Genomic DNA, 72,089 nt, shown 5'->3' with positions numbered 1-72,089 from the left:
TGTATATACTTAATAGAATACTACTCAGCTATTCAGAGAGAGAGAGAGATGAAATGCCATTTGCAACAACATGGATGGACTTGAGGGGATTATGCCAAGTGAAAAGTTAGAAAAAAAACAACAGATGATTTCACTTGTGTGTTGATTATAAAGAAACAAAGCAAAGGAACAGACAAAACCAAACTAAAGCAAACACTTGTATTCTGACTGCACAACTTTCGTTCCGAGGGGTGGAGTGAAATAGGGGGCAGTAAGGAAGGGAGAAGGCCCAATGAATTGTGGTAGAGGGATTCTGGCCCTTTGGTCCTGGGCATGATGCGCTAGAACACACCTGTGCTCCTAAAACATGTACAGTGTTGTAAGCCAGTGTTACTTCAATAAAAAAAAAAAAAAACTTTCTTGATTTAAAAAAAAAAAACATTATAGAAAAGGCAGAGAGAATAGACCAAAAGCCCAAGCCGTGGGAAGCAGGTTTCTTTCCTTAAAGAAAGCAAGGAAGAGGGGTGTTGGCTTGTAAATCGCCCTCCACTCTCCCAGCCCCACCAGGTATCCAGACAGCAAGGTAAGACCAAAGAAAGAGGTGAGCTTGTCAGCCTGGAAGGTGGTTTTGTCATATCTATTAATATTGTCCTGACCCTCATTGATGGGAAGGTGGGCCAATGAAATAAAACACTAAAGTGATCAACCTCTTGTTTACCCAGACACTGATAAACAGACCTGAAGATGCCAAGGACAGCTAAAAACCTGGTGGGGGAGAGGGAGGCCAGGCCTAAACCAAAGGTAACAGAGGTCCTGGTAACACACGTCCACCAAGTGGCATAAATAAAGGCACTGAAGTGGGGGCAACTGGAGATGTTTATGGACTCCACGCCTGTGATCCTTCAGGCGTCTTCAGAGTTTAGCAAGAGCCGCCAGGACCTCTTCCTCCTCCTCCTCCTCTTCCCCAAGATTCTCAGCCCTCCACAGAATGGCGACACCCACTCAGCCTCAACTTTGCCAAGATGTTCATGACCTTCCCCTTTTTTGCTGCCAATGCAATGTGAATTCGTCCCCAATAAATTCATGTTGTGGTTATAAGCATATATAGCCACATTCAGATTGTGCTCCTGAGCAAAACCTTCCTGCTTCTCAGAAGTTAGCACACTAGAGATCCCAAACCTGCTAACACAGTGGTTTTAAAACAGCAAGGGAACTTACACGCCAGCTTGTCCGGGCAGCCCAAAGGCGAGCAGATCTCCACAAAGGAAGAGTTTACATGGAGGCCAAGGCAGGAGTCCATAGCCCAGGTGGCCTCAATAACACTTCCTCTCTAAACTGCACGAAAATAGCCGCCATCGTCAGGATCGGGATCGGGATGGTAGACAGAACTCGCATTCCAGGGACAGGGGAGGGGGAAAGCAGGCCCTCATTACTCGGCTCCAGCTGGAGGGCTACCCAGCAATGACATCTATAAGGTCAGGAACAGGCCACAGTGCAGGTTTTCTGATCCAGCAGACCGGGTCAAGGAGGAGTCAGCGTCCTCAGTGGCTTTTGCAGGTCTTTTATTTAGATTTACCAGGCATATGGCAGGCAGGGGCCCTTGGGGGCTGGGAGGCTGGCAGTCCTCCCAGCCCCCAGCAAATCCTCACTCTATCTGGGCTCTCTGGCGTTCTCTGCTTCTGCTTCGGGCTTCTTCTCTTTCGGCCACCCTTAAAAGCACAGTCTTAGCGCAGGTGTACCCACTTCAGGTGCCCGCCATCAGGCATGCATTCAGGATCACAGGGTTCCCTCATCTATCCTGATGGCGGGAGGGCAGAAAAGCCTGATTTTTTACCTTACCCTACAACATCCTCCCGGTGAGCACCTCCAACATTGTCTCCATTTCCTCTCTGGGGCTCTCCTACACTCTCATATCTTCCCCTCTTCTGCAAGGTAACCTGAGGGTCGTTAATGTAGGGCAAGGAGTTCTGCTAATGTAGGGTTGTTTTCCTAATGGGGTTTGCTAATGGGGTGTTTTCCAACCTCCCTACATTACCATCAATGATCCACACCTGTGGCCTTACAGGTTGCACCTGAGGGTGCCTGAGGCGGCACATGGAGTAGGGTGTGCGGATGCGTGAGTGGTGCATGAGCACCTGCATCTAGCGAGGAGCGTCAGTCTCAGGGCGACAGCAGCGAGCAGAGCGGAGAACAGGATGCAGCAGTAAGTAGGGGCCTGCATGGCGGAGAGAGGTAGAGAACACCACAGTCCAGAAGAGTGAAGATTCGTGGAGGGCTATGAGGCCTGCCCCCCTGCCTGCCCTGCATCTGGTTGCCTCACTACAAATGCTGTAGAAAGATCATTAAAAGCCTGAAAAAGCCCCTGAAGGCTCCAGGACTCCTTTACCCCTCTGCCGGGATCATAGAGAAACTGCTCTGGGCTTGCTGGCCCTGCAGATAACATGGAGGTGCTCTTTTGGCAGCTATCTGGCTGCACTGGGGGCTGAAAACCACAGCAACAATATAGGAACGTGTGCAGGAAAATAATACAGGTTAAGATCAAGATTCCCAAAATACCGACAATTATAAACCAGAGACATCCTGCAGGGGAGGAGGAGGGAGAGGGATCAGAGGGAGGGAGGGAGAAGCCCAGGGGACTGAGGTGATGGTGCACGGGTGCATTGGGGAAGGAAACTCTATGGGGACTACACCTGAGGGGGTGGGGGAAGCAAATATTGTTTAAAAATGAACAAAGATGTAAAAAATTTAAAAATTAATATTAAAAAAATTCCCAAAATAAGTAATTTTTTCCACCAAGAGCCCTGTAGGGTAAGGTAAAAAGTATCAGGCTTTTCTGCCCTCCTGCCATTAGGATAGATGACGGATCTGCAGTCCTGAATGCATGCCTGATGGCGGGCACCTGGAGTAGGGTGTGGGCATAGGTAGATGGGATTCACCTGGGCTGAGACTGGGCTTTTAAGGGTGGCGTCACGGGGACGCCAGTAGAAGCCAAGAACTAACGGCAGTCGAGAGAAGAAGAAGAGAAGTAGAAGGCCAGAGAGCCCAGATAGAGTGAGGATTTGCTGGGGGCTGGGAGGCCTGCCAGCCTCCCGGCCCCCCAGCACCCTTGCCTGCTGTATACCGGGTAAATCCCAATAAAAGCCTGCAAAAAACTACTGAGGACTCTGACTCCTCCTTTACCCAGTCTGCATGGGATCAGAAAACCTGCTCGGTGGTCATTCCTGACCCTACAAGCCCCATGATCCCAACCACTGATTTACTAAGTCCCCTGGGCCAGGAGCTGGATCGCTCAGGATTTCTACTTGTGTTCTCAAATGATATAATAAAGATGATGCTTCAGCAGGTTCAGAGTAAGAACACACAGGTGTCTCCTTGCAAGGCAGTATTCATGTCCAAAGCCTTCCTGTTGTGATGAACAGCTTTTATCATTAGAAGCAAAGCAGTGTTCAGTTGGCTATCATTTAAGGCTTGCTGGGGAAATTTAGTAAGGGTTTCTATGTGTGCTATAATGTGCTCCAAGCTAACGGACGGCGCAAAGATGGCAGCCAAATGATCATTTCAGTGGAAAGCAGAATATGCCATCTGGCCTTGAGTTGCGGGAAGTTGGCAGCTTTAGGAACTTGACCTAGTTGCACCTACCAAACATGTTGGCCAGGGGAGGCAATGCTGCCAGGCATGAGAAGATGGACTGGGTGGGCTATGTCAGACCTGGACACCCATTTTCCTCCCTCTCAATGGTGCAGTTTCCATCCCAGATAAAGTGTATTTCAATAGGTCCAACTTCCAGCAGGACAGCAGGAGCCACTAGAGACTGAGCAGTTCCCCCTCACCCAGGGATGCAAAGTAACTCACCACCCCTGTAGGGTCATCCCATTGAAAAGTCCAGTGCAGCACACCTTTCCAAGGCATGTAGGGCTTCATGGTCTCAGCAACATAGCCTGTGGATCCAAGGTCAGAGTCAAGGCAATGTCTATTTTCCACTATTTCCATAAATTTATGTTACTGGATCCCCAGCAGGGTTCCCAGAGTCTGGACTATAAGGCAGTTGACCCTTCTGGTTGATCATTCAAATGTATTAAAGCCTGGGATAGGACCTTAGTCGCCTAGACAAAGTGAATGTTCTGCTTTAATAATCCATTCATCCTTTCTACCAGCTTCTCTGCTTTGGGGGTATATAGGAAGAGGGAGCCTCCATTCAATGTCAGGTTTTTTCACCCAATCTTGCATATCAAACTCTGTAGAAAAATGAACAATGGTGTAAAAATGGGAGGGAGGATTTTAAAATAATTATATATGCAGTATTTTCTGAGTTGCTTTACAATATCATGCCACTTGAGGGCGCCAAAGATTTAAAAATACTTTCGCCATATTTTCTGCTGAAATTGTTAAATTGCTCAAATTATTTCAATGGACATTTAAGAGGAGCCTCCCTGGTGGCGCAAGGGGTCAAGCACTGCACTATGAAGCAATCCGCAGCCTCTGCAGCATGAGTTCGATCTCCGGCCGGCCAGGGAGCAACCCACATGGCGAGGCAGACCTCTCCTGTCTTGCCCGCTGCTCCCCTCAGCAGTATATTTGGGTCCATCTGCCTGTTTTGTTCCCCACTCTGTCTCTGGTGAGCCCTCTCACTCCCCCCATCTCTGGCCTGTACCCCAGCTCTTGTATGCATAAATAAATAAATCTTAAAAAAAAAAAAATCTGTGTAGTTTCAGAGATGAACTCAGTATGCTCTCTACTCCTATTGGGCTCTTGCTAACTGCTTTCAGTCCTACCTGCCATGATCTCTGCAATTTTATTATGCAGGAATCATAATTTTGAGGTCCACAAGCTTTTCTTATACCTTTATGGAAACAACACTACTAAATATATTCTAACATCCTGTTCCGCAATATTTTTAAATTCCCAAAATCTTTTCAATTTTTAATGTAATTATATAATAATATTTTGTACTAAAATTAACTATTTTTCTTACAATTGAAAATAGTTGGCTTACAATAAGGAGATTAAGAGACTTTTTTTCAATTTATGGCTGCGACATCTATGCAGGAAGTTATAAAACTGATAACCAAGTGATCTCTACCTCATGGGAGGAAGTAATAACATCTTAGTTTTTGGAGTAGAGAAAGCTACTAGAGAAAAGTATAAGTATGATGGAAATGAATCTTAATTGTCTTAATTAAAGAAGTTGCTTTAATAGAAGTTAATAACTTACCTTATTTTATTTTATACAGTTTCAAGTAGTTTTATAGTGCTTCTTAAGTTACAGCATCATTTTGAGAATAGAGTTTAAAGAAAAAATGAAACTACAATATTCTGGGTTGAAAATATACCCCCAAAATGAATATCCACCCAGAACCTCACGATGTCGACTTAATAGAAATAGGGTCTTGGCAGAGGGTGGGCCCTAATCCATGACTGGTGTTCTTATCAGGAGAGAAAACAGATACAGAAACCCAGAGGGATGTTGTAGGGTAAGGTAAAAAATCAGGCTTTTCTGCCCTCCCGCCATCAGGATAGATGATGGATCCTTGAGGTCCTGAATGCATGCCTGATGGCGGGCACCTGGAGTAGGGTGTGGGCATAGGTAGATGGGATTCACCTGGGCTAAGACTGGGCTTTTAAGGGCGGCATCACGGGGACACCAGCAGCAGCAGCAGAAGCCAAAGAGAAGCGGAGATCACCGGAGAGCCCAGATAGAGTGAGGATTTGCTGGGGGCTGAGAGTACTGCCAGCCTCCCGGCCCCCCAGCACCCCTGCCTGCCGTGTACCTGGTAAATCCCAATAAAAGACCTGCAAAAATCACTGAGGACTCTGACTCCTCCTTTACCCGGTCTGCTGGATCAGAAAACCTGCTCAGTGACCATTCCGGACTCTACAATTGGCGTAAGTCGGCAGGATGACCCATGCAGACGGGTATGGAGCCTCCGAAGACCTGGAGGGACTGAGGAGTAACAGACTGTTTGCCTGTGACGATGCTGGAGGCGTCATGGAGGCACAGGAGATGGACGAGGTCCAGGAGCTGTGGGATAAGACCTCGCGTGGAGGAGACGCCCGAGAGGACCAGCCCACGACCCCTGAGGCAGCAGAATCGCTGGGGAGGAGAGGACCACGATTCGGAGCTCGCCGGTGCTGATGCAGGGAGAGGCCAACGGACTTGGACTAATGGACTTGGACTGATGGACTTGGACTGACAATCCTGCCAGAAGGCGGAGGAACTTTGGCAAGTTCATGTTGTTTTTGGGACCCTGGGGGAGGATGCTATTGTTTGTACACCCCAGGAGATGGGAATCTGGGGGTGGCCAGTGGGCCACAGTGTCCCAAAGCAGCCTGTGTAAGCCCAGCAGCCAGGCAGAGGAGAAAAGCCAACTGAGAAGGCAAAAGCTGGTGCTGATGCTAAGTTTGGGAAGCCCTGAGCGGCTGTTAAGCAGCCTGAGTATGCTGAAGGCCAGTGAGTCTCGTAACATCACCTGTGGGTGATGCCCTGCTCATTGTCGAGAGAGGGTGAGGAGCTGAGGAACCCGTCCTTGGGGGACGGGTGGGGAACGTGGCTTGGGGTGGAGCCCAAGCCGAATGTAGAGTTTGGATCCCCGACCCATGGGCTTGTGCAGTGGGTTGGCCTGAGTGCAGGGGTCTGCGTCACATTGGTGGCTATGAAGGCCGAGTGTTGGAGCAACGCAGACAGAAACCCTGAGGGTTGGCGATTACCGCCAGCAGAATAGAATCGCCAATCCCAGAGCGAGTGCATCCTGGGGGTGGATGCTGTGTGTGGCTTGCGGCTGAGACTACAGCCAGAGAAGGCCAGGAAGCCTGACGGCTCCTGGTGTGATACAGTAGATGCCGTGAGTGGTTCCCCTCCCTCATATGAGCAGTGCCTGTGGCAGCAGATTTGGTGGCTCATCTGCTGGTACCAATAATTGTCTTTTGCCACTAGGTTGGGGCCCTGCCTGGACTTATTTGTGTTCTGTTGTATTTTGTTATTTTGTGATGTATTTGCTTTTGTCGGCCATGGCTGCATTGTTTGTTTGCTAAGAAAATTGTATATATGTAGACTATATGGCAGAAAACCCTGAGGGGGTGGACTGTAGGGTAAGGAAAAATGTGAGGCTTTTCTGCCCTCCCGCCCTCAGGATAGATGATGGATCCTTGCGGTCCTGAAGCCCTGCCTGATGGCGGGCACCTGGAGTAGGGTGTAGGCGTATGTAGATGGAATTCACCTGGGCTAAGACTGGGTTTTTAAGGGCAGCGTCACGGGGACGCCAGCAGCAGCAGAAGAAGCCGAAGAGAAGCCGAGATCACCGGAGAGCCCAGATAGTGGATTTGCTGGGGATAGTGGATAGTGGATTTGCAGCACCCCTGCCTGCTGTGTACCGGGTAAATACCAGTCAAAGACCTGCAAAAGCCACTGAGGACTCTGACTCCTCCTTTACCCGGTCTGCTGGATCAGAAAACCTGCTCAGTGACCATTCCTGACTCTACAGATGTCAAGTAAAGATGGAGCAGACTGGCACCACGCTGCCACAAACCAAGAAGTGCCAAGGACTGCCAGCAGTCACCCAAAGCCAGGAAGAGACAAGCAAGGATCTTGGGGTGACTCCATGAAGACATTCCAACAGCCTGTTAAAGGACGGTGGGTAACCATGAAATTGTGGGTGTGCAAGCTGCGCCCTTGTGGAGGACATCTAAAGCATACTGGAAACTGACTCTGAGGTGGAATCCAGATTAAAATCCTGAGAAAAGCAGCAGACAGAAAATTCAAGCAAGTAATCAGGCTTATGAGGTGTTATCCGATGCTAAGAAATGGGACATCAATAACAAATATGACTAAGGGGGAGTAAACGGCGGAGATGAAGAAGGAAGCCATCTTGGCAGACCGTTTGAGTCAACTTCATGTTCCGTAACCAGGTTGATGCCTTCAGGGGATCTCTTGATGGAAGGGACCACTTTTCACCTGACTTCTTTGAAAATCCATTTGAGGACTTTTGGGGGGAATTTGCGGGGGTCCAATGGAAGTAGGAGCCAAGCACAGGGTCATTTTTTCCCCTGCGTTCAGTGGTTTTTCCATCTTTTGGAAAGGGATTTTTTTCTAAGATTTTAATTATTTTATGCATACAAGAACTGGGGTACAGGCCAAAGGTGTGGGAGCAGGGTGACAGCATTCATCATAGACAGAGTGGGGAGCGGACTAGGCAGAGTGACTGAAATACACTGTTGAAGGGAGCAGCGGGCACGACAGAAGAGGTCTGCTGTGCCACGTGGGTTGCTTCCTAGCCGGGTATCGAACTCATGCCACAGTGGCTGGTACTAGCTTGATAGTGCTAAGACTTAACCCCTGCACCACCAGGGAGGCCCTGGACAGGGATTTTCTTCTATGGTACAGGATTTACTTCCTTCAGTTCACGGGGTCACAGGGGTCTCCCTTCATTCTCTCTCACGTCATTTGGAGGCAGTGAGATGCACACCTTTAAATCCATGTCAACTTCTACTAAAACAGTTAATAGCAGAAAAATCTCCATAATGATAATTGTCAAGAACGGTCAAGAAAGCAGAAATTGAAGTTAAAAGTCCTTAAGAATAAATGGCAAGGAGCACCTGCTAGTCTTGGCTAACAAGTATTCAGCTCACACATTTAAGTATCCCATTTGAGCACCATCTGAGAACTAACAGGGACTTTTTTTTTTTTTTAAGATTTCAAAGGAACTCTGCTTTTAGTATAACTGTACCCAAAGTATATACAACCCATCGAAGCCCCTATTTGTCACTCATTTTTGAGTTTATTATTGGGACCATATAACAGGAACATTTTTTGGTCTTTAAAGTTGTTGCAAATCTCTGTATACACCACTTTTTTTTTTTTAAGATTTATTTATACATACAAGAGCTGGGGTACAGGCCAGAGGTGTGGGGGGTGAGAGGATTCACCAGAGACAGAACGGGGAACAGAACAGGCAGATCGACCAAAGCACACTGCTGAGGGGAGCAGCGGGCAAGGCAGGAGAGGTCTACTGCACCATGTGGGTAGCTCCCTGGCTGGGGATCGAACTCATGCTGCAGAGGCTGTGGACGACTTCATAGGTTGCATCTTAACCCCTTGTGCCACCTTTTTGCTTTTTTATTGAACATAATCTGAGATGGCTGTGACTAGCACATAACACCAACACAGACCTGCTTTTCCACTGAGCTTGATAGGTGAGCCACGGAGTCTCAACCTGTGTGAAGATAACATCGCCAGGATGAAACTCTCACAAAAATATTTTTTCAGTATTTAGTAAAGATATTAATGCATTGATGGTAATACATTTCTGATTTAATACAAATTGAGGAAGTTTTCTAGTTATGCATCAATGTTGGCAACTTAGTTTTGACAATTGTTCAAATATGTAGGTTTAAAAGGTTGGTGAGTATTTATTGTTTGCTTTAAAAACAATGTGTTTGGTGTATTTTTTCCTGGGGCTGTGGTAGGATTCTCCCCTACAAACCTCCAAGAGGGCATGGTCCTGCTAACAATTTGATTTCAGACTTTTATCTTCTGGAACTGTGTATCACACAATAAACTTCTTTTAAAGTCACCTAGTTTGTGACATTACAGCAACCCTTGGAAATGAACACAAACATTTTAAACTTATAATTATGGACTCTTTAAAAGTCAAGGGGAAAAAAAAATCCAGTTTCACTTAATGTTGTATATAAAAAAAAACTTAATTCATTTTATTAGATTTTAATTCTTGAGTATATAACTTCTTAATATTCTATGAGGTTGCAATGGCACATACACCTAAATCTAAACATTCCAGTTATGTTACTCTTACACTTGCTATTTTGAAAGCAGGAGGAAATTCCTTGGAACACCCAAAAGAGAAATAGCTTATTTATGATGAGTCAATAAAAAGTGACAATTTTTAAAATAAGTTAAATTTCACCTATTTAATACTATAACAGCTAAGTTAGGAGGGTCATCATAGTCATCTAAGTCAAGATTGTCCCTAATGCAATTAAGTCTTGACATTATTAAGAATTGGTCACACAGTTCCAGTTTGAATACTGCCACTGCTTACTCCCCAGCAAACAAACCATTTTGTAAGTACTCTAGTAAAGATTTTTCTTTCAGTGAGCTGAAGGAAATCTGCAAGCCTCCAGCACCCTTTGACTCACAATAGCCTGGTACAGTGAAAAGTACACTAGGTCAGGACATCAGAAAACATCAAGTTTCAGCCTATTCACATACCAGCTGCCGGGTGACTGGGTAAATTACTAACTCCAAGTTCCAGCTTGTAAAAGTGGAGAGTACTAACTCTGGTGTACTCTGGTGTACTCCAGCAGCTGGTACAAGGAACTGTTTATGTTTTAAAACATAAAAATATTTATTCATGCGAGACACATTTATTTAGAAAGACATCTTGCTAGTTTTCTCTCCATTGTATATAGAAAAAAATAACCAAAAAACTATTGAGTGCAGATACATGTCAAGTTCTCATGAGAGCTTTGTTGGGGTGGGTTTTTTTTAAAAATTCTTCCCAACAATTTTATGAGATTGCCCCCAGTGTTCCATTTTACCCCTAAGGAAACTGAGGCACATACAAGTTAGATAATTTAACCAACATCACACAAAAACTACCCAATTCATTCTTCTTTTCCAAATAGTCCTTCAACTACTTGAAAACAGCTTTCTTATCTGCTCTCTACTTGCCTCATCCTTCGGGGATCCTTGCACAGACACCTATCTTTTGCTCATATTAGCCTAGTTAGAAAGTTGGCCCAGGATTCTGGAGCAACTGACCAATACTGACCTTCTGAGACCCAAGAATGGCTGTACCCATCAGGTTCAGCAACACAAATATCCATCAAGAGCCACTGGCTTGCACTGAAAGATAATTATGAGACTATAACCTCTCATTTCCAAGTCAAAATGAACAGCTTAAAAATTGTCAAAGTTAGCACCTGCAATTTCAGCAAAATTCTTGCCTACCAAATCAATAGTTACAACCCAAGGTAAACAACCTATAATATCTTAGAATTTTCTCACTCAAGTCGCATGAAACAAATGTGACTTTTTAACAAGCACACTGGAACTGGACCATCCAAATTACTGGTGCTGCCTTTAGAGTAGCCATATGGTTAAGATCTGCACTTAATAACATACAGGATAGTACCAGAGACACGGGCATTCAAAGTTAAATAATACTGGTTGTTGTCAGTACCTGAAGCGTTTTTCGGATTATTTTAGCTGTGTCCTCCAAAGCCAAAACATTTATTTTAAATATTTTTTATACTAGAATTTTTTGGATTTTGCTTTTTTGGACTTTAGAGTTTGCTTAGCAAGTTGTGGGATTATTTCTTCTGTCACTGTGATACATAGCTCAAGAAAGTTCATAAAGCATGTATAGTTTAAACATACTATAAATGTAAATTACTATTTTTATTTATTTATTTTTTTATGACTTTTTTTTTTATAGAGGCATGTTTTCTTTCTTTCTTTCTTTATTTGTTTGTTTGTTTTGTTTATACATGCACTGGGTACAGTCAGAAGCGCGGGAGGGTGAGAGAACACACCAGAGCCAGAGCAGGGAGCAGAGCAGGCAGAAGGACCGAAGGACACTGCTGAGGGGAGCAGCGGGCGGCAGGAGAGGTCTGCGCGCCATGTGGGACCCTCCTCCGGTGGCCGGGGAGCAACCGGGGGGATCGAACCGGCGCCACAGAGGCTGCGGGCAGCTTCGCAACCCAGCGCTCAACCGCTGCGCCACCGGGGAGGCCCTGTAAATTACTATTTTTAGAAATGCCAAAAGCACTTATTTTCAGAGATTTTTGAAAAAAAAAAAACTTCAGGTATTGAGAATGTGTCTACATATCTACGTAGGCTATGCAGACAAAGAATCCAAGACTTACCTTCCCTGACTTAGGTATAAATGGATGTATATAGAGATACAGGTAAATAGATTGTGTTTATTGATGTGGGGCCATGCTTTTTATCTTTGTGTTTCATCATTCATTAACACTACATTTTGTTTATAATAATTGCACTATGAGTATTCAGTTATTTGACAGTTAACTGTGAATCACTTTGAAGAGGGACGAGAAAAAGGTCTTAAGCTAAAAATTATTTATCAGAGTCTCATTTTTGTAAGGTCATTACATAACAAGGTATTATTGATGGACTACCTTGAAGCACTTCTCTAAAGCAGGCCAGATCCTTATTCAACTTTTCCCCAACATGTCAGGAAGTTACCTGTTAAATAGCTAACATATACCTCTCTACTAGATACTTTTCACCTAAAATCACGAGTGAAGCACTCACAGGTTTTCCCTCCTGTTGCTGCAGTTTTAGGCAATTACAGACCTTGGTATCACTGCATTTTTAAATTTGAACAAAAAGCACACTGAACCTGATCATCTGGTTTTATCATCTTTGATGGTTCCCCACTGCTTGCAGAATAAAATCAAAGCTTGGTCGGTATGGTAGAGGATTGCTGGGGGTCTGGCGCCTGCTTGCCTCACCAGTCTCCTTTCTCCTGTTAGTGTGTACTGAACTGTGCCATTGCACTGATCAACCCCCTTGCCTGGAATTTCCTTCTGCCCTGTGTGTGTCTTGTCAATTGTTATTCATCATTTAATACCGAGCTGATATCCTCTAGGATGCCTTCCCTGTACTCACTCTAACCCTATACTAACCCCATACACTGTCACCTATCCTACAAGTCTGTCATCAATTTTATCACAGGAATTACCTTTACTCTTTGTAGGTTTAGCTTGCTCATTGCTGCTCACTTTTGCCTGTTTTCTATCTGACCTACTGTCTGGGCTTTCTCTCACCAGGATACATTTTAGAATACAGACACAAAATTCAGATGGGAACCTCACGCTTTGTAATAATAGTAGCCTTCCCTACCAAACCCTGGACCCTCATATTTCAAGCTCCTGTTGATGGTAAAGAAATGCTTCTAATTCTCAATTCATTTTTAGAACAAAGAGGGTGATAGTCTTTGTCGCCTCAGAAAGCTCTAATTTCCACCAAAAGCAGGCAAAAGCTCTTCTTTTAAAATAAATGGCCCATGTTACTATTGGCATAATCCAATTAAAGTTTTTATCTTTGTAGGGCCTCCCCGATGGCGCAGTGGTTGAGCACTGAGTTGCAAAGCTGCCCGCAACCTCTGCAGCACCAGTTCGATCCCCGGCCACTGGGTGAGGGTCCCACATGGCGCGCAGACCTTTCCTGCCACCCGTTGCTCCCCTCAGCAGTGTACTTCGTCAGTCTGCCTGCTCTTATTCTGGTGAACTCTCTCACCCTCCCATGCTTCTGACTGTACCCAGTGCTTGTATAAATAAATAAATCTTTAAAAAAAAAAAGTTTTCATCTTTATAAACAAAGAGAATGGGGGCCCTCCCTGGTGGCGCAAGGGGCTAAGTCTAGCACTATGAAGCTAAGACAAGCCACTTCAGCATGAGTTAAAACCCCAGCCAGAGAGCTAACATACATGGCACAGCAGACCTCTCCTGATTCGCCCGCTGCTCCCCCTCAGTAGTGTATTTCAGTCAATCTGCCTGTTCTGCTCCCCACTGTCTCTGGTGAATGCTCTCACATACATCCATCCCTCTCCCGCTGCACCTCTGGCCTATAACCCACATCTTGTATGTATAAATAAATAAATCTTTAAAAGAGAGAGAGAGAATGCTGACAAGAGTAACACAAGTAATTATTTCCAGGGGAGAGAGTTGTCCTTTTAAAACTGTCTCCATATATTAACTAAGGTTTTTTCTCATTTTCTCAGTAAAACAATCTCCACTGGTATTGAACTGATTTCAAGATGCTTTAGCTTGTGCAAAAAATACACTACTATCACGTTTTACAAAGAGGGGGTAATATTTTCTTAAATCAATAAATAAGCATGTTGCAAGACTGAAAAACATTTCAGGTAATACTGAAACAACACAACCCAAGTTTCTACATTTTTAAACGTCAGTTCTTAAGATTTAGAACAAGGATTAGCACATTAACAACCCCAGTTGGCCAGTTTCATTGGAACAGACTTGTATATTCATTACTTATGACCACGATCAACCACAATGGCAGAGTTGAATAGTTGTAACAGAAACTATATTGCCCCAATATTTACTATCTGCCCTTTATAAAGACTGTCAAGACCTGATTTAGAAAGCAATCTCCCAAAGGAAATCAAGTTTTTATGAGTTGGGATGCCTCTATGCTTCTATTTGACCATAGAGGTGGTTCCTTTATTAACTTTTTGATTCTGCCAAATGACTTAACTCCACAACTCATTCCACCAACATATTATTAAGCACTTGTCAGGATATTAAATTCAGATTTAAGGGGAAAATACTAACTCCAAATAAAATTTAAAAAATGTTTCCACCTCACCAACTTCTTGTAAGCAACGGCAACTAAATAGATGAATTAAAGAGAAATTTCTTTGGGTTATTATTCAATTGCTAGTTTGCCCTTTTCTCCAATCATTAAAGAAAACCACATTGAAATGGCGATATGGCTGGGACAACAAGAGTGTATCCCTATCCCTTACTGAAAAAGGCACTCTCCAACAACTAAGTAAAAATGCCATTACAGAACCATAAACTTCTTGCGTAGAAGTGGAAGCCTATAATCATTTTTTCAAGTCATCAATAACGCCACCTAGACCTAGACAAGTTTGTTCTGCTATATAGTGCCCATTTAAGAAGTGTAAGTAGCTGAAAGTAATAATCTCCCTCCCTCTCACCATTACAATTATCCAGCCCATTATCTTTGCTCATCTTTAGCATCCCAGAAGGAGGAAAAATCCCTGAAAGAAATGGAGTGAAGGAATTGTGGTGCTTACCTTCCACAAATAGCATGAAATGATGTGACTACTGGGAATAATCCTATTTTTAAAGACTTGAAAGCACTCAAGTCAATCTTTGTAATTAGTTTACAACAGTAATTGACCAGAAGTTTCATGATTACATTTCAGAAAACTGGTAAAACCTCACTTTAAAGATAAAACCAGGTTATCATCAAACTTTGTAACTGAGATGCCAAATAAAGCAACTATGTGCAACTATCTATAAGTTACCTGTTTAACATAATTTAAAACATATGTACTACATACACACTACTAGTTACTGAATAACATGGTGTTATTCAGTAGTGAATTAACAGCTAAAATGTATGGAACACCTTTTACTAAGTACCCAATATTACACCAGGTTCTTTTCGTGATTCTTTTCTTCCTCATACTACTACAAATATCAGTAGTAACATCTGGAGAGGTTAAGTATCTATATTATGGTTAAGTATCTATATTGGCTCTTAAAAGCCAACCCCAGGTTTCAAATGCAGGTGGGACCATTCCCACTATGCTGCATGTCACTACATTAAAATCACATTTTGGGAGCACTCACCTATACCTCCAAGAATTAGAATACTGCTACAGTGAACATGTCACAACAGTGATCTTACAACAGACCTAATGATTTGACACATTATAAAGTACAATCAATGTGCCAGATAAGGTTTCTATAAAAATACGTTACGTGGAGGTGGAGTAAATTTGTAGCATAAATTATGCATTAGCAAATGACAAACCGAACAAGTTATGTCTCCTAAGTAAATAAAACTCAGTCACAAAACCTTTTAAAGTACATAATTACAGATTATACAATTACCCCCAAGTCCTTAAGTAGAAAGTCTTCCAGTATACTTGTCCCACAGGGCCCGTAATTATATATTAAAACAACTACAGCTTTCTATGGCGTGCCGTCATTTTTTTCTCCCCTAATTTCAGGCATTCAATCCTAAAGTAACATTAGGATTAAAATTGAGATTTTTAGGAATTTTGCTATTGTTTGAAATGTCCTGCCCATCTCCTTCCCAACAGCCAAATAACCATTATGACCTTAGAAATAACTATTCAAAAGAAAAAATTCTTTTACTCTATTATTTTAAATTCCTAACAATATCCCCAAGTTTATCATGTAAGCCAAAATTTACAATGTCTCGCTTTAAAGAAAAATTTCACCAGCATGTGCCTTCTTTAATCCAGGTATCTAGATTCCTTCATAAAGTTTATGAATTATGAAGCTTCAAATAGAAGGCGATGTCAGGGTAAGGATACTTGGTTGTTTTCCTGGTCAAAAACAAGTCATTCAGGGCCTCCCCTGGTGACGTAGCCGTTGAGCGCTGGGCTAAGAGGCTGCCTGCAGCCTCTGCAGCACCGGTTCGATCCCTGGCTGCCAGCTAGAGTCCCACATGACGTGACAGACCTCTCCTGCCAAGCCCGTTGCTCCCCTCAGCAGTGTAGTTCGCCAGTCTGCCTATTCTGTTCCCCGCTCTGTCTCTGGTGAATCCTCTCACCCTTCCACGCTTCTGACTGTACCCAGTGCTTGTATAAATAAATAAATTAAAAAAAAAAAACCAACTCACTTCTGACATTTCTAAATAAGTTAAAAATGAATGTTTATAGAACCATATTCTAATTAACAGTACATTATAAATACTAGTAAGGGACCAGGAGTATTTGCTTAGGTACCAGACCCTTCAACATACTGAATTTAAATTTTTTATATTATCTGATGTTATCAAATCAATGGTTGCATTTAGGTTAATACAGCTATATTTATTTCAACTTCAATAAAAATATATTTATGAAATAAATCTCTCATCCTTTTCTTAATATAAACCAAGATACAGTTTTTTAAATTGTTTTAAACCCATTAAGGATTTTGCTCATTAATTACAATTCATAACAAAAATAAATTTAAAAAAATACTAAGGAGGATGGCATTAAGAGGTAAGAATTACAAAAGAGGGAAGCACCATGAAACTTTGGGAGGTGACAGCTATGTACACCACTTGATTGCAGTGACAGTTTCACAGGTCAAAATATCGAAATATATGCTGCAAGTGTGTGTCAAGCTATACCTAAATAAAGTGGGTTATTAAAAAAAAAACTTGCTTCAGAGAAACTGAGTTTAACCAGCCCAAACTAATCCCACCCACCCACCCCCAAAACCTCCACAGTCTATTTGCACTTTGGCAATTTCACTCTAGATGTACAATTTAACTAGTTTCTACACTTGGTGGGGCTCCCTCACAAAAAGTATGGTCCAAAATCTTTATCAGTTCACCATTATTTTAAAAAGCAAGTTAAAATTATGCTAATGTTTAACAGTTCTATCAAAATACAATTTGTAAGGCTCCACTCCCAACCAAACTTATTAATCCTATCATTTAATGAATGAAATAACTATGCTGCTATACCTTACTATATTTATAAAGTGAACTACTAAACACATCCCCATACCACAATGCATGAATGTACAATAAATATTACTTAACTTCTGATAAATGAGAATTAGGCCCCCAAATTTATCTGAATATAAGGCAGGAGATGACAGAAAATTAAAAAATTACAAAATATTTCCTGCAAACTATTTAGATAACACAGTAAGGTAGATTTTAAATGTAAACCACATTTCTCAGGTCCCTTGTAGCATTTGTTAGCAAATACAGTTTGTATTAGATTTCATTAATCTACTAACCAAAGAATGCAACCCAAGAGTCCAAAAGACATTCAAATGCGTTGGAACAGTTTTGTCAAAGTGTGACTGGACTGATGTGGCATATAATAGAATGCCTATTTTAAAAGATAATTTAAAGATATATTAAATACTTTGTTACTCATCCTTGTAAGTTTTGTGAAGTTGACAATTGTGTCCCACCCCCATCACCATTCTCAGTGTGAACAAAAAAATGACTTTAGGTAAGAGTTGGGGGGTCCAGGCAGGATACTGAGATAGACGCAGAACAACTATTGCAGCCTTCTAAGAAGACAATTTAAAAAAAAAGAATAATCACTGACATAAAATCTAAAACATTTCTGTTCTAAGATTATACTCTTTATAATTAAAATATATTTAAACATAGGAGTGGGATGGGATAGTAAATGAGGGTAAACAAAATCAGAAAAATCAAAATACAATTAGAGTCAATTATTCTTCCCACCAGCAGTAAAACAGATGATTCTAAAATTAATGTACAAATGAAAATAAAGTGGTTAGCATTCATTCATTTAATAAGCATATTAAGCAGTTGATAATAAAGACTATTTACCATAGCTTATTTTTTCTAAAATCAGGAAGTAATCACCATCTTGAATTAAGTATAACTTTGTTTTAATTAGTGAATAAAGCACATTTGTGTTTAGAGACCAATACCTTCAACACTACAGAAAACAACAGTATTCTGAAAATCCAGTTTTATTTTCCATGTTGTGGACAGATCCAGTCAGTGTGATCAGTTTTTCTGCAAGTGTAATAATTTATCAAAATAAGTTTTCCCACAAGACTCTTTTCCATCAACTCTGAAAACCCTGGTCTGACACATACCCAAATAAAGCTCTTGAAAATCACCTCTTAAAATTTGGAAGAAAGTGTGGCAAGTCTTTTCTGTAACATTTACTGAACTACAAAATGGCTAAAGAGCAATTTATGTTTTTAAAAGGTGACTAGTACAACAGCTGAATTCAGGAAATTAATGTTTTAGTGCACTTTGCTCCAGTTTTAGCCAACATGCTACATTGTCCTTTTGGGGGGGGATTTGGGGCACACAAAGTGGACTTGAGGATTTCCATTGTACGAAAAAGATATGACTCTGCAAGCAAAACAGTGTAAGCTGCCTTTTTTCTTAAGACCTGGACATTTTAAGACAGAAGCTTTGCAAAACATTACACAATTTTTTATTATTAAATGAGAAAAATCTCATTTGTTACATCGTCACATTGCTAGTCAGAGAAATGCTGCAGTGATGAAGAAAGTCAATGTTGGATCAACCAAAGTCCTCATGTCTACAACATTCATTTACAAAGAAAATAATGTTCAACACAGCCCAACACAACATTCTTGGTTTTCTTCATATTGAAGTCCCCCAAAAAAATCATCTTCTAATGGGGTATTTTACTACATAAATTATAGTTCTTCGTTTTTACAATTCACCCCAAACTGTATGAGAGAGATGTATCACACTAAAATTTCTAAAGCTGTTAGGAAATCCTTCACACATCATCATCATCTGATGTGTCACTGCTACTTGTTTCTGTGTCATCATTCTCAATAGTGGGTTTGAAAGTGCTGTTTTTCCAGGGTCCAAACTTGAAGTCACAGATCAGGCCATTTTTCAAAATACCATTTTTCCTCAGACCATTCTTCTGTAACTAAAATGTCAAAAATAAATAAATTAAATGAACTACCCTCCATGAGTTATTTAACCTAATGACAATAGTTAACACAATCGTTATTTAACATAATAATGACATAATAGCAATATAACCATGAACATAGTAAAGTTAATAAAAACGTATTCTACGCTGAAAATTCCACAGCTAACATTGGGGGGGGGGGGGAGACACAGATAATGACCCCACTGATGTAACAACTTTCTAGGAATAAATCACTATGCATTACGAAAAAGAAAAAAACACATTCACTAAACTGCTATACAAATAATAAATAATTATGTAGTTATCAGTATAATGAAAAGAGCACAGATTTTGGATGCAAACAGGGTAGATGTGGATACCAATTCTGTCATTTAAGGTACTAAATCTTAAAAATTTTCATTTCCTTAGGTGAAAATACCTTCTGCTGCTACTCAGAATATACTTATTCAGCAACTATTAAACGATAGATTATTTTTATTATTCTAATTTGACAGAATTAACAAATCCCACAATTTGCTTTTTTATACACATATTTACTCATGTACAAATACTAATCATTTCATACTCCTAAAAAACCTCCAAAAGTTGGGCCTCCCTGGTGGCACAAGGGATTAAGACACAACCTATGAAGCTATCCACAGCCACTGCAGCATGAGTTTGATCCCCAGGCAGGGAGATACCCACACGGCGCAGCAGACCTCTCCTGACTTTCCCACTGCTCCCCTCAGCAGCAGTGTATTTCAGTCTGCCTGTTCTGTCCCCCGCTCTGTCTCTGATGAATCCTCTCACCCCCCACACCTCTGGCCTGTACCCCAGTTCTTGTATGCATAAATAAATCTTAAAAAAACCTCCAAGTGTTTCTCATTAGAAAGTACAATCTACACACACCTGACTTGGCATGCAAAGTACTTTATCGTCTAATTCCAATATATTTTTTCAGCCTTAGATCATGATTAAAAGCAAAAGCTGTGAGGTCAGACTTGGGCTCAAATTCCAGCTCCGCTATTTATAAACCCTATACTTAAAAAGAAAATTACAAAACCTCGAGGAGGGGCCTCCCCTGGTGGTGCAGCGGTTGAGCGCTATGTTGCGAGGCTGCCCGCAGCCTCTGCAGCGCCAGTTCGATCCCAGGCCACCGGCGAGAGTCCTACAAAACCTCGAGGAGCCTTAGTTTCATCATCTATATAGCAGGACTAATATCTACTTCATACAAATGCTACAAAAATGCACTTTGAATAATAGCTGAAGAGTATTAAGAGCTCATACAGTGTTACTATTAGGGAGGCCATGTAACTTATTCAAATAAAGGCACTGTTAAAAATGAAATCATTTGCTGTTAGTAATTACAGCAGGACAGTTTGTATAAACGGGGGCTCTCTGGCAAATCAGGACTCAGACTCACCCTATTACTGCTGTTGTGACCTTTCCTTTAAAGTTTTCTACCCCGAGGTTTCAGCCACTATAAACCCCAATACACCCTATATATCCTTACTTTTTGCCTTTTTTTTTTACTCCTTGCACCAGGAATGTTATGCCCTCACCTTTACCTGTCGAAGGCAACTAAAATCCAACTCTTCAATTATGCTTTCCTAGATAATGGCATCTGGACTTACTTCTAGGTACATAACTAGATTTTATGTTCTATGCGGGCACAAATTTTTATGTTTTCCCAGTTTTCCAGAATAGGATCTGGTATGCAACAGGCACTTTAGAAATATCTGTTGAATTTGCATGATGCTCTCTCCTATCTTCACCTTAAACATTTCAAAAACTGCTATTACATTCTGTTTTATATGGGAATCTTAGCTACCTCATAAAACAGTCAATGTCTCTAAACTACATATATCCTAAGCATAGTAAATAATTCTCCTTTATTATACAATAGAGATCATTTTATAAATCAGCTCTTAGGATTTTTTCTGTCATTTGAAATGTCAAAATGGTGTGTCTTTATTAAAGAAAATATATCCATCTTTATCATTGTTCAGAATAATGTGAATGGTATGTTTACATGCAATTGTCTCCATCCCACAGTATACACAACATTTTTGTATCAGTTATTTTATTGTCAACAGGTTTCAACTATCTGTACTAATCATCAAAAGGTTTTAAAGCCAATTATCTTAACAATATTATACTTTCCTTAGCACTATCACCATGGTAATGTTACCCACTGAATCCCAATTCCTTTCTTCTTATTAAAAACGAATCCTTCAAACATATATACAACTGGTAAAATAATGGGTATTGTGCCACAAATATGAGTTTCAAAGGCATGAAAGCAGCCTGATCTATATAGGCTTTTGCAGCGTATGATTCAATTATTAAAACAGTCTTAAAAGACCAGACGATAGGGACAGAAAACAAATCAGTGGCTGCCAAGGGTTAAAGCTGGGCATGAGATTTCTGAATGGGAGGAGATGAGGAACTTAAGGGTATGATTGCTATACAGTCACATACATTTATTTGTCAAAACTCACCCAACCATACCCTTAGTTTTCATTTTTTTTCACATGTGAACATTGCAAAATAAAATAAATGGCATCAACTATCCTTCAAAACTATTATCCACCATCTGCTTCATAACCATGTTGTGAAAAATAGCATGGTTCACTGAGAATTTCTGAATAACAATTTTTAATTAATTGCAAAGGAAGAAATAAGAAATTGGAAAGAATAAAATGATCTCTGTTCACAGACATAATCTATGTAGAAAAATCAAACATTTCACCCAAAAGAAACCCTGGTAGCCTAGGGGGTAAGTCGCAGCACTATCACCACTACGGCCTGAGTTTTAACCCTGGCCAGGGAGCTAACCCACACATGGCATAGCAGACGTTTCCTGTTTTGCCCGCTGCTGACCCCAGCAGTATATTTTAGTAGATCTGCCATTCTGCTCCCCACTCTGTCTCTGGTGAATCCTCTCACCCTGCCATTCCTCTGGCCTACATCCCAATTCTTCGAAGCAAAAAAAAAAATAAAATAAAATAATAATAATAATAAATAACCTACAAACCAACACCACCTTGTGAGAACTGAGTAAAAAGAGCAGCAATCAATACAAAAAAAAAAACCCAACAAATTGCATTTGTGACAATCTAAAAATGAAATTAAGGAGACCATTTGATTTACAATAGCATTAAAAAGAATAAAATACACAGGAATAGTTTAAGGAATAAACTTAGCCGAGGAGACAAAGGACTTCTACGCTGAAAACTACAAAATATGGCTGGGAGAGGGAACCTCAAGAAAACATCAATAAACAAAAAGACATCCTATAATCAACTTAAAACTCGAAAGCAATACTGCCCAAAGTAATCTACAGGTTATATGCAATCCCTTCTTAGAAAAATCCCTTTTAGAAAAACCCACCCTACAATTGGCAGGAAACTCAAGTTATTCCAAACATCAGGACAATTTTTGAGAACAAACTTGGAGGTTTTATACTTCCTAATTTCAAAACTTATTACAGAGCTGCAGTAATTCAAACAATATAGTACTGACATAAAACAATGACAACTTCCAAAACAATAATGGTTTAGAACAGGTGGAAAACCTCATGACAGTGAATTTGGCAATGATTTCTTGGCAGTGACAGCAGCAGAGATAACAAAAGAAAAATATGGATAAATTGGACTACATCGAAATGCATAACTTCTATGCATCAAAGGACACAACAGGGTAAAAGGCCATAAATAGGATGGGAGAAATTATCTGCAGATCATATATATAAGAGATCAATATCCAGAATATATAAAGAAGTGTTACAACTCAATGACAACAACAGCCCTGTTAAAAAAAAATGGGGAGAGGACTTAAATAGACATTTCTACAAAAAAAAAATACATAAAGTTGAATAAGTACATGTAAAGATGCTCAATATCACTCACGCTCACGAGTTATTTGGGGAACACATATCAAAACAACTCAGTTATTAAGATGGCTTTTTATGAAAAAGGAACTCTTGGTTAGATACAGATGGAGACAATATAAAATGATATCGTTACTATGGAAAAACAGTATGGCCATTGCTCAAAAAGTTAAAAATAGATTACTATATGATCCACAATTCCACTTCTAGGTAAAGAATTGAAAGTGGAGATCTGAGGAGATATTTTTACACCCATGTTCACGGTAGCATTACTCACAAAAGCAGAAAGGTAGAAGAAACTCAACTGTTCCCTGACAGGTGAATGGATAAACTAAATGCAGTATGTGTATACAACGAGATATTGTTCAGTCTTAAAAAGGAAAGAAATTCTGACACATGCTATGTGGATGAACCTTGAGGAAATTATGCTAAGTGCAAGCCAGTCACAAAAGGGTACTACTGTATGTATTTGACACAAGTAGTCAAATTCAGAGAGCAAAAGTAGACCAATGGTTTCCAGAGGTTAGAGGAAGCAAGGGATGAAAATTATGATTTAATGCATATCGTGTTTCTACTTTACAAAATACAAACTCTAGAAGTGGATGGTGGTAATGGCCACACAACAATGTGAATGTACTTAACTGCCACTTTACTGTAAATTAAAAAATGGTTAAGATGGTAAGTTATGATGTTTTACCACAAGCATTTAAAAGTACAGTGAAAAAAAATCAGTACTATAAATTCACCTTTAAATTTTTTTCATTGTATCTCTAATATAGAAAATCCCTTTTACATTACCAGATGTATTAAAAAAAATGCAATGGATTTGAAAAAACATCTCAACTTCCTTGATGTATTATCAAGTATTTCCTAATACTCTTTCAAAAAAGGAAAATATAGAGACACAGGGCCTCCCTGGTGGCACAGGGATTAAAGTCTTATCACTATCAAGCTATCGCCAGCCACTGTGGCATGAGTTCGATCCCCAGCCAAGGATCTAAGCCATATGGCACAGCAGACCCGTCTCACACACTGCTCCCCTCAATAGTGTATTTCAGTATATCTGCCTGTTCTGCTCCCCACACTGTCTCTGGTGAATGTTCTCAGCCCCCGCACCTGTGGCCTACACCCTAGTTCTTGTAATGCATAAATAAATCTTTAGAAAAAAAGAAAAAATAGAGAATGAAAAGATATGTTTTAGAATATAGAATATTCATGTGCATGGAGGGAAAAAAAGTGAAGCTTACCTAGGAGCTACTAGTGGAAAAAAGCCTAGAATATGATAAATCATAGATACTGCTTATACTAATTCCTAAGTATTTCATGTGCATACACAGACCAGCTAAAAATAAAAGGCAAATCTGACCTACACTGTGACGTCTAATAAATTCCTAAATAAAGCTGTGCAAACTTCCCCACCCCCAATGCTTACTTTAATAATGTTAATTGAGGAAGAGCTATTTAGGGCCTCCCTGGTGGCACAAGGGGTTGAGTACCGCACTATGTAGCAATCCGCTGCCTCTGCAGCACGAGTTCGATGCCTGGCTGGCCAGGGAGAAATCCACATGGCAAAGCAGACCTCTCCTGTCTCGTGCACTGCTCCTCTCAGCAGTGTATTTCAGTCAGTCTGCCTGTGTTCTGTTCCCTGTTCGGTCTCTGGTGGGTCCTCTCTCCCCCCTGCATCTCTGGCCTGTACCCCAGCTCTTGTATGCATAAATAAATAGATCTTTAAAAAAAAAAAGAGGAGCTATTTAAAGAAAACTTGCATGATTCAATTTTTCCTACCTGTTCACTAATAACTTGGAATTCTCTCATTTCATCCTCAGTTAAGGGAGCACATGTTTCATCATTTTCACTGTCTTCTTGCCAGCCCATCTCTTTTAATAATCTGAAAAGAGAGGAAATTGATAAAAATCTACTTTATAGTTTCATTTAAGTAGGGTACTTCCATTTATGTTATGTACAAAGAAAACATGGTCCACAATCCATTACACAAAGTCCACAAAATACACCAAAAAGGATTTTTAGGCTTATGCTTTAAACATCTTTCTGAAAATGGATTATGATTAAACCCAAGATATACTGTCTTAGATAATAAGATCAGAATGAACTGTTTAACTTCAGAGGTTCTTTGTTGCCAAAGGCTTCCTAGCTAGAAACTGAAGAAAACTTGCTAAATTTTTATACTTAAAGTAAAAACCACTCTTTGTTTTCTTTCGTCACACCAGACCCCCTAGTACTCTTAACCTACTTATTAGGTTTTCTAATGTCTTCATCTTGTATTTTATATGTTGTTTTAAGAAAAGCACAAATCGCAGCATTTAATGAAACTTCCATGATTTCAAGCTACAAACACCCCTTGCTTTCTCTCCTCAGCACTACTGCTGATGAATTTGGCTTTTACAATGACAGGCTGCTGTGGGAATTTTCCCTTCCTCAGAACACTGTAGCCACCAAACAGCACCAAATAAACAAGGGCCAGTCTAGCCTTACTCTTGGCAGCATTTACTAGTGCCTAGTATCGAAGCTGATAGCTGTGATTCCTCTTTTATCAAAGATACCAACTTTCTCAAAGCAACTTGGATGGTATTTGTCAAAACTGATCCTATAATGATTGATGCACACCACCAGAAGTACCCCAACCTCCTGGGTGCTTCAGGTGCTTGTCATCAGGACAGTAGGTGTGGCTCATGTGGCCTGGAAGTTCTTATTCTCCCTTTGTATGGATGGCACGTCCAAGGCAGAGACCAAAAAAAGGGCAGCCTCTGCAAAGTCTTGCGAAGCACAGAACCTTATTTATCCATTCATATAACCTCTTATGTGCATACCAGTCATCATCCCCAACACATAATTTAATATGAAAGAGGTACTTTTGTTTTTTTTTTTTTACAACAGAAAAATGACTTCTTTAAAAGTTCTGGGCCAAGATATAAGAAATGATCTAAACTTAGATTGAAATGGCAGTTGTACAACTTCAAATATTCTAAAACTCATTGAATCAGGGGCCTCCCTGGTTGCACAAGGGGGTAAATCTCAGTACTATGAAGCTAACGGCCACCACTGCAGCACAAGTTCGATCCCCAGTCAGGGAGCTAATCCACATAGTGCAGCAGACCTCTCCAGCCTCACCCTCTGCTCCCCTCAGCAGTGTATTTCAATAGATCCTCCTGTTCTGCTCCCCTCTCTCCCTGGTCAACCCTTTTGGCCCCCAGACTTCTGGCCTACACCCCAGCTCTTGTATGCATAAATAAAATATATCTTTAAAAAAAAAATACTCATTGACTCAGACACTTAACAAGTAAAATTTGTGGTACATAAAATACCTCAAGAGAGCTGTTATAAATAACACATTTCTGTAATAGTATCAGAAGTCTATAGGAAATGCCAGGGAAAAAAGGTAAAAATACTAACCTATGTTCTGCCTCAAGTGAACTTGAAAGAACATCAGTTTGTGGGAAAGTTGAAGACCGAATGATCTGTTGGGATATCACTGAGGCATTGCCATTCTCTTGTGGAATTTCATTTTCATCAAAGTTTCGATTTATATCCCTTTCTTGGTGAGTACTATTACTGTTATGCAAATTAAATGAGTCATCATCCTGATTTTAAGGACGTTAAAAAGAGAAATGAGAGAACTGTTGTTAAAAACCTAAATAAAGTTTAGATTATCACCGGCAGTGCCTAAATGTGATACTTCAAATGGTATTTGATCAAATACTTCGCTGAAATACTGTCAAACCAAGAGTTACTACATGTTCAATTACCTTCTCTGAGCCAGGATGGCTTTCATCTTCATGTTCCTCTTCTACTCTGTCCCTTTTCAATGCTTTCAAAAATTCACTCTTTTTGTCAGTGCGCATACGTGTCAGTTTGGTTAGACGAGGCTGCTGATTAAGTTTGTCAACAGGTGAAGAGGAATTTGAACGATTACACTAAGAAAAAATCAGAAGTGTTGATAAAAATATAACATAGAAAACCAATGTCAATATAAAGTTCAGTTACCACAACTTCTTATCTTCCCTTTAGTCACAATATAAAAAATGATTTTAAAGGACTTTTTCCCCAATATGCTGTATGTTTTATCCCACCAAATAAGTAAACAGAAGAATTTCCTTATCCAAGAAACAATTAGTACCTGTTAATATTAAGAACTATTATTCTAAAATAGGAGTTTAAACATGATTTTACAAAACGGATTCAAAAATTGCTTAAAATATTTCTACAAAGAGCAGCTTTTCAAACTATGTTCCACAAACTTCCAGGCTGCAATAACAGAGTCAATAATATCTACCTTATGACTTTATATACATATACACTTAATAGGTAGCATTTCACCAGAGGAGATTTCTGTGGGAGGGCAGGAGCAAAGGAGATGCACTAGAGTCCTTTCATTTCTGGGTTTTGTTTTTTTACAACAAAATACTATAAAGTAGAATGCTAGAATACTGTGTTGAGAGATTTTCGGCCACAAAAATAAATCATATTGCTTTACTGTGTGGAATAATGTCTGCAGAGTACAATGACTCTAAGTCACAACCACTGAGAATGCTGATTAATTTTGTGACTTAAAACACAAAAATTAGTATATGAGAGGCTATGATGTTTCAATATAATATCTAGAGAAATTCCATGCATAACAATACAATTACAAGTATTCTTTGACCCTAAACTAGTGAAGGAACTCCCTGGTCTGGGAGTTTCAGAAATGTGGTCAAATGAGAGATAAGTACTTAAGAGATCAGGTACTTGCAACACAGTAACAATACACACCTTTCCCTCCTGCTTTCTCCTCTCTACCACAAAATGTAAACACTGGTAAATTAGCCATCATCCCAGAAAGATTATCTATTACAATTCCTCATTATTTGTCAAGGTTTAATCCTACAGCATAATTATCACAAAGGTCTAAATTGCTGTTTTCGTAATTCTTTTATTCCTCTTTCTTGTTGATAAGTATTGCAGTGTTTCACTATGCTGTTTTCTCTGCTTTAGTATGTTTGCAAATTTTCATTTAATATTTCATACTGTTACTACTTAACCAAAGTGGAAAAACAGCAAGTAAAAACTACGTGATTCTGTTACCAGAACCCAGTTGCCTCAGCCGTGTCCTCTCACCCTGCTGCTCCACCCCAAGTTAGTTGTGGCAGTTGCTCCTCAGAGCCCAGTAACTGCCTTTTTGTCAGTTATGACAGTTGCTCCTCAGAGTCCTTTTATGTAACAGCGTAGTTCCTGGATTGTGAAATGAACCAATGAGGTGCCAGCTATGAGCTGACTGATGCTAAATGGTCCAATCAGTCACAGAATTGAAAAATGGTCCAATCAGATATGTGGATGGGGCACCCTGAAAGAGGATATAATCCAGGTTTGGAGTGAGCTGAGAAGTCTCCAGCTCCCAACCAGGAGATGGTTCCAGGCCCCTAAGAGAAGAGGCAACTCCAGTCTCCAAAGGAAGAAGAAAGAAGGGGAAGGGCCTCCCTGGTGGTGCAGGCGGTTGAGCGCCACACGGTGAAGCTGTCTGCAGCCTCTGCAGTGCAGGTTCAATCCCTGCCAGCCGGCGAAAATCCCACATGGTGAAGCAGACCTCTCCTGTCTCGCCCGCTGCTCCCCTCAGCAGTGTATTTCTTCAGTCTGCCTGTTCTGCTCCCCCCTATCTCCGGTGAATACTCTCACCCTCCCGTACATCTGGCCCGTACCCCGGTACTTGTATAAAAAATAAATCTTAAAAAAAAAAAAGAAGAAGAAGAAGAAAGAAGGGTAAGACTCTGTTCCTGGCCTTCGAAGAAGAAAGAAGAAAAGCATTATCCAGCAGCTGACCTCCGAGGAGAGAAGACAACCCAAAGACCTCTGTCAGAGAGTGGGCCTCCAGTACTGTCTCTGACATTGCCTGAAAGGAGCATCAGAGGCCCTGGGCCTGGTGTCTCAAAGATCTGTTTGTTGTTGGTATAGCCCAACTAACTCACGAAGAGCTGTTAATACTTGGTGTCTCCAACACCATCCCTGGGGGACCAGTAGTGACCATCACTACTGGCCAGTGCTGTCCAGCACTCCTAGTTGACCGGTGGCAGCCATCACTGACACTATCGGGGTGAGACAGCCAGCCACCTGCAGTACAGTGAGCTCTTTGTTTCCCGTTTGTAAAATAAATCTCATGGTTGCTGTACCTGGAGTCTGAGGTCAAGCCCTTTGTTTTCTCCTGTTCGTAAAATAAATCCCATGGTTGCTGTTCCTGGAGCCTGGGGTCCCTTGCAATTGTGTGCACAGGTAAGAACCCACAGACAGTGACTTGTCCTCTTATTAGGCACTGTCCTTTGTTAGGTTATAGCCCATAGGCTCCTATTCTGTGGGTACTGTATTGCTACAGCCTCTGGTTTTGGTTTTTGGTATTTTGGCCTTTGGGGGTTTTTTGGCAGCTCTCGTCTCAGAGCCCCCGGCAGGTGAATGGCCATTCAGTCCTACCATCCGGCCTCCTGCCCTGTTGCCCTGTCCACCCATTTCAAAACAAGCTAATTCAAGGACAAAATAGCTAAAACATCACACTTTAATGTATTTATTTAATGACTTTTAAGTCTTTTTGTTCACTACTAATTATAATGATTGAGACAGGTTGCCTTCCTTAAAAATAACTTTAAATACCATACCTCTTTCACTGAGGTTGTTGATGGACTAAAATTCTTGGCAGTTGTTTTAAAAGCATTAAAGTTGCCAACACCATATGTAGACTCATGAGGGAAAGAAGTCCCAACTTTATTTTCTTTAGTTTGGCTTTTCCATTGTGTGGGCTTAATTTAAAAAAAAACAAAACAAAACAAAACAAAAACAACAACAACAAAAACACACACACACAGATATTAAAAACAGATAATAAAAACAAAGCAAACACTATGAAATAAAGATGACATGTGGCTCATGAAAACATTTTAATTGTATTATTTTTACAAATGTAATAATGCTTTACAACACTGTATCCCCTTTGAGATGTTTGTTACCACACCATAAAAACAAGTATTATTTAATTCTTAATCATTTCTGTATGGTTCTCTCTCTCCATCCTTTTCTACAAATAAAATCAAAGTTTGGCATTCATATAAAAATATCTGAACTAGGCGGTTTTTTTTTTTCAAAGTTTTATAAACCTAAGGCTAGGTTCTTATTATCTGAAATCAAGAAACACAGTAGGAATTTCAAAAACCTAAGACCTAACACCAAGAAATAGCATTGTTAAGCAAATACTGATGCACCTAGCATACAAAAATTTTATAGATTTCATTCACTACTACTAAAAGAAGAAAACACATATATGGTAAACACACACCACTTAACAGATAATTAAAATTAACAACACAGACACACAAAGAACCAATTCTGCCCACCCCACGTCAGCAGCTCACCAATACCCAAACTATGGTATACAGTTATAACATTCTTTTCCCAAAGTATCTAACTTCGCATCAACTCAAAATGTGTATTTTTAACAATGTAGAACTTACTTTTGTAGGTGGAGCAGCAGGTTTAGGGACTAAGCCTTTATAAACACTTGGACCAGTCCCGTTCTTAACTGGCTGTGACTGAAGATTTCCTACAACTGGGAATCCAGACAGCTGTAAGTCTTTTGTATTACCTTTCTTAATAACCAGCATCCTTGGGGCTCTAGATTTAGGATTCGGAGGGTATTCTGCATGAATAAAGCACGAATAAGAGTTACACAGTTTCAAATTTTAGCATAAAATAAAACTGCCCTCAAAATAGAATATTTTAAACCTTAATATTTTAAATTACTTTCTGTATAAAATAATAATTATGCTAGATAAGGATGAACTATATTCCTGCTTAAGAAACAAAGCGAAAACATAATCCAACAGATCACAGTAAGAACTGAGCAATGTTAAGTAATATGGATGAATTCAGATAGACAGTGACTAGAAATTATCACCAAACCAAGACTGAATGCATTCTAACATTTTTCATTTTTTTTTTAAATTGAAAATTTCTCATCATTACTCTTAACAGACTATAAAATGACTATACGCTTCTCCATTTGAAAAGAGAATTTCCCTAACTCAGGTTCATTCTTTTTAATCTTAATTATAAAATCATTACCACTATGCAAAGAACCATAGTCTATTTCTAAATTTGTAATTAAGGTACAACTAATGAAAAAGAGAATTCATTTTTCATAATACCGAGTCATTCAAACATTTACTGGCCACATTTATTTGATATTTACTTGAACTATACATTCTAGTCATTGTGCAAGTTGCAGAACAACCAATAACTGACTTTTAAGACAGCACTTATAGTAACTGCTAACTGAAAGTTTTTCCCAAGCCCACTTCCGTTGCTGAAACATGAAAAACTACTCTAGACTTTTATCAATATGAATGTGTAATCACACCAGTATTTATGGTTAAATCTCTCTTCCTTCCCTTAGGAAAATTCTGAAAGCAAGTTTCATAGCTGGAGAGTTTAGAATAAAGAATTAACTCAGAGAGAGAAATCCCAGAAAAATCTAAATTAAAATAAAGCTGCTATTAAAAAAGCTATGATCATGTGAGATGACGAATAGTGCAGTTATCTGTGATGACACCCCACCTCAAACAAACAAAACCCAACTTCCTACTGGATCTTCTCAAAAACTAAATTGAATCAAATAAGGACTTAAAACTCTCCAAAAAATACAGAGCTGATACATTTACTTAATGATGAAGGAAAAATAACAGGGACCTAGATCAAACTGACAAAAAAAAAGTTCCTCTTTCAAAAGTTAAACACGTTGGGTCTCCCTGGTGGTGCAAGGGGTTAAGCACTGTACTATGGGGCAATCTGCAGCCTCTGCAGCACGAGTTCGATCCCTGGCCAGGGAGAAATCCCACATGGCACAGCAGACCTCTCCTGTCTCACCTGCTGCTCCCCTCAGCAGTGTATTTTCAGTCAGTCTGCCTGTTCTGTTCCCCACTCTGTCTCTGGTGGATCCTCTCACCCCCTGCATGTCTGGCCTATACCCCAGCTCTTGTATGCATAAATAAATCTTAAAAAAAAAAAAAGTTAAACACCTTACTCTACTAAGGCAAAAATCTCAACCTCTTAGTTGTCTAAAAGGGTCCAAAACATGAAGACTAAGAATGACATCTTTCAAAGACAGAGGACACAGAAATTATACCACTGATGTATAGCTTTTTGGAAAAACTTACACAATTATTAAGAATAAAGATCTCAAACAGATATCAATGAAGAATGACTAGTTCTAAACAATGCAGATTTGCAATTAGCACTTTGCAAACAGATAAGCATGAAAAGATTCTTGAACTCTAAATTTTTTAAATTAAAATACAAGAGAATATATAAAATATTAAAAATAAAATACCAGAGAAAATCTTAGCAGCATAGTACTCAAAATCTAAATTAAATTCAGAATTGAGGAATAATAAATGCTGGGATTGCAAAAGGGTAATAGTTTGCAAAAGCCTCATCTCAGAGGAAAACAGGTGTTGATGTAGTGAAGGTTCAGTTTATCAGTACATTACAGTTAAGTAAATTCAAACATGACTGATGAAGACTGCAGGTTAATATGGCCATCTAATCTAAAGCAATAAGTTTATCTTCTTTCGTGTCTATATCCTTCTGTTAAGATTACTATAAGAGTGGAAGAGGGGGCCTCCCTGGTGGCGCAGGGGCTAACAACAGTGCTATCAAGCTATAGCCAGCCACTGCATAAAGAGCTTGATCCCCGCCTGCCAGGAAGCAACCCACATGGCGCAGTAGACCTTTCCTGTCTCGCCCGCTGCTCCCCTCAGCACTGCATTTCAGTCAATTTGTCTGTTCTGCTCCCCACCCTGCCTCTAATGAATCCGCTCACCTCACCCTCCATACCCTCTAGCTTATACCCCAGTTCTTGTATGCATAAATCAATCTTTTTTAAAAAAAAAGTGGAAGAAACCAAATACAGGAGAAAGATCATCAGCAAGAAATGATTTCAACACACATTTCTAGAAAAATAAAGGCTTAGAATATGAAGAATCTTGGCTAGCAGATTAGGACTTGAAAATACCTTATGTCAGAGGGCAGAAATGGAACTTCTTCAAACAAAATCACCAAGAAAAGATCCTTACTAAAATAAATCCTAAACAATGTACTTTAGGCAAAAGGAAAATGATTCTACATGGAAGGCTGAAGTTACAAGAAGGAAAGAAATAATATGCAATTGTTGATCAAGACTAGAAGGCAGAAGAAAAGGAAAGTAGATAAGCAAAAGCAGATACGCTATCTTTTTAAGACTCACAGTAGTCCCTAACAGTTCGCCTTTCCTAAAATTTAATTCCAAGACAAGTTAAGAAAACAGTCTGGATGTTTTCTCAAAGAGGCATTAATGATAGGATAAAGAGGCAAAGAATGACAGGATAGCCTATAAAAAGGAAAGGTAGAACCTAAGAAATCAGTCATAAAAAAGAGGCAGCAAAGTAAAAGATTAAGGTACCAAAGGAAGATACAAGAATTGGGAGAAAAGTAGACATATTGTTAATGTATTTATTATGCATTCATATTCAAATGTTTATAGCACTGGGTGTTAAGAACATGTATTTTCATACCAAATTCACAGTATTTGATTACTTGCCCCAACCTTGCTACTCTCTCATCTATAAAATGGAAATAATAGTTCCTGTCTCAGTTACTGTGAAATGCTTTCTTCAAACAAGTTACTAGAGAAATTCAGAAAAATCACACTATATCCACATTAATAGGCTTCCAATTATAATTCAAATTAAAGTTGTCCCTTTTTTGAGAACAAGAGTGTAGAAAGAAAAAACTGTTAACAGAAATAAGCACAATTAAGTCTAACCTATATACATGACAGTAATTATGCTAAATACATTAAACCTCACCATTTAAGAATAAGATAACAGTAACAGTTACATATAAGTAAGGAAAGCACTAATAGCCAATGCCTTAATTTGCATCATTTCTATTTTATATTATTTACACACTGACTCAACTGTCTCTACAAATTCTCCTCACACAATCCTTCCAAATGTTTGAAAGAGTCTAAGTTGTTACTGCAAACAGTATGTAAATGTCAACCTCACTTTCTCCATTGACTTTCTCCATTGGTTGCTTTTCCTTATGTCCTCACAAATTACTGCAATCTAACAATAACAGAGCCTTTAATAACCTTGTTGTCCAGCCTCCCTGGCGGCCTAGGGGTTAAGTCTCAGCACTAGCACTGCTAAGGCCTCAGTTAGATCCCTAACTGGGGAGATAACCCACATGGTGCAGCAGACCTCTCCTGCCTTGTCCGCTGCTCCCCTCAGCAGTGTATTTCAGCAGATACATCTGCTCTGCTCCCCATTCTGTGTCTGGTGAATCCTCTCATCCATCTCACCCTGGCTTATACCCCAGTTCTTCTATGCAAAAATAAATAAAATCTTTAAAAATAAATAAACATCCCTTTATTCATTCCCTCCTCATATCTATGAAATTACCTTTTAGTCTTTAAATTCCAAGTCAATGGTGGAGGGCATGTGGCTCAATTTTTTGAAGAAAGCTTAGAATTAAAATACTGCCACATAAAATACAGAGTAAATTAGGTACACATACAATTCATAGCTGAGATCTTTATTCCTCACTCTCTTGTTGTTTCTCAGTATTACCCACATAGCTGTCTCCTATATACATCATTTTCTGATTCAGTCACTTATGGCTTTATTCTCTGATCTATCGCTTAAAAATTCCTTCTTTTACCTTTCAATAAATATTTTAGAATACCCCTCTTACACAATTTGAACACAATACACCAACAATTATTTAAACACCTGTAACACATTCATGGACTTTTACAAAGTAAACAATTTAAAATTAACATTTTTCTCATTAGGATTACTGTGGTCACCTTGCTCTCACGTAAGAAAATTCTCTTAGCAGGATTAAATGATCTGTCCAAAGTCTAAGTAACCAGTAAATAAAAAAGCTCAACTGCTAGGATACAAATCTATCTGATTCCAAAGTCAGTGTACTTAACCATTATATTACACTACTGGGGGAAAGGAAAATTAAAGTATATTGGTAGGTCAGGCAATTAAAAATGTTTGCCATTCCCAAATAAAAATACTAATAATAAGCCTCCACTGAATAGTTAGAATAGAATAACTTGCTTTAAGTGTTCACAACCAAGTGATGTCCTTTACCATCATATTAATGCCAGTTATTATTTCAGTTCATCATCTCAGCACAAGAAGCAACTTTTTTTGCTTGTTTGTTTTTACTTTTTTCCCTAGAAGAACTGGGGAGTAGGCCAAAAGTGTGTGTGTGGAGGGGCGGTGGGGATATACCAGAGAGAGTGAGCAGGGGGAGCAGAACAGGCTAGTTTACTGAAATACACTACTAAGGAGAGCAGTGGGTGATACAGGAGAGGTCTGCTGTGCCGTATGTGGGTTAGCAACCTGGCCAGGGATTGAACTCAGGCTGGAGTGGTGATAGCTCTGAGACTTAACCCCTAGGCAACCACCAGGGAGGCCCACAAGAAGCATCTTTGACCAAAAGCATATAGACATGTGAAGGGTAAATAACATTTGAAATAAACTTTCATACTAATTTAAAAAGGATCTTAGTCACATTAAGACACAATAATACACAAATATCAAACTCTAAAGAATATATATAAAACACAGCAATTATAAGAAATTACTATTTAAGTACCAATTTTTTTTCAAATTTTATTTTTATATTTCCCATACAATTACAACCCCCTTATTTTGACCCCAATCCTTCCTTTTCCCACCCCCCCTTAAGTACCAATTTTAACGCAAAAAAGTTCAAGATTATTTTTATATGGACTGATGCTGTCTGAATTTTGTTGCTGTTGAATTTATTTAATGTACACATCTGACTTGTAGTATGATTTTTATTCAAATGAGTTTTACTATTTATGTCAATAGGAGGGGTACAGTGTATTTTCCTTAACAAGGGCCCCTATATTACTCATATGAAGAAAAGGTTTAAAGAGATATACTTTTATTTTTTTTTTGTAAGATTTAATTTATTTATTTATACAAGCACTGGGTACAGTCAGAAGTGCAGGAGGGTGAGAGAATTCACTAGAGCCAGAACAGGGAGCAGAACAGGCAGACTGACAAAGTACACTGCTGAGGGGAGCAGCGGGCACAGCAGGAGAGGTCTGCATGCCATGTGGGACCCTTGCCAGCGGCCAGCCGGGGATCTAACCGCGCTGCAGAGGCTGTGGGCAGCTTCACAGCCCAGCGCTCAACCGCTGCACCACAGGGGAGGCCCTAAAGAGATATACTTCTAAATGAAACTTAAAATAAGAACTTATAAGATGAAAAAGTAATACTTCTATTCTATCATGACCAAATAAAATGTACTGGTCAGGTTGTCTAGTCAAGTCCAATTAGTGTTCCCTTCTCAACCTTGAAAACACACTGCATTATCTTTTTCTTATTATAATTTTATCAACTGGTTTCATACAAGACAGACTGATGAAAATTAAAGTCATTTCAACATATATAACCCACCAGAAAAATGCTTTTACAAAAAAACTCAGTAAACATTACTCCCTTCCTCACTTGTTTTAATGCAATTATGTTAATTTGCATTTTTCTGGCTAATGTCACTGGAATTCTTCAGAAAACAACCCATCTATAAGAGCTCATTTCCAATTTGCATTAATTTGAAAGCTAAACAACACTGCTAAGCCTCTCTGGTGGCGCAGCGGTTGAGCACTGTGCTCCAAAGATGTCTGCAGCCTCTGAAGCGCCGGTTCGATTCCCCACCAGCCAGGGTGATTCCCACATGGCAGACAGACCTCTCCTGCCTTGCCCGTTGCTCCCCTCCACAGTGTCTTCGGTCCATCTGCCTGTTCTGTTTCCTGCTCTGTCTGTGGTGAATTCTCTCACCCTCCCATGCTTCTGACTTGTACCCCAGTTCTTGTATAAATAAATAAATCTTTTAAAAAAATAAAAACAATACTGCTAAAAATGAACCTTGACACTGTTAAGTAAAATATCAAAGATGAGCAAAAATCAGTAAAATTCATCAAGTTATCAAGGAATAGCTACAAATAAATGCTGTGTTGAAGCAAGACACTACTTAATTACAAGCGAATGAAATTTTTTACCATTTATTATCTTATGTACTAAATCTTTGGATCTGTCAAAAATTATTGCTTATAGCGCCACTGACAAAAAAATAGCCAGTAAGACTTCTGAAAATAGACAAGTCAAAACTATCACTAATCATGTCTCAAACTGCCTTAAAACAAAACCATTTTCTCTCCATAAATATGCCAATAAACCAACCACACAATTAAATTATTTTCAAATCCTCACAGGTACACTGAAATACCATAAATCCTATTTCAGTTTTAAATTATTAAGGACGTGAAAGAGAGTTAAGATTATTTTATGACACCAAACAACAGTAATCCTGATTAAGATCAAAACATAAAGAAATGACAGATAAAAACTGAATGAAGGTGTTTCCAATAAAGCCTATAAAATTCTAAGCATAATTTATGTAACTATATTTTAAATAGCTTACTCTCCTTCAAGGTAATTTTTTAATTAGTTATTATGTTTAGATTCAATCTACAAGAGGATAGTTTCAGGGACAACCTTTTTAAAAATACATATTATATTTCTATTATTAAATTTTTACTTACCTGGGAGGAAGCAGCACTAGAAAAGTTCTATTGCAGTCTTTCCTAAAATTCTCTCTTGTCTTCCTCAGGAACATAGCTATTCTAAATGTTACAATGGGGAAGACAATATTTGGGAACCCAGGGGTAAAGTGAAAAGTAATACTGTGAGGTGTAATACAATGAAAGTTTCATTGTATTCCTAGTGGGAAGTACTGGGAATTTAACAATTAACCAACCACAATTAACCAATTTTTTCTAATGCAAACATACTTATTAGTTTACCTAAGACACAGTAAAGAGTACATCTTCCTTTTAAACATCTTTTCAACTAGTGCTCAAAATTCTTAGATCAACCCTGAAACAGTAGAACCAAAATCTTTGTATTAATACATTTTATTTTCATTATTTCCAAAAATGTATTTGCCCTTAAATCATTTCTATTATTAAATTAACCAAGGATCAGTACCAATATTATCTATAGGTAGTTTTATATGACAAATGCTCACGGACATTCTTGATTTTTTATTTACTGTCATTCTACTCAAATCCGAACTATTCCTAATTTCTTAGAGATTCTATTTAACACCTTCCAGGTGGTTCTATATTCTTATGCAATCAGTTGTTCCCAGAAAAACTGAATAATAAGGAAACATACCTAAGAGAGGAGCTTGGGAGATTTTTTTGGTTGGGTATGTGTGTGTCTGGGCGTGTAGGCCTGGGGAGAGTGGTAGAAATACTAATTTGCAATACAGAAAAAACAATGCCATTCACATGGTTCTAACAAAAGTGTCTGACAACCCCCACCCCCACCCTCAAAAAGCCCTTTAAATAAATCGGGAGAGCAAAATAAAACAAAGTAATTCCCCAGAGTATCACCCCATAAATACAATAAAGAACAGCACAGGAAGTGGCAAAGTTTAAAATAATGCCTTTATTGTTAGGACTAGTATGCTGTCATAAGCCACAATCCTTTTGTTTTGATTAAGTTGTTGATTTTTCAATAGAAAAAATACATATGAACATATGTACAAGTTCCAAAGCAGATACAGCACCATTGAATTTGGCATCAAATAATAAAATTTATTTTTCAGATATCAAATCTTCTTTTTTTTAATTATTTCCATTATTTTAAACTTCACTTGAATCTTTAAAAAGCTGTCTAATTTGTACTACTTGAGTGCAGCTTAATCTTCTATAAGATGCTATCAAATTAAACTCAGCAGTTTTAAACAAAAGGGAGTCACTGCCAGAAAAATTAAGGTTTTAACAATCAAAACAACAAATAATTTCAAATATAGTTTCATAGACAATTTTATATCACACTATGATTACTTATTTCCAGTTAGCTAAATTTTCAAGTTTGAACAACTAAAAATTTAAAATGAGTTCTTTGCTTATCAGGCTGCTCTTAAAATGACATTAAATGATTACATGAACTTATAATCATTTTCATAAATCTCATTTGAGCATACTTAATGGTACTAATATGTATAAATCAATTATTTCAAATTAAATACTTATCTACCCCCAATATCTAGTTTATAAAAGGTACATATTACCTTCTTTTTGTTAGCGTAATAATCAAAACAGATTATTTAAAAGATGAGGTTTAATTCTAGCCTACCACTTATTTTAAAAAACACAAAAAAGTAAAACCTACAAAAAGCATTTCGTACCCCTCAAAAATAAATCCGAAATTACTTACCCCATACACCTGCAGCTAAAGATTTATTCTGATTTGGTTCTCTCTCATATTCAGGATTTAAAGATGGCTAGAAGAAAATTGTAATGAAAATAAATGTTTAAACTTCTCACATTTTAAAAAATAAATCCTATAAAAGTAATCTCAGAACTGTACTGAGGAATCTAACAGGATATAATATTAATTTTAAATACTCTTTTCATCTCCAACTATCTCAGGAAAAGGATGTAAATTAAAAAAAAAAAAAAAAACTCAAAGAGAATGTATGATCTTTCCATGAATCTGAAAGGCCCTCCTTTCTTAGTATTGGGCCTAAAATCAGGAAAGAAGAAAATCAGACCATTCCTCAACTCTTCTATTAGATTTTCACTGCTAGATACTTTAGTTATTAACACACTCATTCTGAAAGGTAAATGCAAATTTTATTTCAACAAGTGATCCTCAGGATATTAGAGTCGGAACACTAAATGTATACCCTAAAGCTAACCTTAGTTAGAAATATTTGCTAAATATTTAGCAAATATCCTAAAAATTTATGATTTGAGAAATCTTAAATTTCCAAAGTTACATCAATAATTCCCATATTATCAATTAATACAGCCTGACTTAAAGAAGATACTTAACAGATATTGAATAAACTGATCCTGATACAAATATTTTAATTACCCCTAAGTGAATCATTAACATTCTATTGAGAATATGTATGCACACCAGCATGATTTCTTGATACAAACTAAGTAAAAGCGGGGTGATTCTGGTGTAAAGTTTCACGTGCCTTTATAGAAATATAGTATTAGAAGTTACACTATAGGTCTACATTTGAGACTAGGATTATTATAGCTGATATAATCCTGGAAGTTGGGGGTGGGGTATGACAATAGCAGCCACTAGGTTTTACTGGGTGTTTGCATCTGTCAGGTATGAGTTTAATTTACTTGTATTGTTCATTTAAACTCTCAAGACACTACAGATGCAGACCAGTGTCATCCCTAGCTTGATTATAAAAATTCCTTTTATGGTAAAGAGCAAGTGGGGAAAATGGAGCACTGAAATGGGAAGGCATGGAGATTCCAAGGTTCTTAGCAGGATCTAAGAATAATTTTTTGTTGGGCCTCCCTGGTGGCGCAGCGGTTGAGCGCTGAGTTGTGAAGCTGCCCGCAGCCTCTGCAGCGCTGGTTCAATCCCCGGTTGCCGGGCGAGGGTCCCACACGGCGCGCAGACCTCCCCTGCTACCCGCTGCTCCCCTCAGCAGTGTACTTCGGTCCTTCTGCCTGTTCTGCTCCCTGCTCTGGCTCTGGCAAATTCTCTCATCCTCCTGCGCTTCTGACTGTACCCAGTGCTGGTATAAATAAATATAAATAAATCTTTTAAAAAAAAAAGAATGATTTTTTTGTTCCTCTTTTCCTCACCACTCCCCGGCCCTAAATTCAATGTATCGAATTCTCTAACTTCCACCTTTCTGTGCAAAATAATGTCAAACTATATCCCAAACTACTTATTTTCAAATCATTGTTTTCTCCTGAGATACTGACACTGATTCCTAACTGGCCTCCCTGCTCACAATGTAATCCATTCAAGACTTAACAACTACAGTAGCCTTTAAAAAAAAAACCAAAATCAGAGTACATAATTACCCTCCAGGGAGGATTTCCACTGTGTCTGCAGTTAAATTAAAATTCTTTACCTTTACCTGCTAATGTCCTTCTCAATTAAAACCCTTTCCCACCTCTCTAATGTGGCCTAAAATGATTTTTTTTGCCTATAGTGGCCAAATTTTTATCCCTTAAACATGACAAACCGGCTTCCAACTTTTGGCCTTGGCATGAGGTTTTTCCCTCTCCCATTCTAACAAAGCTCACTCTTTATGAAGTATTCCCAGATCAATCTTCCCTAGAGAAACTTTCTTAGAAACCTCTCCCGACCTCAGTCAGAAGTCACTTCCGGTCTAGATTCTCTGAAAAATACTAATTACTTTTTATGTTATAAATATCCCCACTAGAACAGAAACTCAGTGACCGTGAAGACCTTGCCTAGTTTGTTCACCTATGTATTCTGAAGGTCAAGAACAACTAGTGGGCTCATAGAGCCAGTCAAATATATACAAAATAAAAAACAAACAACATAACCAGAAAAATTAACCACCGGGAATTAGTAAGACTTACATAAATTGAGAGTTTACACAAGCCATACGGTGAGATTTAGAATAGAAAAAAAAATATACAAAAATGTTGTTTCTACTTACCTCATACCTATTTGCATTTGGCCTAAGCCAAGAATTAGTTTGTATTCCCTAACCACAAAGAAACTTTTGAATAGAGAAAGTAGCTTAAGGGCAAGGAACTATCATTGAGATTAGCTTAAGACACATTTATGAATAATCATGTGTTATTTAAGAGATAATCTAAATAAAGAGGACAGATAAAGTATTCTTCCCAAAAAATTGATGGCTTTTAAAGCTAGTATTATGATGTATTTGTAAATAAGCCATTAAGCTCAGCCATTACTTCTAAGAGAAACTGTTTAAGTTTCTATAAAGAATAATACAACATAAATTTGGCATAAGCCGTAAAATAAAAGACATTGTTAGACATAAAAATAAGTAGAGCGGGAGAGGGAATTAGAGGAAGGAAATTATGAACAAAAAAGCCTCACAAAAAATAAGGACTGAAAATAATTGGACCTGTACATTGTCATTCCTGTAGGAAAAAAGCTAAGCTATGCTGGCTGATAAAACCTCATGATATCACCCTGATGCTAAAATGGCACTACAGAAACCTCATTTGTATTAAAATCATAAGAAACTTACAAAATCCTCAGCCTCAAACTGTTTGCGTTCTCTCTTGTCTTCTTTTCTCCCAGTTTCATTGTCGGGTATGCTGTTTTCATGTAGTCCTTGGCTTTTACCAGAATGGAAAATACTGCTACGAGAACGGGAACTTCCACCATGGTATCCCCCTCGATGATTTATGTTTTCAGTACCATTTCTTCCATGTGCACGCCATCCATTTTTTTCCTTCCTTCCAAAGTTACCTTCATTTGATGAAAGCAAAGTATTACAAATTCAAAAAAGATGGCTACGCTTAAAGACGGAATCGCAATCAAAGGAGTCTCAAAAGAAGTGGAAGAAAATTTTCCTTAAACTCTGATGTTTCTTAGCAAATTTTTTACCTCCATTAGGACGTCCAATACCAGAATCAAAGCCATCTGAAGAGTTGTGTCGTCGACGATTCACATCATAACGATTTTCTGTCCATGAAAAGTTTTCAGAATGTTTCTCAAAATTCAGTGACGACTGAAACAAATTGTAAACATACAGGTAAATATTTACATGAATCTTAAAATATAATTTTAAAAACTATAATACTCTGACCTAAGTTATAAACACGAATGCTTAAGGATAAAGAAAGTTTTGTGGTTGTTTTCTCTGTGTTTGGTAACGAGTAACTTTTAATAGGTAAGAATGATAACACTGTTGGTGTATTTTCTCCTCTGGTGGAAATTAAAAAACTATTCAAGGGCCTCCCCTGGTGGTGCAGCGGTTGATTGCTGGGCTGCGAAGCTGCCCACAGCCTCTGCAGTGCAGGTTCAATCCCCAGCTGCCAGCGAGGGTCCCACATGGCGCGCAGACATCTCCTGCCGCCTGTTGCTCCCCTCAGCAGTGTACTTCGATCCTTCTGCCTGTTCTGTTCCCCATTCTGGCTCTGGTGAATCTCTCGCCCTCCTGTGCTTCTGACTGTACTCAGTGCTTGTATAAATAAATAAATAAATAAAACTTTTCAAAAATAAATAAATAAATGATAAAAAACCTATTCAAGGCACCTACATCTATTTATACCCAAAAACTTTAAAGGCAAAATGCTACTGTAAGGAAGAAAAGGAACAATATAGTTCTTATAATAAACACAGTATTTTATATCACATACTACTGGATTTAAATTTTTTGCTATAGTTCAAGGTTTTCGTCAACATCAGAAAATAATGACAAATGAAGCTACAGGTCTATTTTAAGCTCTCTAAATTTACTTCCAAACTCCTCCTCTCCAAAGCAAATTTTTTTTATTATCAAGAGAATAAATTCACAATTATTTACAAAGATCCTCAATATTAATTAATTAATCTGGTAAAATCATAATCAAAACACCAAGCTTAAATTTTAAAAAAAAAAAAATCCTAACCATTTCTCAGAGTTGTGTTTATGTTACAACTCCCTCTAAGACAAAGGACAGAGATCCTCAGTTATGATGAAAACTCACTACATGTAACCCTATCATCCAATTGGACCCTCCATGTTGCCCCTGCTTAGGACTTATTGGTACCAGTTTCCCGGACCCCAGAATCTTATTCTCACGCCACTTTCTGTGCTGTGAAAAATAAACATGTCCAAGATATCTCATGTCATCTGCCAGCAATTAAGAAAACATTCATGGACTATTTTGTTAATGTGCAAGTATGGTTAAAAACCCAAGCCCTTTGCAGACACAAATAGCTTTGGTGATGACAGAGCTAAAGCCTTCTGGAAGATGAAAGCAAGAAAATTCTGAGTCGGTTATTTAAGATGACTTAAGCCACCTCGGAGATTTACTCAGTTTCCTGGAGTCCCACATAGACAGGAGAGGAGTCATAAGTCCAATCAGTTCCTCATAACTTCTTCTGGGTGTGGCCATAATGTGGCAGAAATCTCTTGCCAGACATTTAACTAACTTTGTCCTTCCTACATGAACTACAACAGAAGTGGAAGACAGAGAGATTTTTATTTACTAGATTTTTACTCGGGAGGAAAACTATTTCTAAGAAATATTTTGATAACTACCTTAGAGGTTGAAATCTGATGACATACTTTCTGGCTGAATTGCTATGAATGGGAAAACACAAACTCATACTAGTATGCTCTTTGAAAATCAGGAGGGTGGATGGGAGACAGAAAGGACAGAGTCAACAGAGGAATTACAAACAGGGGGAGGTCATGAAATGTTTGATATGTACCCCAACAGTTACTTCTCAATATTCAGCACTGCAGCTGAACTACCAAACTTGAAGCTATAACTGCAAGTGGGGATAGGGGGGTTGGGGAATGGGGGGGGGGGGGACTACAGAGCAACTAGGCAAGAGATAACGCTTTGTCTCTGACATGGGTCAACTGGACATAACACTGGTAAGTAAAAGAACCCTATGTGAAATACAGATTAGTGTTAGTACTTCAAATAGATTTTAAGTCTTCTTAAGTTCAGGCAAAAAAATAAAGAAAATTCTGAACCACATGAGAAATTCCAGAATTTGCAACTATTCTCATTCAAGTGATGGATCAGAGTGAGGTTCCCTCACTGGTTAGTGACCAAGTGGTAAAAGGTAGGATGGAAACTAGATATTTCAAATGATGCTTTGACTGTTTTCACCCTCCTTTCAGTAAGACAAGGAAGAGATGTCTTATCACGGTAAGGTACCAGATGAAGACCATGGTTATGGCCAGTGAGTCAAAGGATCACTAACCAAATTGAAACAGTGTAGCAATGAGGATACAAAATTTTGGGAAAAATGAAAACATTAGAAGTTAATTTGTTAAAGCTGAGCTATTGCCACCTATTAGAAACAGTAAAAGCAAAATTCCTACTGTTCACAAGCAACTGATACTAACATTGGAACAATCTCCTCAAAGTCAACTCAAAGCGGGCCTCCCCGGTGGCGCAGCGGTTGAGCGCTGGGTTGCGAAGCTGCCCGCGGCCTCTGCGGTGCCGGTTCGATCCCCGGCTGCTCCCCGGCCACTGGAGGAGGGTCCCACATGGCGCGCAGACCTCTCCTGCCGCCCGCTGCTCCCCTCAGCAGTGTACTTTGGTCCTTCTGCCTGCTCTGCTCCCCGCTCTGGCTCTGGTGAATTCTCTCACCCTCCCGCACCTCTGACTGTACCCAGTGCTTGTATAAACAAACAAACAAATAAATAAATCTTTAAAAAAAAAAAAAAAAAGTCAACTCAAAGCAATATATCTACAGCCCACATTCTCCACATATATCTTAATGGTAACAGTTCAGTCAATGACTGCAGCACAGTCAAAAAGATCATGTCCTTGTGCCTCCCTGGTGGTACAAGGGGTTAAGATGCAAACTATGATGCTATCTGCAGCCACTGCAGCACAAGTTCAATCCCCAGGCTGGCCAGGGAGCAACCCACTTGGCCCAGCAGACCTTTCCTGCTCCCCTCAGCACTGTATTTCAGTCAATCTGCCTGTTCTGCTCCCCACTCTGTCTCTGGTGAATTCTCTAAACCCCCCCCCACCTCTGGTTTGTACCCCAGTTCTTGTATGCATAAATAAATAAATCTTTAAAAAAAATCATTTTGGGGTTCTTTTTAGTAAGTTAAATTTTAATATTTAAAAATATTAGGATTCTGTGCCGATCATCCCAGGATATGATTTTTTTCTCTTTAAAGTGTCCACAAGCCAAGGGTGATAAGCTAGCCAAAAAGGAACTTAGTTCAAACAATCTGTTTTGGCCACCTGGATTCTCTCACTAGAGAGACACAATCCTAGATCGTATAGAGTGTGATCATTTAAGTATACTTGATCAAGTCCCCATATGATGTCCAATGTGGACCAAGGGTTATAATGGGTCTCTGCAAATTATACTAAAAAGCCAGTAATACCTTCATCTGTTAATGAGGTCAAAATTCAACATATTTACCTTCTATTATTTTTGCTAATCTTCATATAAAGCGTTTTACAAAGTGATTGGTATGTAATATGATGACTATATCAGATATTAGAGTAAGCAAACCACAGAAGATCTCTAGCACTTTACTACACATTTTAAATTTTTCTTGATTCCTTTTTAAAGTTTAACTTTCGGGCCTCCCCGGTGGCGCAGCAGTTGAGCACTGGGTTGCGAAGCTGCCCGCAGCCTCTGCAGCGCCGGTTCGATCCCTGGCTGCTCCCCAGCCACCAGAGGAGGGTCCCGCATGGCGCGCAGACCTCTCCTGCTGCCCGCTGCTCCCCTCAGCAGTGTACTTCGGTCCCTCTGCCTGCTCTGCTCCCTGCTCTGGCTCTGGTGAATTCTCTCACCCTCCCATGCTTCTGACTGTACCCAGTTATTGTATAAATAAATAAATAAATAAATAAATAAATAAATAAATAAATAAATAAATAAATAAATCTTTAAAAGAAAAAGTTTAACTTTCTCTGATATCTAGAACATCCAAATTAGTTGACCAAAAAAACAAAAATTCACTCTACATAGCAAACAAGAAGTTTCAATGACCTGGCTACCAATCCCACTGAATTTTCTTACCATTTCTTTGCCTAAAGTACAGTAGAACATGTTTTCAGTGCAAGTTGACACTGCTTTTGTATTAAAGGAAAGTTTTAAGACAGTATTAATCATTGCTTTTTAAATGTTGCCATAAATTAATCAATAAAGCACTACACTGCTATACTCTAAATCATAGAACTCAGAATATCGATTACAAACAAGATGTATTCACTGTAACAATCTCACCATAATATGTTTTTATTATTTTTTTGTTCTGTTTAAATAAAACAATTCCCAGGCCTCCCCGGTGGCGCAGCGGTTGAGCGCTGGGTTGCAAAGCTGCCCGCGGCCTCTGCGGCGCCGGTTCAATCCCCGGCTGCTCCCCGGCCACCGGAGGAGGGTCCCACATGGCGCGCAGACCTCTCCTGCTGCCCACTGCTCCCCTCAGCAGTGTGCTTCGGTCCTTCTGCCTGTTCTGCTCTCCGCTCTGGCTCTGGTGAATTCTCTCACCCTCCCGCGCTTCTGACTGTACCCAGTGCTTGTATGCATATATGTAAAAATCAATCAATCAATCAATCAATAAATCTTTTAAAAATAAATAAATAAATAAATAAAACAATCCCCCTATTTTCTGCCACTCACATAGCCTTTTTTTTTTTTTTAAGATTTATTTATACAAGCACTGGGTACAGTCAGAAGCACAGGAGGGTGAGAGAATTCACCAGAGCCAGAGTGGGGAGCAGAGCAGGCAGAAGGACCGAAGTACACTGCTGAGGGGAGCAGCGGGCAGCAGGAGAGGTCTGCACGCCATGTGGGACCCTCCTCCGGTGGCCAGGGAGCAGCCAGGGATGGAACCGGTGCTGCAGAGGCGGCGGGCAGCTTCGCAACACAGCGCTCAACCACTGCGCCACCGGGGAGGCCCTCACATAGCCTTTTAATACCACATCCCTGGTACATTCCTTCTTTAATTACTATGAAAGATTACTTCACTGTGACTATAAGGATAAGATAATGGGAAGGAAAAGGATCTAAAGCAAAGGAGATTTCACTATCTGAACTTTCCAGTGTCTACAACCATTTCAGTATTCCTTCAACAAGAAAAATGTTGCTTTTAAAATGCATTTTTAATGGAGTGAAAAAGAATCAAAGATCACAAAAGAAAATATCAGTATACTATATGTATACAACTTTTGTTTTAGTTGTATTTAAGTATTTATATAAACATGTAAATTTTTCTTCTACCCTGGTCCCAATCAGTGTAAAGAGGTATATAAAGAATCAGTTGCAGTTTAAAATTTCACCACATGATGGGGCTAATATTCTACATACCTCAGGAACCCAATGAAGTGCAGCCTAAAAACATCCCTACCCATATAATTCAAGTCTTCATAGGTATCATTCTTTCAAAGAAGAAATAAAAGACCTGCATTAAGCTGAAATAAAGAACTAATAGCAAGTAAAGTTTTTCCATTTATTCAGAGTAAGATTTAAAGGTCCCTGGCAAATGACAAGAATTATGAGAACAGATGAACAGTGGTTCTAAGAAATGAAAAAAACATGACAGAAGGTAAAAGTCATTACTAAAAGGTGGGCACAGTCGAAGGAAATAATTTCAAATACTGTTAGTTAAGAGTTAAAAGAACCTTTTTCTGGAGATTTAAAGTAAATGAAAATTTAGAATGGGCAATCTCAGTTCTCAAAATTACTCATCACTGTTCATGCGGGTCTAAATTCAGATCAAGAGTCTTAAACTCAGATTAACATCTGAATGAAGACAAGAATTATTCTCTATTTTCTTAATGTTTCACAACTAATTTTCTACTGGCTAATTTTTATCAATCTACTTTAAACTGAAAACTAGTCTCACACACTTATTTCAGAGAACAAGGAAATAAACCAGGAAACAGAAAACTCCTATATAGCCAGACTCTGAAGTAGGCTGGAAGGGAAACAAACCCATTAAAAGGACATATGAGCAAGAACAGGTGAAAAGGAAAAGAAAAGGAAAAAAGTAAACTGCAGGGACTTAAGAGAAAAGGGGGCAAACAGAGAGTCCGTAACTAATTGATCTCAGTAACTTAATACTTACCTCCATTCCCTAAATCCTATTTTGTGGCAAGTCTATGAAATGAAATGTTAAAATCATTTCATTTTACAGAATTCTAAAATGAATCCTATGGAAAGAGCACATAATAGGAAATGTACCTGGATTCTAGTCTACATTTAATCCACAATAACTATATAAATTAGTATGATAATTTAATCACTATATAACTTCCTTACTTGTTTCTACAAGAAAGGCCCATGTCTGCTTTTACACACACCTCGGTATGCTAAATACCCAGTCCCTACTCAAAACAGATACACCAAATGAGAGAATGAATGACATTTTAATGGATGTGTTCTAGAGTACAGAATACACTACTTGTCTATGTGAAAACAGGCAAATCAATTAACCATCCAGAGACTCCACTTGTTTAAAATAAGGTCAATTTATCTCATCATTGAGATCTATTTTCAAACAATGAAATTCTTTTGCCTGTCACTCTAATGCAGCTTTTTCAATATATTATGGCCAAATTTGTTATGATCCTTATTGGGGAAGAAATTCCCAAGTTAAAACTGTTCTGGTAAGAGCTGCTTTTAATAAACTGTTTTATAAGAACTACCTGTACCCCAAAAGGTATAGTTGAATGCCTTAGCATTGTAGGCCTTGATTAATAGCCAAGAATTTCTTGAACTAAGGGAAAAATAAAATGAAAGACAAATATTAGGCAAGTAGATTGATTCTAATCAATTTCAAATTGCCTCTTAGTGTGCTATATAAACAGATGACAACTTCAATGCAGAGTCTTTTTTTATTTTAATAAAGATTTATTTACTTATTTTATACAAGAACCAAGGTATAGGCCAGATGCGTGGGAGGGTGAGAGGATTCAGCCGAGACAGAGTGGGGAACAGAACAGGTAGACTGATGAAATACACTGCTGAGGGGAGCAGCGGGCGAGGCAGGAGAGTTCTGCTGCGCCATGTGGGACCCTCGCCGGCCAGCTGGGATGGAACCGGCACTGCAGAGAGCTTCATAGTGCGCGCCTGCCCAGGGGAGGCCCTGCACACTAAGTCTTAAACTAAGCTTTTAACTAAATGAACATTGTTAACTAAAATGAACATTTTTTATATCAGTGAGTCTTGATGTATAACAATGTTGCAAAGTTTTCATCATACCCTGAAATTTCAGTCATGTGGAATTCAGTCTTATTTATTTGAAAAAGAAGTATTCGTTAATTGAAAAGACTTCAAAAATTTAATTTTTAAAAATATATCTTTAGGAAAGTAAGTAAACCAAGTTGTCAGAAGAATAGTGTACGCAAGAGTAAAGTGCGAAAGTAGATTCAACATTCCACACCTGTTTGAATTAAATCACATAAAACTTTGATTATTGCAAAAACAACCTTGACGTAAATGCTTAGTGTGTTGATTATTGAAAACTGACTTTATTAAATAAAAACCAACAGGAAATAACTTAGATGGTAAAGCAAAAAAAAAAATTAAACTTTCCATCTCAAATTCACTGGTGAAGAACATGAAAGAAAGAGGGGCAGACTAAAAGACAAAAAGGAAAGAGATGCGAGAGTACCTTTGTTGATGATGGTGGAGTAGGAAAATTAAGCCAGGCTGGAGCAAAGTCATGCTGCGCCATTTAGGTCCAGTCTCTCCGACTCAGTGAAACAAGGCTTCAACACCTCATTGCAAGTCCCTGTCATAAAAATGGAAGTAATTAAACATGTAGCTCCTGACCAATATTATCCTCCATTCCATTTGTAGTGAAGTTTAAACAAAAGCAAAAATATAGTCACAGAAACTAAATTAGTGGGGTATGGGTGGAAGGGATGGCTGCAATGGGAAAGAGTAAATTTTTGAGGTAATGGAGTATTAATCGTGATTATGGTGTTGGTTATACAAATACACACTTGTCAAACTTCATGAAATCATGTACTTAAAACTAGCTAGCTTTAAGTAAACAATACCTCAATAAAACTTTTCAATTCAAAATTACAGCAGCCTAATCACTAATAGACTAAACATCAAGTGAGACACAACAGACATACACAGCACTATCGATAGGTAGTCTTGTCCCCACCCCATAAAGAACCTAAAACCTGGTCTAAACCTGGTCTATCAACTTACAGGAAATTCAACATAGAGGAAGAGTAAGTTAAACATCTGAAGAACTTAATAAATTCCAGATCACAGAATTTTCTAAGGCCAAATGATCTGGTTTCATTAACAAACTATTTGGCTATAATTAAGAAATTATAATCATTTTAAATGTGATAATGTTAATATAGTGGTATATGAAAAACATACTGAAGTCTTTACAATTAAATTCATAAATGTGAAATCTACTTTAAAATAAACCAGAAAATGCTGAGCAGGGGTATAGCTGAAAGAGATTGTTCCTATGTTTGTAAATGTTGCTGCATGGAAGGTGGTGTATGCTCTTTTCTATACGAACAATCGAACAATCGAACAATCGTATTCGATGTTTTCCATAATAAAAGAGGGTTTTCTAATTACAATCATCACAATGGGTATCTTAAATATTTTAGAAACTATTCCTCTTCATATTAAACATTTTGCGAGTATCTCAATTCCATTAATAAAAGTTTCAAGTTGTCAACCCAATTCAATGATAGTAAATTCAGTTTTAAAATAAGGCAAAAGCCAAATGGGCAACTGCACTAATCTAAATATAAAGCTTATTATTTTTTCTAATCAAATTAATAATCTATAGGGCCTCCCTGTGGCGCAGCGGGTTGAGCGGAGCGCTGTGAAGCTGTTCACAGCCTCTGCAGCATGGGTATGATTCCCAGCCAGGCAGAGAGATATCCACATGGCATGGCAGACCTCTCCTGTCTCACCCGCTGCTCCCCTCAGCAGTGTTTTCAGTCTGTCCACCTGTTCTGCTCCCTGCTCTGTCTCTGGTGAATTCTCTCACTCTCCCGCGACTCTGGCCTGTACCCCAGTTCTTGTAAATAAAATAAATAAATAAAATAAATCTTTAAAAAAAATTTAAAAAAACAATAAATGTTATAAAAAATTATATAATCTATAATATAATCTAATAATGAAATGGGAATCTAGTAATTTAAAATGGGAATTTTTTTAATAATCAAAGTATCAATACCATAGCAATCTTCCATTTTCAAAACTATTTCAAATGGAAATACCAGGTTAGAATTTTTTAAAGTCCTATCAATTTCTTAGTACTTAAAATCTGAGACAAAATCCCACAAAACACATATCCAGACCTTCAGTACAACAGGAGGTTTAGTGATAAACCAAAATATATGCATTTGGAAAGAGCAGATAATTGAAATTCGGGGAGAACAGGTTCATATTAGAAACCCAAAATGTATCCAAGAGGAGATTCAGAGTGAGAGAGAGTGAAGGGAGAGAAGGTAAGGTGGGGAAAGAAGGCTTACAGATAGAAAAGTAATGAAGGATGAGATAATAGATATGGTAATCATTAATGGTCAGATGAAGGAATCAAAAGGTAAAAATAGTCAGATGGAGGGGTCACAGAGTAAAAGTACGTTAAAAGTTCTTTTTTATCAGTCCTTTCAAATTCACTGTTGTTGGCGTCTACGAAGGCTGGCAGTTTAATCCAGCACAAGAGTCAGATCCAGGTTAAAGAGAGCAGTAAAGTGATTTTTCTCCCAGTGTATTTCTTGGTCTTACTTTAGTATGCCTCCAAGTGATATTGTAACAGGGTGGTCCCCAGGAAAAGGGGAGGTTCCCTTGAACCTCCCCTTTTCCTGGGGACCACCCTGTTACAATATCACCTTCACAATACAAGATTTTAAGAGTTTACCTAATCAAAATAAACAATATAAAAATCCAGACACTAAAGATATCAATATTAAAATATATTTAATGTGAATACCAAATATTTTAATCTCATTGATATCCTGAATTTATAAATTATTTAATTCAAAATGAAAAGTCAAATGCACCAGAACATATAATTTAAAAGATCAAAATATTTGAGTATGTCTAAAATTATTCCTCCAAGAAAAAAATCAGGTACTCTGTGTTCTAATTTAAATGCATTACACTTTGAAGTCTTCTGAAATAAAAATGAATACTGAAATGTTTTAGAATAAAAGACTTTTACATCTATTGTGACCTGACACTAAATACCAAGCTGCTTTGTGCTGTTTGTGATGCGAATCTTAGATTACCAGGAACTTTTTTTTGAAACTTAAAATTATAATTCCAATAACTCAATAGGAATGAAAATACACTTGCTAGCTTGTACTAAATAAAAATTCACAAAAAACTGAACAGTTAAATTTTATCATTTTTGAAGGGGTTTCGTTCAAAAATTGGTTAACTGAGAAATTATAAACTAAACCTATCCTTACTAAATATTCACTTCTGCAATGTCTATGAATTTTAATTTAAACCCAATCTGAAAGAATATAAATAGCTAATGGCAAATGTTATAATTCATGTTCTGCAAAACAGTAGTTAGTATTACAATATTTACAGACACAGTGGGTGAAGGGAATCAGGATTCCCACCCAAAATATACTGCCCTTACATGAAAAAATTTTGAGCTGAAAGCATCTGAGTTCCTAAAACCCCTTATTTTAAAAGCAGAGACTTCCAAAGGACTAATAAATCCTTTCCCCTGAAGGGGGTCAACTCTCTCCTGAGATAAAAAAAAATATATATACCATACCCAGCCACAGTCACAAACTTTTATTTCCCCATTTATTCTTCTAAGGGTCCATTTATCTAACTTTCCAAAAAGTCGTATGTTTTTCCATTAAGCACCCTTTTCCACATTCCTCCCTTTCTTGTAAGGAATTATAGAAACAGAGATCCCAAATTCTAACCATCTCTGAATTACTCACCTCTGGATACTCTCCCCCAATGTAAATACTGCTAAGGAACAGTTTTGTTTGATCTTGCTAATCTTTTGTCTAATTTGCAGGGCCCCTACCAGAGAATCTAGGAGAGTAGAAAGATAATACTTCCCCTCAAGTGTAAAAGCAAATTAAAGTTTCAAAATCCATCCTAAACCGGCACTGCTGGTGTAGTGATATCATGCAATATTCCCAAAATCCACCCTATTCACTTTCTTTTATTTGTGCTTTGTGCCATCTGAGTTCATTCCATCTTCCTTTCCCTGTATGTTATGACCTCCCAATTCATATACTAAAATTTCAACTTCCCCTACTTGCAAAACTAACCATATTTGAAGATAAGGTCTTTAAAGAGATGACTGACTAAAAGAGGCACTTAGGGTGGGTCCTACTCATTCTAACACACAGAGAACAGGGTTGTACAGAAGAAAATACATGGAGAGGCAGGAAAAGAGTGGCATCTAGGAGACAGTCTAGGTAAAAGAAATTGGCAATCAATAGGATGAGTTGCCCCAAGTCCTGTTTGAACAGGTAGACTGACAGGTCCTGTCCAAACATTTTGGCCCACCACACTGACCATCAGGCGTCATGACAGAAAAAACACACTGCACCCTACTAATGATTATCATACAACTTCCTGGAAGGAGAAGGCTTAGAGCAGGCGTGAGCAGCTGGTATGAATCCTTTCTGCGCATGCCCAAAGGAGTCCTACCCAGAACAAACAGGCTATAACGCTGCTTTCCTCTGACAGGTCTCATGAACCTACCCTTTAAATATCCACTCCTGGGCCTCCCTGGTGGCGCAAGGGATTAAGAAGCAACCTATGAAGATTCCGCAGTCACTGTACCATGAGTTCAATTCCCGGCCAGGGAGCTACCCACATGGTACAGCAGACCTATCCTGTCTCACCCACTGCTACCCTCAGCAGTGTATTTCAGTTAATCTGCCTGTTCTGTACCCCACTCTGTCTCTGGTGAATCCTCTCAACCCCCACAACTCTGGCCTTTACCCCAGTTCTTATATGCATAGATAGATAAATAAGTAAATAAATAATACATCCACTCCTAACTCCCCTCCAGGAACCAGGCTAAGTTCTCCTTTCCCACATTGCCTCCCTCATGCATGACTCTCTCTGATATGTCTTACTTGGTTCAACTACATCTAAGACTCTCTGGTGAATTCTTTTCCTAGAGGGCAAAGGACCCATTCTTCTTGGGTAGGGGCTTGTAACACCTGCAAGCCAAAAAGAAGAAAACGGGCCTCCCCAGTGGCACAGCGGTTGAGCGCTGGGTTGCGAAACTGCCCACAGTCTCTGCAGCACTGGTTCGATCCCCGGCCTCTGGGCGAAGGTCCCACATGGCGCGCAGACCTCTCCTGTCTCGCCTGCTGCTCCCCTCAGCAGTGTACTTCGTCAGTCTGCCTGTTCTGCTCTCTGCTCTGGCTCTGGTGAATTCTCTCACCCTTCCACGCTTCTGACTGTACCCAGTGCTTGTATAAATAAATAAATCTTGGGGGAAAAAAAAATCAATCCTGTCAGCACCCTGATCTTGGACTTTTAACTTCCAAAACTGTGAGGAAATTAACTTCTGTTTAAGCTACCCAGTTTGTGGCATTTTGTTGTGGCAGCCCTAGCAACCTAATAGACAGCAACATTAGAAATATACTAAGAATGTTTTTATCTTTCTTTTTTGTTGTTGCTTTGTTTTGCCGTATGAACTTTTCATTGACAAGGCCTAGAGAGTTATTTCTTCCTGGACACACCCACAGTACGGCCACAGTGTCCTGTGGTCTTGGTGTGCTGGCCTCTAACACGAAGTCCCCAGAAGTGGCACAAGCCCTCTGTGGGCCTGTGTCTTCTTCAGTAGCTCCAGGTCTTCACGGAGCTTGTTGTCCAGACTGTTGGCCAGGACCTTTGACCAGGAAAGATGGTATTTCCCATCTTTCATGTCCTTCTGTCTGTTCCAGAATCAGTCAGGGATCTTGTACTGGCGCGGATTCTGCACAGTGGTGATCACACGCTTCACCTCATCTTCTGTCAGCTCTCTGGCCCTCTTGGTGAGGTCAATGTCTGCTTTCCTCAACACCACATGAGCAAATTTTCACCCCACACCCTAACTGGCACTAAAGGCTATTTTCCACCACCCATAGATGTCGGTGTTGAATACTTGCAAAATGTACTGGAATTTCTCAGGGATCACTAGAGACATGGCAGTGGCCCAGCAGCGGTGTGTAGGCCTGCTGTGGAAGAGTTGTTTTTATCTTTCTTTTACACTTATACCTACTGGTTCATATAGGAGATTACCACCAACAGTGGGAGAAGGGAGAAAATCAGCAGTCCTAGTAGCACCCCAAGGAGTTTATCTTCTTGAAATTTTCTGCCAGATTCCATTATAAAGTATGAAGGTTCCAGATAAACATAAAGAGTTAAGATTTTTAATTACTGTCCATACAAAATTATCTCTCAGCTTACAACCTGTTCATGAATCCGTACCTGAAGTCTGAATCAACAATAAAAATTCCCTAGGGGAAAACTAGTTCTGAGAAGAAAAAAGATAACAAAACTGTAAATTCTGTATATTTTTAAGTGCACATGCCTGAATTTAAAAAAAAAATAAAACTGATAAATTAAAAGCCCTATATATAGTTCTTCAGCCCAAAACAATATACAGCAAAAAGGACATAAATATATTTCTTAAATGTTTTACATCTAAATCCAGCAAAACTGTGCCAACTGTTTTCAATGAAAAACCTAATCAAACTGAATTCATCAAAATGAACATGAAACTTACTACCTTTTTAAGTCTGTATTTCAAACAATGTAAGCTTTGAGAGTCATGAAGTAAAAAAAAAAAAAAAAAAACCCAAATCAATCAATAGCTAAAGTATTTTAACTAAAGGCAGAGCACAGATCTTTAACAAAGAACACAGATCACAGAGTCCAACAGTCCTGGCTTCAACTAAGTTTTGCAATTTACTAGGTTGAATGACTTTGGAGAAGTCTCAATTTTTGCTCACCATTAAAATTGGGAAGACTACTTATACCTTCAAGATTCAAGCTAAAAACTGTTAAACTTGTAAAAAGACAAGTATTTTTTAAGTACCAGACCATCTACACATAAACCCTTGAATAAGATTAAGATAAGGTTTCTCAAAATTTAGTCAAACTACTAACATTCCTTCATAATAAACAAGAACCAGATGATTATTCAAATGCATCCTTACTTCCTTTTACATTAAACATGTAGAATATTGCCTCTCTTTAAACTTAGTTTAACATATTAACAAGCTTCATTAAAAGAAGGTTTTCTTCTGGGCCTCCCCAGTGGCGCAGCGGTTGAGCGCTGGGTTGCGAAGCTGCCCGCCGCCTCTGCGGCGCCGGTTCGATCCCCGGCTGCTCCCCGGCCACCGGAGGAGGGTCCCACATGGCGTGCAGACCTCTCCTGCCGCCTGCTGCTCCCCTCAGCAGTGTACTTCGGTCCTTCTGCCTGCTCTGCTCCCCGCTCTGGCTCTGGTGAATTCTCTCACCCTCCCACACTTCTGACTGTACACAGTGCTTGTATAAACAAACCAAACAAACCAGCAAACCAATAAATAAAGCATGCCTCTATAAAAAAAAAAAAAAGGTTTTCTTCTCCTGTATGCAGGCCTAAGGCCATTATAAGAGGGAGAGCAAAAGCGCTAAGGACTCCACACAACCTGCTTAGATTCAGGGTATATAGCTCAGAGGGAATATCAACACATGAGAGGGACCCAGCACAGGAAGTCAAGAGTCAAAGCAGGGTAAGGAAAGGCAACCATTCAGAGTCAGTGGGGTGGGGCACTGACCTCAAAGAGTATATAAGGCCTGAATTCCTCCCAAAGCAGTAGGAGGAAAATAGCAACGAGAACAGGTGCTAAACAGGAAGGGGAGGATGTCCACACGAGGGAGTGGCAGCAACTACAACAGAAGACAGGTTATAAACAGGGGACTTGACAAAATACGTAAATATATCTAGAACAATGAAAACAACATTTTATAACTCAAAGAATGCAATACCAATAGAGGAATGGATGAAAGCTAGGAAGAATGCTGTGGTTTGTGTATCATGTCACTATAGTTAACCCATGGTCTTATAATAATAGAATACTAATGTTCACATACATACCATATAAAGACAGATACCTCTGTGATAAATATACGTCTCCCTTCCCCAAAAATCTATGCACTGAGACAGTGCCAAAACATACTGATGCTACAATAGCAATGAAAATAATTAACAGTCAAGTCCTGGTTTCTAAAAACCATTTTCCACCAAAAGAAATTAGAGTTTTGGGGAGGGTTTGAAGGGGGAAAGGGAGGCAGGTACGGGGCTATCTGGTTCCACAGTAATTATGGGAGGATCCAGAGTTACCCTGACATGCAGAATCTATTTCAATCAATTTATAAGGGATTTGGATCACAAAATCAGTCTGCAATATTTTCTTGTAGCAAAAAGAAAGAAAGTGTCCAAATACTGATTCGGAAATATCAAAACACCACCAAAACCAATTTGAATGGGTTCCCAATGCCCAGATCAGTTACACTTTGAGCATTAAAAATATGAAAGGACATACGAAGGACACCAACAAAAATGCTGAAATGTGGAACTCCAAGAGCCCACATCTCCACAGAAATTGCCAGAAGCAAATTGTCAGAACTCTGAAAAAACTAAAGGCTTACAATGATCAAGCAATCAAAATTAAAAAAAAAAAAAGGCCTTTAGGACAGTAGGCACGCTTTGTGGCATTTTCATTTGCCCTTGATCCACATCCCCTGAACAATGGGGGTCTTGAAGATCCCGTGTGGGAACATGGTCTCTGGTTCCTCCAAGTAAATTTTATTCTTACATAATTATGTTTGTGTAAACCTGTCTGGAGGCTACCTGAGGAATAACATGCGGCACTTCCTCTTGTTTTACCTAACTTGGAAGGAAAACATACTTATGCAAAGGAATTCCTCCAAAACATTCTAAGGTAAATGAACAACCCTCCTGCACCTGGGATAAACCTTACAACTGTGTAAATGATAGCATACCCAAAGCCTAGGAGAAAAGGCTAGGAGAGAATTTCCTTGAGAAAATATGGTATTGCAAAGAACTCCCTTACATACAAAAAACTTAGGAAATGCTCAGGAAAAAATTTGAAAAGATGAAAGCTTTCGCCTCTGGTTGATTTTTAGGTTCAGCCAAAGTAAAAAGTAAAGGTTAAAATAAGAGTTAAGAGTACTTGGTTAACATTGAAGTAATGCCCTTAAAACAAACCCAATATGCAAAAACCAGGTTTTTGTCTCTCTCTTTTCTTCTTTTTCTTTCTTTTTACTCCTTTTTTGCTCCAAATATGCATCTACAAAACACTAGCTGAACATGGCAGAAAGGGCACTTGTCTGAAGAGCTCTAAGCAGCAATATACATGGGACAGCTAAATAAATCTGCTGCTGTGTTATATTCAAATTACTTTCTGGAAAAGGGAATAAATAAAAAAACTAAAATAAAAAAATCACTCTTTGTAAAACCACTGAACCTTATGAAAAACTTCAGCCTGTCTCAGTTACACTGTAGGCATTTAGGAATTGGTTCCCTGCATAATACATGTTTGAAGTACGCACAATCTTTAGACAATATAACACACTGGCTCTGACGGTATTTAACATTCATAGTTTATTCAGCATATATCTTTTGCATTAATATTTTTTATATTTCATAAAAATATTTGCCAGGTTAAAAAAAAACCTACCTAAGGGGCACAGACTTCAGGGACTATCCATGAGAAATAGACTTAGCAAAAATAGTTTAGAAAGGGCCTCCCTGGTGGCGCAGCGGTTGAGTGCTGGGTTGCAAAGCTGCCTGTAGCCTCTGCAGCGACGGTTCAATCCCTGGCTGCAGGCGAGGGTCCCACAAGGCACACAGACCTCTCCTGCTGCCCGCTGCTCCCCTCAGCAGTATATTTCGTCAGTCTCCCTGCTCTGCTCCCTGCTCTGCCTCTGGTGAATTCTCTCACCCTCCCGCGCTTCTGACAGTGCTTGTATAAAGAAATCTTAAATATATATATATATATAAAAGGATTAAAAGAATAGTTTAGAAAAACCACTAAAGGAACACAGGACAAACCAAAACAAACAATAAAAACAAACTCTAATAAGAAAAAAAACCATGATTTCCAGAGTCCCACATTACAATAAAGTGTTCAATTTTCTACAAGAAAAAAATCTACAATGCTTTCAAAGAATCAAGAAAGTATGGGCTATTCCCAGGGAATAAAACAAAATAAACAGAAATTGTATCTGATGAAGCACAGTCATCATCTTAAGCAAACTCAAAAAGTTATGTCAGATTCACAATGTCAAAAGAGTGTCAATAAAGAGATAGGAATAACAGGAAAAAAAATTGAGTCAAAAAATGCAGTAACTGATATGAAGATTTCACTAACAGTCTTAATACAAGATCTGAATGAACATTAAAATCACAGAATGTGAAGATAAGTCAATTAAAGTTATGAGTCTGAGGATCAAAAGAAAAAATAAAACTGAACACAGCCAAAAGGACCTACAGGCACACCATCAGGCATACCAACATTACTTAATGCAAGCTCCCAGAGCTAAAGGGAATTATGCTCAGTGAAGTCAGTCAGAGGGAAAAGAACAATATCGGATGGTTTCACTTATAGGAGGAATATAGGGGAATCAAACAAGACAGCAGTGTTAAAAAAAAAAAAACACAACAAAACAAGAACAGACAATCATAAATCAGACACATTCTGTAGGGGAGGAGGAGGGAGAGGGATCAAGGGAGGGAGCAGCACAGGGGACTGGTGATGGTGCACAGGTAAGTTGGTGAAGGAAATTCTATGGGGTCTACACCTGAGGGGGGGGCAAATATTGTTTAAAAATGAAAAATGATGTAAAAAATAATTTTTTTAAAAATGCAAGCTCCCAGAGATAAGAGAATCTGAAGAGCTAAATTATCAAATTAGACACAAGTAAATGTACCCAAAAAGCAACTTCAAGAAAGACAAACATAAACACTCCCAGACACATTAAACTGCCAAAATATAAACATGAATTTTCACAGCAGCAAGAAAAACAACTCAAGAAGTAAAAAGGGAGCCTCCCTGGTGGAGCAGGGTTAAAGGTAGTGCTTTCAAGCTATGGCCAGTCACTGCAGCACAGGTTCCATGCCCAGCCAGCCAGGGAGCAACCCACAAGGCACAGCAGACCTCTCCTGCCTCACCTGCTGCTCCCCTCAGCAATATATTTCAGTAGATCTGCCTGTTATGCTCCCCACTCTCTGGTGAATCCTCTTACCCCCAACACCTCTGGCCTATACCCCAGTTCTTGTATGCATGCATAAATAAATCTTAAAAAAAAAAAAAAAAACCTGCAAGGGGTCCCAAATATTGAAAACAAAAAATGAAAAAAAAGACTACAGTTTCAAGATTCACATTTCCCTTCTTTAAAACTTACTTAAAAAGCAAGATCACTTTACTACAGTGATCAAAACAGTATTGTGCTGACATAAGGATAGAAACCAACAGAACAGAAACAAATGGATCTATCTTTGGGCAACTGATTTTCAACAAAAGTGCTAATAAGAACATTCAATGACGGGGAAAAACAGTCTTTTCAGAAAATGATGTTGGGACAACAGACTATCCACGAGGCCACTATTCACCATATACAAAAATACACTCAAAATGAATCAAAAGCTAATCTGTAAAACTAAAAAACAAAAGCTAACAGTATAAAACTATCTGAAGAAAACTTGAGAGGTAAAGCTTCATGATTTTGCCATTTTGGTTAAATTAAGCAGAAAACAAAAGCACCCACTCAAGCACTGTTAAGAAATGGGATTTATCAATGATTTTCTCCCTGCCTGCTCCCTGACCAATAACACCATTCCATAAAATTTGGAATCAAATTTGTATCAAATCACCAGTTACTTTGTGGTAAGAATTTAGAATTCTGTATCATTTTTTTTTTAATTCTAAAAACTAAGGGCTTCCTTAAGTGATACTAAACCATTCTGTTATGACTATATCTGGAACTAATGAATCTAGTCACTATATTCTCAACAAATCAAATGGAATAACCATTATGGAATGGAATACCACTTGCTATGCCAGGTATACATAAACCCAAATACTTTTGGGGACAGTACCTAGAGGATCTTGAATAGTACACAGGAATACAGGAAATCGGAAAGTACTCAAACGCTTTAAACTTGCAGTTACGTCTCACAAAATGTGCTTTAAAAAAATCTGTTAACTTGTGTAAAATGGGTGGGTGAGAGGGATGTGAAAACTCAGTAGATCAAGTAGAGAGGGAAAAGTGTTAAAATCTAGAACTTTAGTTCCCATCACTATCAATTCATGACAGCAGTCTTCAAAATTTTTGTGCAACTTTAAAAAAGTTTAAGGATTATTCACGAGTATTCCATTCAATTCAATTCCTATTTAAAAGAACTTGGGCCTTCCCGATGGCACAGCGGGTTGAGTGCTGTGCTGTGAAGCTGTCCACAGCCTCTGCAGCGAGGATTCCTGGCTAGACAGGGAGAAACCCACATGGCACAGCAGACCTCTCCTGCCTCTCCCACTGCTACTCTCAGCAGTGTCTTCAGCCCATCTGCCTGTTCTGCTCCCCATACTGTCTCTGGTGAATCCTCTCACATCCTCTTGTGCCTCTGACTGTACCCCAGTTCTTGTATAAATAAATCTTAAAAAAAAAAAAAAAAAGATGATGACCTCAAGAAAAAAGCAAAAGAAACAAAAGAACAAAATGAAGGCAGTCTGGGACTGCAAAGGTCAATGTTGATGGTGGCAAAAAGAAATGAAGTGTCTAGCAGTGAACTGGAGAATGGACAACAGAAGCAGTGAAGATTTTGCAGTACTTTATCTTACATACTGATTATATAGATTTTCATGTGTTAAAATAAGTAAAAATAATTTCATGAAATAATTTACAGACTGGAAAAGCAGAAGAACATACACATAAATCCCAAAACTGTTGCAAGGGGCTCAAGAGACACCAGTACAAACATAAAAATTACAAATTAAAAAGTGTATTTAAAATTTTTTAAAATCATACAGATGGAAAGGGAGGAAGGCCAGGAGGGGAGGAAAAGCAGATGGATAATTCATAGAAAAATATAATTTATTAATAATGTCTCAGTAGACAGAAAATTTAACACAGATTAATTACCATAAAAAAAAGAGTTCCACAACCTAAATACCCCAAAATATGACTGGATTAATAAGATGTGGCATATATTAACAATGGAATACTACTCAGCAATCAAAAAAATGTCATTTGCAGCAAGAGGAAGAGATTATGCTCAGTGAAATAAGTGAGAAGGAAAAAGAAATATATCGGGTGCTTTTACTTATAGGAGGAACAGAGAAACCATACAAGGGATAAAAAAAAAAAAAAGACAAAACTAGCAGTCAAACTATGAATTGGAGACATTCATCAGGGAAGAGGGAGGTAAAGGGATCAAAACAAGAGGGAATATCACAAGAGTCTATGGTGATGGTTCACAGGTGTCTTAATGGGGACAATACCGGAGGAAAAATCAAACATCATACAAAAAATGAACAATGTAGTGTAGAGCCTCCCCCGTGGCGCAACAGTTGAGCGCTGGGCTGCCCACAGCCTCTGCAGCGCCGGTTCGATCTCACATGGCATGCAGACCTCTCCTGCGTGCCTGCTGCTCCCCTCAGCAGTGTACTTTGTCAGTCTGCCTGTTCTGGTCCCCGCTCTGGCTCTGGTGAATTCTCTCACCCTCCAGCACTTCTGACTGTACCCAGTGCTTGTATAAATAAATAATTAAATCTTTTTAAAAAAAAAAAAGGGGGCAATGTAAAAAAAAAAAAAAAAAAAGAGTTCCATTACAAAAACGCAGTCCTATGGTGTCCTTGAGAAATGAGATTGCAGGAAACCTTGTAATCCTGAACATGAATTGGAAATATCAGTTTGAAGTTATAAATACACATTTAGATTAGCTTAGAACTTAAAATTTACTTTCAATTTAAAGCATTCAGAACTTAATTCAATGTGCCAAAGTACCATCCTTTTAAAAATCAACCTACTTCACCAAATTATCAGAAGATTCAGCTCATGTGTCCATGTACTAGTCCAGTAAATGAGATTGCGCGTCCGATAAACATTTCTGATATATTGTCTTTTGAATTAACATACTTCATCAACATTCACAGATGCCACTCCAAACCAGACCATTAAACAATATTCTGTACAAGAATGCATACTAGTAGGGCCTCCCCGGTGGCGCAGCGGTTGAGCGCTGGGTTGCGAAACTGCGCGCGGCCTCTGCGGCGCCGGTTCGATCCCCGGCTGCTCCCCGGCCACCAGAGGAGGGTCCCACATGGCGCGCAGACCTCTCCTGCCGCCCGCTGCTCCCCTCAGCAGTGTACTTCGGTCCTTCTGCCTGCTCTGCTCCCCGCTCTGGCTCTGGTGAATTCTCTCACCCTCCCGCGCTTCTGACTGTACCCAGTGCATGTATAAACAAAAACAAACAAACAAACCAGCAAACAAATAAATAAAGCATGCCTCTATAAAAAAAAAAAAAAAAAAAAAGAATGCATACTAGTAGGGAACAGACATAAAAGGAGGATTAGCTCATTCTTCCTAGTGATCATAGTGGCAATTTCATGTAAAAAATGAAGGTGCAATAATGGTAATGATTATCCTTAAACTATCAAAATGTGAAACCCACCAGACTAAGAATTTCTTATCAAATTAATTCCACTAACTGATTACTTTGTGCTGAAAGTCCACCTTAGATTTATTAGCAAAAACAACAGAATTCTTGACTTTGTAGACTGACAGAGGTAGAGATGGAAAACTGGAAACATACACAGAGGAAAAAGATTATTACTAAGCACCTATGTGCAAATATTACTATTAACACTTTATAAATCTCAATTAATTCTAACAAGAGAAAGGGTTTTTTAATCCTCATTTTCAAATTAAAAAAAAAAAATTTGTCTTAAAGAAAATGTACAACCCCAGATGTCACAGCTAGTTCCTAATGATTTCCAAGTACAAATGTCTTATGCCACTCTTATCTAAATTATGGTCTAGCATTAATTTTTAATGTAACTTTCCTAACTATTTACAACAGAATTTGACATTTTACATGCCAAAAGCAATCAATGTTTTAGAATGAGAAAATCATAAATTGATATAAAACATTAATAGCTTAATTCCACAGATTAAATGGCTTAACACCCTTTTATTTGCTGACTCAGTTTTAAAACTACATTGATTAAACCACCATAGCTTTACTATATAAATATAATTACCAGTGGAAGACAACAGAAAAGTCCATATGCCCAAAAATGTACAGTATGTGAGACAAACTGGCACAATTCTACCTCCAATGTTTTCTCAAAATGGTTCAAAGATTTAAAGGGAAAAAGAAACAGTTATCTGAAGAAAGGGGGAGAAAAAATGTTATGGATCTCAGAAGACATAAGACCTTTGTAAGTTAGATACACAAAGCCAGTGTGATAAAAATGTGTACACTCGCGTGTAAATGCAAAGGTGTTCTACATGACAAAATTTACCACAACAAAAGTCAAAGAAAACAAAAGATAAAGGGCTGGCTTTCCTGCATACATAAAATATTCCTACAAATGAACAGAAAATGTAACTCAGAAAAAAAGGGGAAAAAGATTTAAATATAATTCACAGAAAAAGGATCACATATGAAAATATTCATTCTCTTCTTCAAAAAAGCAACATTGGGGTAAAATGCCTTCCACACTGGTACTGAAAATGTAAACTGGTGTATCTCTATGAAGAGCAATTTGGCATAGGGCCTCCCTGGTGGCACAAGGGATTAAGACGCAACCTGTGAAGCTATCCGCAGCCACTACAGCATGCTTCAATCCCCAGTCCACCAGGGAGCAACCCACATGGTGCAGCAGACCTCTCCTGACTCGCCCGCTGCTCCCTTCAGCAGTGTGTTTCAGTATATCTGCCTGTTCTGCTCCCCACTCTGTCTCTGGTGAACCCTCTCACCCCATCTCTGGCCTGCACCCCACTTCTTGTATGCGTAACTAAATCTTTTTTTTAAAAAAAGAGCAATTTGGCATAGCACAAAAATTATGCTCAGATATTTCACTCATAAGAATATATACTCAATATTCACAAGAATGCTCACTAGTGATATACACAATTAAAAAAAAAAAAGCAGCAGCAATGTACACACTCTTCACCCTATGTACAATTTGCTTAGTGTTTTACAAGTATGGTTTAATTTAGTCATGACATCCCCAAGAAATTGTTTTTTTTCTCAAAATAGGGAAAATAGGCTTTTATATAGATGTGAAGCACATTTTAAAGCAAGGTCACAGTACTCTCTGAAATTCTTAGCTACTAAGTGCATGCATGACACACACTGTAAATAATCTAGGATACAGTAAAGACTACATTTTTATATATATATTAGTTTTAATAACAAGTACGTAAATAATTCTTTAAGATTTTGTGTTTTAAAGTTCAGTCCAGGGCCTCCCCGGTGGCGCAGCGGTTGAGCACTGGGTTGCGAAGCTACCCTCACGCAGCCTCTGCAGCGCTGGTTCGATCCCCGGCCACCGGAGGAGGGTCCCGCATGGCGCGCAGACCTCTCCTGCCGCCCGCTGCTCCCCTCAGCAGTGTACCTCGGTCCTTCTGCCTGCTCTGCTCCCCGCTCTGGCTCTGGTGAATTCTCTCACCCTCCCACGCTTCTGACTGTACCCAGTGCTTGTATAAATAAATAAAACAAATAAATAAAAATAAAAAAAATAAATAAATAAAGTTCAGTCCAACCAGTCAGTCACTTTTACCTATAGCTATTTCAAATCATACAAAACCCTCCAACTTCCATACAGGTAAACAATATGTATTCTAAGGTACCACTGCCATCACAACTTGCTTTCCACAAACCTAACCAACTCCGTTCCCAAACAGACTTTTGGCTTCTCATTAACTGGAAGGCTCTAATTTAATAGGATTGAAGTGAAAACATCTCTTATGAATATTTCTACAGCATCCCTATCAAGAGAATCATTTTAATGTAAAAGACCAGAGTATTGTGAAAAATTGGAAAATTCCAAATAAAGGAAAAAACTAAGTCAAATAGGCCTTCACAGGTAGAGTTCTGAAGACAGCTTGATTTGCAAATGAAGCCTTTTTTTTTCATTACTTCAATGGTTTGGTTTTTTTTTTTTTTTTTTAAATTTTTGGACAATATCTGATGTCTCCTCTCAGGTGTGGCCCATTTAGATCTTCTGCTCATTTTTTATTGGGTTGTTTGTTTTTGTTGAGTTGCATGACTTCTCTATAAATCTTCCATATCAGCCCCTTATCACATATATGGTGTGCAAATATATTCTCCCATTGAGTGAGGTGTCGCTTCATTTTGGATACTGTCTCTCTGATATACAAAAGCTTTTTAGTTTCATACAGTACCAGATGTTTATATTCTCCTTTGTTTTCCTTGCTTCTGGAGACAAGTTTCCCAAAGGTTGTTTCTGAAGTTTATGTCAATGGAGAGTTCTGCCTATGTTTCCTTCTATATTCTATGGTTTCAGGTATTACATTCAAGTTCTTTATCCACGGTGAGTTGATTTTTTGTGAATGATGTGAGACAGTAGTCTAGTTTTATGCTTTTGCATGTAGTCCAATTTCCCCAGCATCATTTGTTGAAATTTCCTTGTTCCAGTGTATATTCTTTGCTCCTCTGTCATAGACTAATTGACCATATATGTGTGGTTTTATTTCTGGGCTTTCAATTCTATTCCACTGGTCTTGTGTCTGTTTTTGTTCCAGGACCATGCTGTTTTTATTATTATGGCTTTGTAGTATAGCTTGAAGTCTTGAAGGATACTATCACCATTCTTCCTCTTCATACTCAGAAGTGCTTTGGCTATTCGGAGTCTTTTTGTGATTCCATTTGCATTTCAGCAGTATTTTGTTCCATTTCCTTGAAGAACACCACTGAGATCTTCACTGGAATTGCATTAAATCAGTAAACTGCTTTGAGTAGAATGGCCACAAATCCATTTTTCAATTAGTTTTTAACCAGTGTTCCACAACTGTATTATCACTCTGATAATACTCAACAGTGTTGTTTAACATCCTTTCAAAGTTTTAGCAAACAAGTCTCCTTGCTAGGGATCTGCAACATACTCTTTAGAAAAAATTAAAACAAGATTACACTGAGAAATCCTGTAATACCAAAAATAATTAAAGCTGTGGGAAAAATCTATACTTGTATGTTTACTTGAGGAGGAAACAAAGTTCTCCTGTTTTTTCCTCATAAAACATAAATGCATTGTCATAGCCCTCTGGAATTCTGAAAAAGAGAATGCTAAAATTCTGTTCATCTGCATTATTTAGCAGTTATTCCTTGAAACCTTGTGTTTTATCTTTTTAAAGGTGAGAGGACAATTTAAGCAGCTGAAATTTGGGGGAAAAGCTTTAAAGGAAAATGTCATAATAAAGTAGTTTTTATCAGGCAGTCCCTTCAGAAAGCTAGCAACAAATTCAAAATAGTTTAAATCTAACTGACTAGAAATTCATGTAACAAATTACCTAAAACTCCTAAGATAATATGCCTTCTACATGATCTAACAACAAATTAACTGTGCTACGAATAACCCCCTGACATATTTCACCTAGTTCCCAAGCAGTGAAACAATACTGAAATTCAAATACCAACAATATATACCCAATTCTGGGGAAAAAGTTAAGCTAAATTAACTAAGATTTAAAAATTCTCTTACTCTGCAAGTAACTGAACTATGAATATGTAGCAAGAAAATCGCTCCCCTCAGAATTCATGCGATATAGGTTAATAATAAATGAGACAGGGTCTCCCTGGTGGCGCAAAGGATTAAGTCTGGGTATTAAAATGCTATCAGCAGTCACTGCAGCGTGAGTTGGATCCCTGGCAAGAGAGCTAACCCACATGGTGCAGCAGACCTCTCCTGTCTCGCCCACTGCTCCCCTCAGCAGTGTATTTCAGTGAATCTGCTTGTTCTTCTCCCCCCCTCTCTCTCTAGTGAATCCTCTCACTTCCCACCCCTCCTCTGGTAGGGTGGGAGGCATAAGAGGTTAAGATGAAACACTGTGAAGCTATCAGCAGCCACTGCAGCACAAATTCGATCCCCAACCGGCCAGGGAGGTGACCCACATGGCACAGCAGACCTCTCCTGTGTCGCCCACTACTCCCCTCAGCAGTGTATTTCAGTCAACCTGCCTTTCCTGTTCCCCACTCAGTCTCTGGTGAGTCCTCTCACCCCACCTCCCATACCTCTGGCCTGTACCCATTATTGTACACATAAATAAATATCTAAAAGAAAAGAAAAAAAGAAATAGTAAGCAAGGAGTGGATGGGAGTGGCCCAATTTACAGAGAATGGTTAGAGAAAGTTACTCAGAATGTAAAATACAAAGTAAATTGCTAAGGGGGGGGGGGGCACAGAAGAGGGGAAAAAAACATAAAAAACACTAAGAAAAAGGAAAATGCTTGATGTGTTGAAAGAAGATAAGGAAGGTATAAGATCAATGGTCTAGGAAGACATTAAACAAGTTTGCAGAGAAATGGAGGTGACAGACTTGAAAGTTATAGAATCTGCACATTATTCTTAGGTCCAACAGTAAGACACTATGCTGTAACTAATTAAAGAGGTGCAAAAACAGCATAGAAAGTTACAAAGTTCAGCTATGGTTAAGGTGAGAGAAGATAATAAGTAGCTTAGACAAATCTAACAGCAATGGGATAGAAGTGGACATATCTGGGAGTCTCTGGAAGTAGAGCAAACAGATTTGCTAACTCATTTGATGGGAGAAAAAGCAGAAAGCAGATGACTTCCAGATTTCTTAACTTGACTAGGTGCCTAATATAGCCATTTTTTAAGCCAGGCAGACACTATAGCTCTGGGAAAGGCTAAAGAAAGTCCAGTTTGCAACAATCAAATTTGTAAACTCAAGTGGAGACAGGAAAACAATTAAATTACAAGAGCAGAATATGGGTAAGAGAAATGGATTGGAAACATAAGAGATCATTATGCCATTTAAAGCCACAGTGCCATAATCACAGGTTACATAAACATAACCTCAGAAGAATGCAATACATTATGTTTCAACAATTTTAAATGTTACAAAATGCAATCTAAATAGATCTGGTTTCTGCTCAGTTCTATCCTGTTAACCTACATTTACCAGTGTCCCCAAACCACAATCTCAGGTTATATGGTCCTCAAACACTACTACTCTATGTGACCGAGCCATAAGAATACTGTTTCTATCATTTTAACAATCTCAACGCATACAGCAGTCATTATTTCATGATTCTAATGATAAACTACTGAAGTTGGAAAAAAAACATTGTTTTATAGAGCAGGAATATAAATCTCATAAAGCCCAATTTGGCCACCATCAAATAAATACCCACTGTATAACAGGCATAATGAAATAGGTATAATGAAAGCACAATTCAAATTCAAGGATTCTCTTTACTCTGAATTCACAGAAATTAAGAGCAAACTATATGAGTTTGAGGGAATCTTACATTTTTGCCTTGTTTGCTTCTAAATATCCAACACCAACGAAACATGCAGGCATATACTAGGTACTCTAACATCTACCAGGGCAAAGAACATCTTTACAACAGACTAACACCCAAAGGATAAGAAGGGGTGGTGGGTGGACATTAGAGGGGAAGAATCCCAGACTAAATGTTGAGAAATGTTGTCATGTATTTTCCAATTATGTCAAATTTAATTAGTTAACATTTAAACATATTAGAAAAATTGCTATGTGAATTTGAGTGCATCTGTGTAACTGGTCTTTCACATGCCCATAAAAACAATTTCCCTTTTAACCTGTATTTCTTATGAAAACTTCAGAATACAAAAGATGTCAATCAAATCTTAATAATAAAATGTCAAATGCTACCATTCGTATTATCAGCTACAACTCCAGGAAACTGACATCATATATATATACCTATGAATAAGTCCAGAAAGAGGTGCGCACATACGTGGCCAGAGTATTTCAAGGTGATTCAAGGGGAACACCTTCTCAACAACTTAAACTGGCACCACTGTACAAATACATTCCCTCCCCAACCCAAAATAAACTCAACCCTTTCCTCACACCGCATGCAAGAGTCATCCAAAATGGATCATATACCTAAAAATAAAAGAACTAAATTACAAAATTCTAGAAGAATACAGGTAAAATCCTGTAACCATGAGTTGGGGAGAAACTTCTTAGGGCACAAAGCAGCACAAGAAAAAATTAGAACAATTTTGGAGTCTCTCTGGTGGTGCAAGGCGTTAAGCCTCAGCACTAAAGAGTTCGATCCCTGGTCAGAGACTAACACACATGGTGCAGTGGACTTCTCCAGTCTCACCCACTGCTCCCCTGAACATGTGTTTCAGTAGATCCGCCTGTTCTGCTCCCCACTCTGTCTATGGTGAATTGTCTCACCCCTACCCCTGCACCTCTGGCCTACAACCCCAGCTCTTGTATGCACAAATAAGTTTAAAAAAAAAAAGAAAGAAAGAAAGAAAAAATTAAACTTTACTTTGAAATTTAAAACTTATTCTTCAGGGCCTCCCTGGTGGCGCAGGCTGTTGAGTGCAGTGCTGTGAAGCTGTCCGCAGCCTCTGCAGCGCAGGTTCGATACTGGCCGGCTGGGGAGATACCCACATGGCACAGCAGACCTCTCCTGTCTTGCCCGCTGCTCCCCTCAGCAGTGTATTTCAGTCAGTCTGCCTGTTCTGTTCCCCACTGTCTCTGGTAAATTCTCTCACCCTCCCACACATCTGGCCTGTACCCCGGTTCTTGTATAAATTAAATAAATTAAAAAAAAACTTGTTCTTCAAAGCACTGTTAAGAAAATGACAACAAATCATGAAAACAGAAATTATTTGCAAATTAAGTAACTGATACACTTGTATCCAGAGTATATAAAGAATTGTTACAAGTCAGAAGACAATTTATTTAATAGGCAAGAGATTTCAACAGACACTTCACTAAACCACATAAAAAAATGCTCAGCACCCTTATTAAGGAAATACAAATTAAAACCACAATACAAATTCAAACCATACACCCAGTGGTATGATTAAATGACCAACATCAACTACTGGCGTGAAGGCACACATTGCTGGTGGGAATGCAAGTTTTAGCACCTTCGGGGAAAAAAAATGGCTTTTTTTTTTTTTAGCAGAGTTAAATACAATTCATATGTCCCTGCAATCTCAATGTTAGCTACAGGAAAAATGGAAACACACCCACACCAAGCGCTATGGGCAAATGTTCACAAAAGTTTTTATTCATTATAGCCAACCACTGGAAACAGCCCTAATGTCTAGTAACCAGAGAATGGACAAACAACTGCGGATATAGCCACACAGACAATTCTACTTAGCAGGAAAAAAAAAAAAAGAAATACAACTAAGAGGCCAGAAACAAAAGTCTACAAACTGTTTGATTC

At 38.7% G+C, this 72,089-nt stretch overlaps 1 protein-coding gene and 1 pseudogene across 7 annotated transcripts; both read right to left on the bottom strand.

Moving 5' to 3' along the window:
* Positions 1 to 19,013: 19,013 nt before the first annotated feature.
* Positions 19,014 to 50,331, bottom strand: GPBP1 (GC-rich promoter binding protein 1; the record flags this gene model as incomplete). Of its 6 annotated transcripts, XM_084233790.1 has the most annotated exons (11): positions 19,014 to 19,172; positions 24,835 to 24,937; positions 26,461 to 26,648; positions 26,814 to 26,981; positions 29,688 to 29,828; positions 30,537 to 30,721; positions 38,349 to 38,408; positions 39,399 to 39,465; positions 42,202 to 42,425; positions 42,564 to 42,687; positions 50,269 to 50,331. In XM_084233790.1, 11 exons carry the CDS (start codon positions 50,329 to 50,331, stop codon positions 19,014 to 19,016), a joined length of 1,482 nt encoding a protein of 493 aa, XP_084089916.1. The 6 variants fall into 6 exon arrangements, with proteins under 6 accessions (XP_084089916.1, XP_084089917.1, XP_084089919.1 ...); XM_084233791.1 differs by lacking the exon at positions 38,349 to 38,408 and having other exon boundaries at positions 50,236 to 50,331; XM_084233793.1 differs by lacking the exon at positions 38,349 to 38,408 and having other exon boundaries at positions 26,814 to 26,936; positions 50,236 to 50,331.
* Positions 50,332 to 55,307: 4,976 nt separating this feature from the next.
* LOC311170997 (small ribosomal subunit protein uS13-like) lies at positions 55,308 to 55,773 on the bottom strand (annotated as a pseudogene). Its single transcript has one exon. The product of its transcript is annotated as a small ribosomal subunit protein uS13-like (transcript).
* Between the last annotated feature and the right edge of the window lie 16,316 nt (positions 55,774 to 72,089).

The sequence above is a fragment of the Talpa europaea genome (assembly GCF_964194135.1).
Source record: "Talpa europaea genome assembly, chromosome: 5".
Taxonomy (NCBI): domain Eukaryota; kingdom Metazoa; phylum Chordata; class Mammalia; order Eulipotyphla; family Talpidae; genus Talpa; species Talpa europaea.
This window is presented reverse-complemented; position numbering and strand designations above follow the sequence as displayed.